The sequence below is a fragment of the Phyllobates terribilis genome, unplaced genomic scaffold (genome assembly GCF_046119375.1).
Source record: "Phyllobates terribilis strain yellow unplaced genomic scaffold, ASM4611937v1 Scaffold_3__8_contigs__length_932513732, whole genome shotgun sequence".
Taxonomy (NCBI): Eukaryota; Metazoa; Chordata; class Amphibia; order Anura; family Dendrobatidae; genus Phyllobates; species Phyllobates terribilis.
The window spans coordinates 291,721,581-291,793,669 of NW_027362763.1; the positions used below are offsets into that span (position 1 = coordinate 291,721,581).

The 72,089-nt window shown below is 41.7% G+C and overlaps 1 protein-coding gene across 1 annotated transcript; it reads left to right on the forward strand.

The window, feature by feature from the left end:
* Positions 1–18,775: 18,775 nt before the first annotated feature.
* On the forward strand, positions 18,776–28,083 carry LOC141258533 (uncharacterized). The gene is made up of 5 exons (XM_073673513.1): positions 18,776–18,823; positions 23,790–23,851; positions 26,414–26,437; positions 26,735–26,999; positions 27,169–28,083. Exons 1-5 carry the CDS (start codon positions 18,776–18,778, stop codon positions 27,736–27,738), a joined length of 969 nt encoding a protein of 322 aa, XP_073529614.1. The 3' UTR covers positions 27,739–28,083.
* Positions 28,084–72,089: the final 44,006 nt, after the last annotated feature.

Consider the following 72,089-nt stretch of genomic DNA (forward strand, 5'->3'; position numbering starts at 1 on the left):
GTTGTCTGCGGTCGAAACCCAGGCCATGTCTGAATACATTGAAGAAAATCTGGCTAGGGGATTTATCCGAAAATCTACCTCCCCGGCTGGAGCCGGATTCTTCTTTGTCAAAAAGAAAGACGGCTCGCTACGTCCCTGTATTGACTACAGAGGACTCAATCTAATCACTGTAAAAAACAAATACCCCCTGCCGCTCATCTCCAAATTGTTTAGCCGTCTCAAGGGCGCCAGGATCTTCTCCAAGCTGGATCTATGAGGAGCATATAACCTGGTCCGTATCCGTCAAGGAGACGAGTGGAAGACAGCATTCAATACCCGGGACGGTCACTATGAGTACCTTGTGATGCCCTTTGGTCTCTGTAATGCCCCCGCTGTCTTTCAAGAGCTGGTCAACGACATATTCCGTGACCTCCTGTACTCCTGCGTAGTGGTATACCTGGACGATATCTTGGTCTTCTCTCCGGATCTCCCCACACACCGGAGGGATGTTCGTCAGGTCCTGCTTAGGCTTCGGCAGAACCACCTCTATGCCAAATACGAGAAGTGCCTCTTCGACCAGACCTCCCTTCCATTCTTGGGCTATGTTATCTCCCAGACTGGTCTGCAAATGGATCCCGAGAAGCTCTCTACCGTCCTAAAATGGCCCCGTCCAGAGGGATTGAAGGCGATACAGCGATTCCTGGGCTTTGCCAATTACTATCGTCTTTTCATCCCACACTTCTCGTCCCAGACTGCTCCCATATCTGCGCTTACCTGTAAGGGGGCAAATCCCAAGGTATGGTCGCCTGAAGCCGAGGAGGCCTTCCTTTCCTTAAAGAGAGCCTTCGCCTCTGCCCCCGTCCTGCACCGTCTGGACTGCAATAAACAATTCTACCTGGAGGTTGATGCCTCCTCCTCTGGAGCCGGAGCGGTACTCACCCAAAAATCTTCTACCGGGAGAATGGTAACCTGCAGCTTCTTCTCCAAAATCTTCTCCTCGTCTGAGCGCAACTACTCCATAGGAGACCGTGAATTGCTAGCCGTCAAATTGGCACTGGGGGAGTGCCACTATCTGCTTGAAGGGGCTCTTTACCCGGTGATCCTCTACATGGATCACAAAAACTTGGCATATCTCCAAAATGCCCAGAGACTTAATCCTCGCCAGGCCCGGTGGTCGTTGTTTTTTGCCCGCTTCGACTTCATACTTCATTTCCGCCCGGCAGACAAGAACGTCAAAGCTGATGCCTTGTCCCGGTCCTTCCTGTGCTCCGATCAAGAGGAGGAGTCTACGCACATCATTGACCCCTCCAAGCTGATGAATGTGGCCCCCTTGGATCTGACTCGTCTTCCACGCGGTAAGACGTTTGTAGCAGTACCAGATCGGGAGAGGGTTCTTCGCAGGGGACACTCTTCTAAACTAGCTGGCCATGCTGGCCAAAAGATGACCTTCCAGCTCATTACCCGGCATTACTGGTGGCCTACCCTGCGTAAGGACGTTGTAGACTTCGTCGTGGCCTGTTCATCCTGTGCCCGTAACAAAGTTCCCAGACATCTGCCAGCTGGCCATCTCCTGCCCCTTCCCGTACCTGCTGCTCCATGGCAACACATTGCTATGGACTTTATCACCGATCTTCCTGTTTCTGCTGGTTGTACAGTCATTTGGGTGGTCGCTGACCACTTTTCTAAAATGGCCCACTTCATTCCCCTGCCTGGTCTCCCATCTGCACCCGAGCTGGCTAAAGACTTTATCCTCCACATTTTCCGTCTCCATGGCCTACCCCTCCACATCATGTCGGATCGTGGGGTTCAGTTCACCTCACGCTTCTGGAGAGCCACATGTAAGCTGCTAGACGCCACCCTGGATTTCTCCTCTGCTTACCACCCACAGTCCAATGGTCAAGTGGAGCGGATCAATCAGATCCTGACCAGCTACCTCCGGCACTTCGTTAATGCCCACCATTCGGATTGGGTGGATCTCCTACCATGGGCTGAATTCTCTTATAATAACCATGAGAGCAAATCCTCTTCCAAATCCCCGTTTCTTTATAGTCGGTGGCCAACATCCCCGGATTCCAGTTCCTGTCTCCGCTTCTGTGGACAACCCTGCCGCGGAGTCTCTTGTCAGCGAATTTTCTACCATTTGGGAGAGTACCAGGTCCGCTCTTCTTCTGTCCTCCGAGCGGATGAAGAGATATGCTGATAAGAGACGTCTGGATCTGCCTCAATTCCGTCCGGGAGACAAGGTTTGGCTCTCTTCCAAACATGTGCGGCTCAAAGTACCCTCCTACAAGTTGGGTCCTCGATTCATCGGACCCTTCAAAGTCCTCAGGCAAACTAACCCAGTGGCCTACAAATTAAAACTCCCGGCCACCCTTATCATTCCCAACTCCTTCCACGTATCCCTCCTCAAACCCGTTGTCCTTAACACTTTTTCCGACAATCCAGGTACTCCTCCAACTCCGGTTTCTGCTGAGGACGTCTTTGAAGTGGAGAGTATCCTGGCCACCAAGAGGGTAAGAGGGAGAACCTTTTTTCTGGTGGATTGGAAGGGGTTTGGTCCTGAGGAACTTTGGAACCCAGGGAGAACATCAACGCTCCGCTTCTCCTTGAGAAATTTCTCTCTGGCCTAAAAAAGGGGGTGCCAAAAGGGGGGGTACTGTAGCATCGGCGTCTCTGCCTCCTGCTAGGCAGAGATGCCGTCCCTCTCACCTTACTGTTCAGCGCACGGCATCCTCCTTTTCTCCTTCCCTCGCTGCTGCCGGCGCGCGCTCCTTCCCGGGCGCGCACGTGCTCCCCCTCTCTTAAAGGGACCGCGCTGTCCTAAGGAGTCCCCGGCCAATAGTCGGAGGACTTCCCATATATAAGGCACCTCCTCCAAAATGGAGGTGCCCGAGCAAAGTTGTTGCAAAGTATACTCACCTCTACTTCAGCCCTCAGGTCCCGTTGCCAGCCTGACTACCAGTCCTGTCAGCCTGCTTGTCTTCTCTTCAGCCCGACAGTCTGTCTCCTGCATCCGCCAGTCTGTCTATGGGCAAGTCCACCTGCGGACCAGGAAGCACCTGCCAGTTACCTGCCTGCTACCTGCCGTACCTGCTAGCCCGCTCACCTCGGAGCACTCACCTGCTACCCGCCTGCTAGCCTACCTGGAGGCTCCGCCGTCACTTGCCGTGACCACCTGCCTGCCAGCCAAGAGACTCTTACCCGCTTAGCCGTCATTTGCCGTGACCGCTTGCCTGCCAGCCAAGAGACTCTTATCCGCTCAGCCGTCACTTGCCGTGAGCACCTGCCTGCCAGCCAAGAGACTCTTACCTGCTCAGCCGTCACTTGCCATGACCGCCTGCCTGCCAGCCAAGAGACTCTTACCCACTCTGCCGTCACTTGCCGTGACCGCCTGCCTGCCAGCCAAGAGACTCTTACCCGCTCAGCTGTCACTTGCCGTGACCACCTGCCTGCCAGCCAAGAGACTCTTACCTGCTCAGCCGTCACTTGCCGTGACCACCTGACTGCCTGCCAAGAGACTCTTACCTGCTCTTCCGTCACTTCCCGTGACCACCCGCCTACTCACCCAGAGACTGCTACCTACCTGTTGTGTCCACCCGCTACTCCGGTCAGTCCCAGCTACCTGACCCGTGGGAGCCACCTGCTCTATTGCAAGGTCGTCCCCAGTATAACACCTGCCCCTCGGGGTCCCTCCTTGTTCCAAGGCACAGAGGTTCCACCACCCGGCCCCGTTACAGCTGGCATCGGAGAATCCTCAAACTGTGCACTATGAGGAGTCAGAAGTCTGATATTACATAGACTTTAACCTGAACCCCTTTAACAATCAGTATGGTAGTATTATCTATATTGTATATGCTGGTAATATTTGGTTATGGTTTGTTGGTATTTGTCTGTAATATTGAACATACCAATATTATTGGTATTATAAGAAATATTGGTCTTGTAGTAAATCTTTCCTCCAGGCAGGATAATATTAGTAATATATCCCCATCTGGTGCTTGGGGGCGGAGACAGCATGGGCCTGTGTCATTTCAAATGCCACGGCTGGATTTCAGTCCCAGTCCGTCCCTGCACACAGTCTAAGGCCGGGGTCACACGAGCATATAACATGACCAAGTGCTATGTGATAAAACATCTCATAGCACTCGGACCACTGTTATTCTATGGGGCGGCTCAGATCTGCGATTATTTTCTCATGCCGATTCAGTATGAGAGAACAACCACAGCATGCTGCAAGTGCTTCCGAGAATCGGTTTACAGGTCAGGGGACATTATAACAGGATTGAAGACATTATTACAAGATAGGGGCCAGAATTACCGTATTTTTCGGACTATAAGACGCACCAGACCATAAGACGCACCTAGGTTTTAGAGGAGGAAAATAGAGAAAAAAATGTAAGCAAAAAATGTGGTCATGATGCCCTGTCAAGGGGGTCTGCGGCTGACACTGTTATAGGGGTAATGTCCCCCAATTCTGTTAATATCCCCCATCCTGGTATATATGGCCCTCTCCTTCCTGTTATGCGTAACCCTCATCCCCATCCTGATATGCATGGCATCCCAATCCCCCATCCTGGTATACAACGCCCCCCTCATCCCTCTTCCTGGTATTCATGGCCCCCCTCATCCCTCTTCCTGGTATGTATGGCACCGTTCATCCTGGTATGTATGGCCCCCCTCACACCAATCCTGGTATGTATGGCACCTTCATCCCTCTTCCTGGTATGTATGGCACTCTTCATCCCTGTATGTATGGCCCCTCTCATGCCTCATCCCTGTATGTATGGCCCCCCTCATGCTTGTATGGCCCCCCTCATCCCTCTATGTATGGTCCCCCTCATCCCTCTTCCTGGTATGTATGGCACCCTTCATGCCAGTATGTATGGCCCCCCTCAACCTGGTATGCTTGGCACCCCCTGATCCCCATCGCGCTGCACAGAAAAAAAATAAACAATTATACTCACCTCCTCTCTCCTCCAGCGCTGAGTCCTGCTCTGTGCTGGAATAGTCACTGCTCCCCACGCCGGGACTGTGTGCGTGGGGAGCATTGACCATTCATTCTCCCTAATAGTGTGCACACTGAAGCCGCAGCGTGGCTCCTGCTGCACTCGGTGGTCAGTGTGCCCGTTATTAAAGACCATGAATTTTCACCACACCCATGGGAATATTGAGGGGGGCCATACATACAGGAATGAAGGGTGCCATACATACCAGGAAGAGGGATGAGGGAGGCCATAGTACATACCGGGATGAGGGGGGTCATACATACAGGGATGAAGGGTGCCATACATACCAGGAGCTGCGCTGCAGTCACAGTGTGCCTGTTATTAAGGAAAATGAATATTCACATGGGAGTAGGGAGCAGTGAATATTCATTTTCTTTAGTAGCGGGCACAGTGTCCTGTGCCCCGCTACTCAGCCTCACATCCCCCACCACCCACAGCCACAGTATTTATGTATATTGGACTATAACATGCACCCTTCACTTTCCTCCAAAATTTTGGAGAAAAAAGGTGCATCTTATAGTCCGAAAAATACGGTACTAATTGCAAAACTATATTACTGTCTGGGGCCGACTGGGGGTCAAAAATAAGGAATGCATTTTTTTTGTGTAAAATGGAGAATGAAAAAATAATGGAATCATATTTCGCTATTAAAAATGCTATTTTCTGTAAAAATTGAAGTAAAAGAGAAGACCTGTACCATAACCTATATGATAAACATTATTAGAAGGAATAAAAAGCCTGACAAAAAAAAGATGATGAATCTTCTCCTGCAAAGAACGATGCCATTCATACTCAAATTTTTTCTCTGTGCGACCCATTTACTCGGCTGAGTTTGAGACCCCTACAGCTAGTGTAACCCGGCCTAAGTCTCCTGTTTTATACAGCAGGTAAGGGAGCAATCTGCAGATTGTCCTAAGGCCATGTGCCATAGCTCCCAACAGTCCCGTATACAGTGGGACTGTCCCAATTTTGAGACTCTGCCCCGCTGTCACGGCCAGCATCTACTTGTCCCACATGCACGGCAGTGAAAAGTAGCCACCACGCCACTCTAGCTTTGGGCCACGGCCCCTCACACTTCTCTTCCTATGCACTTCACAGGAGCAGTGTTCCTGCAGAGTGCGCCGCCTCCAGCCGGTCTCCTATGAGGTAATTAGACTCAGCAGTCAGCGCTGTGTGCCTGATTGCAGGAGAGGACATGAGTGGTGATACAGCCCTATGTCTGCTCCTCAGGGTCCTCTGTGCCTGCAGCGGACACATCAGTGAAGTTGTAGATACGCAGGGACTCGGGAAGCAGCACACAGGTGCTGTAGCTGCTGCTGGGAGTGATAGTTTTAATTTGCTCAGTGATAGGTATTAGGGGATGACATGGTCGCCTGCCTGGCAGAGCAGAGCTGCTGGGTCCTAGCACACCCAGTTTAGCTCTGCTAGTAACTTCTCTCACTATAAGGCTATGTGCCCACGATGCAGAAATGCTCAGGATTTTTTCCTGAGTGTTTCTGCATCTCCCTGGCAGAAAAAACGCATGCGGATTTTACATGCGTTTTTCCTGCCAGGGACAAGCGGATGTGAAGCGTTGTTCACATGCATTTCCGCATGCGGGTTGACAAGCGCTTTCCAAGCGATTTTAGCATCACTTGGAAAGTGCTTGACAACTTGGTCACACTATATAAATCCATGCAAACGGCATGGATTTATATAGTGTGACCGTAAAGAATGGTAAAAAATAAAAAAATAAATCTATACTTACCTTCTGATGGCCCCCGGAGTCTTGCTTCGCTCCGTCCTGGCTTGCCGGCAGCTCGCGGTACACTGAAGGACCTGCCGTCACATGACTATGACATCAGCGCAGGTCCTTCAGTCCACCGCGAGCTGCCGGCAAGTGAAGACAAGGAGACCGGGGGCCATCAGATAATAAATATCATATTTGTTTTTTATTTTATTATTTTTTTTACAGGTTCTATAGTACCCGGGTCCGGAGGAGAGTCTCCTGTCCTCCAGACCCGGGTACCATCCGCACATTGAAACGTTTGGATTCCACATCTACAGATGCAGTGATGCGGATTACATGCGGTCCAATGAAAGTCAATGGTGGCGAAAACGCAGCGCCTCCGCAAAATAATTGGTAGTGCTGCGGATTTTTCCTCAATGATAACCCACAGCGGAAATTTCCGCAGCATGTGCAAAGCAAATGCGGATTATCATTGGGTAACATGGCAGGCCTTCTACCATGCGTTTTTTAAGCGTTTCTGCAGCGTTTTTGCCGCTGCAGAAATGCTTAAAAAATGCATCGTGGGCACACAGCCTAACTGCAGCTCCTAATGAGACTCAGGTACAGGGTGCGGTGGAAAATGTGCAAACCACACATGACCTTTCTAGTGACAAATCCTGTGAAAAATTTATGTGTGTACATCTATATATATTTTACCCCCATAATTTTAATTCAGTTTATTTAAGTTTATTAACCTCTTCACGACATGTGCCATACATATACTGCACATGTCTGGTCTCTTCCTTTGGTGCGAGCTCCAGCGCTGAGCCCGCTCCTTTCTGGGGACATGATAAAAAACAAAGACAGAAATACAATAGAAAAACACAGAGACCTGGGAAGCAAGATGAATAAACTTTCCAGCTCAAAGAAAGGGCGGCCACACCCTTATATGTGCTTGTACACATTAGACTGAAAAAACCAAGAGACCTGAAATGTAAATTGGTGTGCATGCAGCATGTAAGAGCATGTTCACACATGGCCAATAAATGGTAAGGTTTTAATATTAGAGTTAGGACTGTCCCATAAGGGTCGCCGTGACGAGGCGGGATGGCTTTCACATTATTTTGATCAAAATTATGTTAACTAAGTACCCTTTATTATTTTCATGCACCATTGCGATTTATTTATTTACTGCAGGGTATTTGTGTATTGTATTTCTGTCTTTATTTTTTTTTCTGTTTACCCGTTTCACGATTCACCCGTGGCTGTTAACATGTTAAATGCTGCTGTCAAGCTCTGACAGCGGCATTTAACATGTCCACAGCGGAAGGGCGTCACTAGTCCCACCCAACGGCGCCCGTGTCACCCATCGGCTCCGACTGTGAATGAAGGAACAGACAATATCCCACAGGTTCCAATTAGAGATGAGCAGGACGCACAGATGAAGTCCCGCCGGCCCTAGGTGATCAAAAGCCGCCAGGGATGCTGGATGGTTAGAGATTCGTGGCGTCCTGTGCAGCCGCCAGGCACCACTGATCTGGAAGCTGGACCAGAGACCGGGGAATCCATCCGCTCATCTCTAGTCCCAACCATCCCAGATACAGCGGACAGTCCTGAATTTGGGCCTTAGCCCTGCAGTCTCAGGCATCTGCTGAGTTTCCCTCACTGCCAGCGCCCCTCTGACAACTCCTCCTGTCGGGGGAGAAAGATAATGGTAATGGGACATGGCCAGGGGGCGTGACCAAAATTTACCACAACGTTGCATGATTTGTCCCTCTTTATTTTCTGAAAAAGTTGGGAGGTATGCATGTGCTATTCAGTTGTAGGGTGCTGGTTGTCAAATCTGGTACACTGCTCATGATGTCAATAATCCCTGTTTATAGATGCTGACAGTGCGCTCTGCCAGAATGCTGTACCGCTCTGCCTGTAAGGTATTCACCATCATGGGAGATCCTGTACAGAGCTGTAGTCTATGAAGCTCACTGTAAGTGGCTGCCTTCTGCTGATCTCACATCATTGTGCTTTAACCTTACTGTATATACTACCCTCTTCTGGTCATTATGTGGCTTAGTATTACAAGTGTTATATATGCCTGTTCTATAGGTACTTGTGTGCTGGTGCTTTTGCTTATTTCTGGTTCTATAATCGATATTTTATACCCTCTGTTGTGTTTTTATCAACATTGCAAAAGTTTGCTCCACTAAATTTCTTCTTTGTATAAGTTAGGAGATTTTGCTGCTTTTTTTCCAGTCATTTGCAAATTATGTTAACAATATGTTTATCAGCTTCCAGATATACGAGTTGCTTGTTGAGAGCTGGAAAAGGAAGAGAAAGTTAAAAAAAATCTCTCCTGGAATCCCTTTTTCTCTGGCATGTCTATCTTCAGATTCATCTTCTGCCAAGGAAATTCCTTCAGACGATTCTGATTCAAATGATCTGGATGAATATTTTCTCCTGCGCACATATAAGCTGCTAGTTTTCATTACGGCAGTAAAAGGGAAAATGTCATCAGAAAATGACCTATTGTTTAATGAGGACTTGTCACTAGGTCAAAAGTGGCCGCTGTTTACTTGTATTTTATTCCTGCTGTTCCCCTTTGTATTCTAGATTTTTTTTTTAATCCACCATACAGAGACAAAGCCGCTTCTTGATGTTGCCCACATGTTTTTTAGGCCAATCTCTGGATATCACTGCATCCAAGTAAAAGGCAGGGCTCATCACATCATAGCCTATGAGAGTGGTGGCGTGAGGTCCATGAAGAGGCCTTCACAAAGGAAAATCAGACTGGTTATACTCCTCGGGTTATGATGTGGGGCGGCGCAATATATGATAGCCGGACCACTCTAGTCTTAATTCTAAGTAGACTAACTGCTCGGCATTACATTGATTTGGTTGTGGATTCAGTGTTAAAGCCATTTCTTCAAAGTGTCTGTAGCATCGGCGTCTCTGCCCTCTGCCAGGCAGAGACACCGTCCTTCTCACCTTCCCGCTCCTGGCGCGGCGTCCTCCAGCGCTCCCCTCCCCGCTGCTGCCGGCGTGCGCTCCTTACCCGGCACTGTGCTTAGGGCGCGCGCACGCTACCCCTCTCATAAAGGGACCGCGCGCGCCGTCCTAAGGAGTCCCTGGCCAATAGTCAGAGGACCTCCCATATATAAGGCACTTCCTCCAAAATGGAGGTGCCCGAACAAAGTTGTTGCACAGTTACTTATCTCTGCTTCAGCCCTCAGGTTCCGCTGCTAGCCTGACTCCTCGTCCTGCCTGCCAGCCTGTTATCTGCCCGTTACCTGCCGAGCCTGCCAGCCCGCTCACCTGGAGCGCTCACCTGTTACCTGCCTTGTCTGTCAACCCGCTCACCTGGGAGCACCCGCCTGTTACCTGCTGTGTCCGTCAGCCCGCTCACCTGGGAGCGCTCACCTGTTACCTGCCTGTTACCTGCCTTGTCTGTCAGCCCGCTCACCTGGGAGCACCCATCTGTTACCTGATAGCCTACCTGGAGGCTCTGCCGTCACTTGCTGTGACCACCTGTCAGCTAACCAGAGACTTCTGCCTGCTTGCTGTGTCCATCCGTCATACCGGTCAGTCCCAGCCATCTGACCAGTGGGAGCCACCTGCTCTCTTACAAGGTCGTCCCCAGAGTAGCACCTGGTCCCTCTGCCCGGATCCTCCCTGGTCACGGAGTCGTTAGCCGCCGTCCGACCAGGGTCGGTTCGTGTTGATACTTAGTCACACCTCTCTGGGTCCCTCCTTGCACCGCGGCACAGAGGTTCCACCACCCGGACCCGTAACAGTTTGCTCGGGCCATGGAACCTGGTGGCACCCAAGCTCCCTCGCTCTCTGACCTATACCACGAAGTCTCCCGTCAGAGATCTCAACAGGAATCCATCCTGAACAACCTGTGGAATGTCAATTCCCTCCTGGACACACTGACTGCTCCACCTGTACCCACCTCTAGTTGCACGACTCGCACCCCGGCAGCACCGCTGCCCATCAATACCATGGTAGCCTGCCCCGGTCCCCGGCTTTCTGCACCGGCTCGTTTTGGTGGAGACCATGCCTTGGCTCAAGGTTTCATAAATCAGTGCACCCTGCACTTTGAACTCTTGGCACATCAGTTTATCTCTGACCGGGCCAAAGTGACATTCATCATGTCCGAACTCACTGGGGAGGCACTGGCTTGGCTAAATCCCCTGTGGGAGAGAGGGGATCCCCTGGTGTCCGACCTGTCATCTTTCCTCACTGCTTTCCGAAAAGTCTTCGATGAACCGGGACGCAAGACCTCATCAGCCTCCTCTCTGCTACGTCTCCGCCAAGGGAGTCTCACCGTGGGCCAATATGCCATACGGTTCCGCACCCTCGCTTCTGAGCTTGCCTGGGATAACGAGGCCCTGGTCTCCGTCTTCTGGGAGGGCCTTTCCGGTCGGATTAAAGACGAGCTTGCCGGTCGGGACATTCCTACCACCCTGGATGACCTGGTGTCGCTGGCTACCCGGATTGACATCTGGTTTCAAGAGCGCACCAAAGATACCACCCGTGAGAGAAGGTTTCCCCGCCTTGCTCCTACTTTCCAGAGACTTGTCTCCTCATCTGTCACTCCCCGGGCGCACTCACCCGAGCCCATGCAGATCGACCAGACAAAGATGGTCAAATCTTGCCAAGAGTCACGTCGAGCCGAGGGGAGCTGTTTCTATTGTGGCAGTAAGGAGCACCTGATCCGTTCCTGACTGGAGAGGCCGGGAAACTCCAGTGTCTAGGACCGCTTGAAGAGGTCGCCCTAGACAAAAGTAAGCCCTCTCCATCCCTGACTTTGTCTGTCTCTATCTCCCGGGGAGAGAACCATCACTTTGAACTCGCCCACCTGGATTCTGCAGCTGCTAGAAACCTCATTTCCCTGTCCCTGGTTGAGAAATATTGTATTCCCACCAAGTCTCTGACTGAACCATTGTCAGTCGCCTCCGTGGATGGAAGACTCCTTCCGGTGACCATCCTGCTCGTCACGGAACCCATAACCCTGCAGGTGGGAATGCTGCACTCTGAGGAAATCTCCTTCCATGTGCTACCCGGACTCTCCCACTCCCTATTGCTAGGCCTACCTTGGCTCCAGACACATGAACCCGTGTTGAACTGGCAATCCGGTGAAGTACTCCGGTGGGGGCCGGCCTGCCATAAGACCTGCCTGGTTCCGGTTTGTCCGGTTCGTCCACCACCTACCCCAGCTTATTTACCCGATCTTCCGGCTCCTTACTGGCCCTATGCTGACGTCTTCGGTAAAAAGGAAGCAGAGACATTGCCACCTCATAGGCCATATACTCCCGTGGGCGTATTTATCCGTTGTCTGCGGCTGAAACCCGGGCCATGTCTGAGTACATAGAGGAGAATCTGGCTAGGGGATTCATCCGGAAGTCTACCCCCCCGGCTGGAGCTGGAATCTTCTTTGTCAAAAAAAAGGATGGCTCGCTACACCCCTGTATTGACTATAGAGGACTCAATCAGATACCCCCTGCCGCTCATCTCCGAGTTATTTGATCGCCTTAAAGGCGCCAGGATTTTTTCCAAGCTGGATATACGTGGAGCGTATAACCTGGTCCGTATCCGTCAAGGAGACGAGTGGAAAACGGCATTTAATACCCGGGACGGACACTATAAGTACCGTGTGATGCCCTTCGGCCTCTGCAACGCTCCCGCCGTCTTCCAAGAACTGGTCAACGACATCTTTCGTGACCTTCTTTACTCCTGCGTGGTGGTATACCTGGATGATATCTTGGTCTTCTCTCCGGATCTTCCCACTCACCGGAGGGATGTTTGTCAGGTCCTGCTTAGGCTCAGGCAGAACCACCTCTATGCTAAATACAAGAAGTGCCTTTTCGAGCAGACCTCTCTTCCATTCCTGGGATATGTTATCTCCCAGACAGGCTTGCGAATGGATCCCGAGAAGCTCTCTGCTGTCCTAAAGTGGCCCCGTCCGGAGGGGTTGAAGGCGATACAGCGATTCCTGGGCTTCGCCAATTACTATCGTCTCTTCATTCCACACTTCTTGTCTCGGACTGCTCCCATATCTGCGGTCACCCGTAAGGGGGCAAATCCCAAGTTCTGGTCGCCCGAGGCCGAGGAGGCCATCCTTTCCTTAAAGCAAGCCTTCTCCTCTGCCCCAGTTCTGCACCATCCAGACTGCAATAAACAATTCTACCTGGAGGTTGATGCCTCCTCTTACGGATCCGGAGCAGTACTTACCCAAAAATCTTCTTCCGGGAGAATGGTAACCTGCGGCTTCTTCTCCAAAATCTTCTCCTCTTCTGAGCGCAACTACTCCATAGGAGACCGAGAATTGCTAGCCGTCAAATTGGCGCTGGAGGAGTGGCGCTATCTGCTTGAAGGGGCTCTATACCCGGTGATCATCTACACAGATCACAAAAATCTGGCATATCTCCAAAATGCCCAGAGACTTAATCCGCGTCAGGCCCGGTGGTCTTTGTTTTTTGCCCGCTGCGATTTCATCCTTCATTTCCGCCCGGTGGACAAGAATGTCAAAGCTGATGCCTTGTCCCGATCTTTCCTGCCCTCCGATCAAGAGGAGGAGCCTATGCACATCATCGACCCCTCCAAGGTGATGAATGTGGCCCCCTTGGATCTGACTCATCTTCCACCCGGTAAGACGTTTGTAGCAGTACCAGATCGGAAGAAGGTTCTTCACTGGGATCATTCATCTAAACTAGCCGGCCATGCTGGCCAGAAAAAGACCTTCCTGCTCATTTCCCGGCATTACTGGTGGCCTACCCTGCGTAAGGATGTGGTAGACTTCGTCTCTGCCTGTTCATCTTGTGCCCGCAACAAAGTTCCCAGACACTTACCAGCCGGTCATCTCCTGCCGCTTCCTGTACCTGTTGCCCCGTGGCAACACATCGCTATGGACTTCATTACCGATCTCCCTGTTTCTGCCAGATGTACTGTCATTTGGGTGGTCGCGGACCGCTTTTCTAAAATGGCCCACTTCATTCCCCTGCCTGGTCTCCCGTCTGCACCTGAGCTGGCTAAGGACTTTATCCGCCATATCTTCCGTCTCCATGGCCTACCCCTCCACATCGTGTCGGATCGAGGGGTTCAGTTCACCTCACGCTTCTGGAGAGCTACATGTAAACTGCTGGATGTCACCCTGGATTTCTCCTCCGCTTACCATCCTCAGTCCAATGGTCAAGTGGAGCGGATCAATCAGATCCTTACCAGCTACCTCAGGCACTTTGTTAATGCCCACCATTCTTATTGGGTGGACCTCCTTCCTTGGCCCGAATTCTCTTATAATAACCACGAGAGCGAATCCTCTTCCAAGTCCCCGTTCTTTATAGTCTATGGCCAACTTCCCCGGATTCCGTTTCCCGTCTCCGCTTCTGTGGACAACCCTGCCGCAAAGTCTCTTGTCAGCGAGTTTTCCACCATTTGGGAGAGTACTAGGTCCGCATTTCTTCAGTCCTCCGAGCGGATGAAGAGATATGCTGATAAGAGACGTCTGAATCCGCCTCAATTCCATCCGGGAGACAAGGTTTAGCTCTCCTCCAAACATGTGCGGCTCAAGATACCCTCCTACAAGTTAGGTCCTCGCTTCATCGGCCCTTTCGAAATCCTCAAGCAAATTAATCCAGTGGCCTACAAGTTAAAACTCCCGGCCACCTTACGGATTCCCAACTCCTTCCACGTATCTCTCCTCAAACCCGTTGCCTTTAACTCTATTTCCAACAATCCAGGTACTCCCCCTGCTCCGGTTTCCGCTGTGGACGTCTTTGAGGTAGAGAGTATTCTGGCCATTAAGAGGGTAAGAGGAAAAACCTTTTTTCTGGTGGATTGGAAGGGGTTTGGTCCTGAGGAGAGAACTTGGGAACCCAGGGAGAACATCAACGCCCCGCTTCTCCTTGAAAAATTTCTTTCTGGCCTAAGAAAGAGGGGGCCTAAAGGGGGGGGTACTGTAGCATCGGCGTCTATGCCCTCTGCCAGGCAAAGATGCCGTCCTTCTCACCTTCCCGCTCCTGGCGCAGCGTCCTCCAGCGCTCCTCTCCCCGCTGCTGCCGGCGCGCGCTCCTTCCCCGGCACTGTGCTTAGGGCGCGCGCGCTCCCCCTCTCTTAAAGGGACCGTGCGCACCGTCCTAAGGAGTCCCCGGCCAATAGTCAGAGGACCTCCCATATATAAGGCACCTCCTCCAAAATGGAGGTGCCCGAGCAAAGTTGTTGCACAGTTACTTATCTCTGCTTCAGCCCTCAGGTTCCGCTGCTAGCCTGACTCCTCGTCCTGCCTGCCAGCCTGTTATCTGCCCGTTACCTGCCGAGCCTGCCAGCCCACTCACCTGGATCACTCACCTGTTACCTGCCCTCTGCCCGGATCCTCCCTGGTCACGGAGTCGTTAGCCGCTGTCCGACCAGGGTCGGTTCGGGTTGATACTTAGTCACGACCCTCTGGGTCCCTCCTTGCACCGCGGCACAGAGGTTCCACCACCCGGACCCGTAACAGTGTCCAAGGAGCCATTTTTCAACAAGACAACACCAGGCCGCATATTTCTTCTGCTACTGTGAGCAGCAAGGCCTAAATGTCCTAACATGGCCTGCAGCGTCTCCGGACTTGTCTCCCATCAAGCACATCTGGAACGTCATTGGTCGGCAATTGCACAGGATGCTGCCAGCAGCGGATGTTGATGATTTGCCCAAATGCATTCAGTGTGGCAGAAAGTTCCTCAGACAACCATTAATAACCTCATTAACAGCAGACAAGGTGTGTAAGCGCGGGGATTGCGCTTGGCGCTCATACTCGATATTGAATAAATCAAGATGTATTGAAATTTTGCTTCTATTCATCCAGTGATTTCCATAATTTCATGACTTTTCTTATTGTAGCAATTTCAATGTTGAGGAGTGTAAATTTTTTTCATTTTTTTTATTTTGCAAATGATCTGTGCACTATTTCCATAAGACATTTCTATCATTTCTTCTATGTTCTGATCACATATCTACCACCCACCATGGACCAAACTTCCAGATACCACTGACCACCAGAATAAATAATATATTCAGCTGCAAAACTGTCAGGAACGTGTCCATAGTGAGCTATAGTAAGGTAAGTCCTTATTCTATTTCTCCATCTCATAGTAGATGGGATATTATCCACGGGGCAGGATACATAATGGTTCATAAAAGTAAAGCCTTCCTGGCTCTCCTGTTCTGCCATCCACAAAAAGTGATTCTACAATATTGTGATATATGTTTTTTTTGTAGTTGCTTTTATAACTTAAAAAAGCATAAGATTTTACATAAATATATTTGGAAAAGTACTAAATAAAAGTAGTTAAAGTGGATCTGTCACCAATATTCAAGATACAATCTGAATACATTATTTTAGACTTTGAAAATCCTTTTAAGAAATGCTATATGGAAGTTATCCTGCCTAATTTGAAAATGTTTTTTTTTGAGTATAGGTCTAGCTGGACTCACTCATAAAATGCTCTTTTAAATTTAAGAATTAGACAGCCATTTTGATACTGATTTTCATGGTAAATACACCAGTCTCATCAGATTTCAGAGACATAATACATTTTGCAGTGCGTAATATGAAAGCTGATGACGTATCCACTCTTAAGGTGTATTCCCATCTTAGACATTTGTGTCCATAGAATATGCCAATGTCTGACAAATGCTGTTTTCACATTTGTACTCCACACCTTTCTTTAGAATGCGTGCTCCCTATACGTCTAGTTCCGTAACTCCCATGGAAATCAATGAATAAGACCACGAATATGCATGGGCATCTCTCTATTCTTCTGAAATTGGAGTGCATCTATCAGACCGTGATGACATATCCTGTAGATAGGCAATAACTATTTATGGAAGAAATACCCTTTGTATTAGGCTGTTTCATGCTTAAAGGGGTTTTCTATGAATCGAAAAACTCTTAACCTGAAAAGATTTTGTGTTGGAAATTATTTCAATGCAATATTTCTTGCTTTGGTGTTTGTTTCTGCTCACATTATCCTGGGTACATGCCATGCATTGGTTTTCAGGCTTGTGGTCATGTTGCTAGTTTAGCTTACTACAATTACATCTTTACATTGTGGCATCCCGTTCCCACCATCTTTATCCTGCCACTATACCTCCATGTTCTGTAAGGCCAACGACGCCTCCCTTCTCCATCTATATCCTCTGAATACATCTCTTGCTGCACTAATATATTCTATTCCCATTACATCCCCTTGCACCAGATTCACCTTTCCATATGTGATGGGCTGGAGGCTCCTGACATGGTGCATGGTGTGGAGCTACTGCGGGGTAAGTACAGTGACTATGGAATATGGCCGTCCTCTACATGATCTGTAATATGCGGGGACATTAGTGGCGGGGACATCAGTGGAGGAGACTACACTGGGGTAAAGAGCAGTCGCTGATGATAGTAGCCCTATCCCATGTACAACATGTGATCGATGATCTGCTGCATATTGGGGCAGTGACTTTAGTCTGGGAAAGCCATATGACAGATGGCCAGAACATCACTGTCATGATGGGAAAGAATCGCCAGCGAGATCACGTGACCCAACTCCCTGCAAAAAAAAAACGATTAACTCTTAATTCCTTGGCCATTTGTAACATTCACTGCAAAAGTCCAAAATTAAAATAATAGTCTCAGCAGAGAGAACAGCATATAAAGAAGACACAGACACAATGACTAGAGTTTATTCATCTTTATTCTTATCTATTATCAAATTTAGTTTAATTTAATTATCAAGTGCTATTTATAGGATGTATTGCATAAAACTGATGTGAACCAGAGGAAGGCAAAACAACCCAACGTGTGGGGAAAAATTCCTTCCTGACCCCAAGTACTGGCGATCGGCTAATCCCTGGTTCACTGCAGTGTCAGCTCTGGATGGGCCCTGTCACAGCTTTACATGGAATATTTTATACGTTTACATATCTAATACATATTTTTCTATCTTATCTTTATAGCTTATGTCTAACTAAGGGCACACTTACACTGGGCGATTATCGGGAATGGGCCTTCTTAAAGGGAACCTGTCATGTCACTTCTCTAACTTAAACTGTCCCCAGGTTCTTGTTAGTGATGTTATGTGCATCACTAACATGCTTTTTCGATGCAAATCACTGCTATAGTCACTTGCTAAAATCACTTTATATACTTATAACGTAGTTGCTCATTCAGTCAATTTGAATCTTTATTCCACTCTTGCGCACTTTCAATCTGTTCTCCAGCGCTGTCAGCATGTTTGTCCCATTGCGCAAGCGCAGGTAATGTGTAATGTGAATGGGGTACCTGCGTGTGCGCATTGACGTGCGATTCCCCCGCGTGTGTGCCGTGACATGCTGCTCCTGCGCACAGTCAGTGAAGCACGCGCAGGGGAGCCTCACGACACGGCGCACGTGTGGGGGAGCCTCACGACACGGTGCACGCGGGGTAGTCTCATGACACGGAGCACACGCGGGGGAGCCTCACGTCACGGCGCACGCGCGGGGGAGCCTCACATCACTATATATATATATATATACAGTTAGGTCCATATATATTTGGACAGAGACAACATTTTTCTAATTTTGCTTCTAGACATTACCACAATGAATTTTAAACAAAACAATTCAGATGAAGTTGTCAGTCATAAAAACCCGATATAAATCTGGTATCTCTGTAATCACACCGACCCAAAGAATAAATTAATCTCATCACTTATACCAGACTTATAAATAGCACTTTTTTCACTTTTTCAACTGGTGTGCTGCCTCCATTTAACTTGTTCTATTTAAGGCTTGATCTTTACCTGGGAAGTCTGGCACCCTGACTTTTTGTTAGTGTTGATATATATATATATAGATACATACATACGTGTACTTTTCCAACATGATAATGATCAAAAACACACATCTAAGGTTATTGTTGCATTTCTGAAGAAGAACAGGGTGAACGTGATTCAGAGGCCAAGTATGTCTCCTGATCAGAATCCAACTGAAGACCTATGGGGAATTCTGAAGAGACAAGTTAAGCATTATTCTCCATCCAGCATCCAGGCTCTAAAAAATGTCATTGTTGAAGAATAAAACAAAATAGATGGTGGAATATGTCGCCATCTTCTTCATTCCATGCCTAGAAGACTTGGTGCGATTCTTAAAATCATGGTCGTACAAATACTACATGTAGTAGTTTTTATGTGGGGTGCTTGCATTTTTGCATGAACTAATTTGAGTAGAACTGAAGATTTTATAATGAAAGTTGTATTATTAACCTTACTTTTATGCTATCAAAGTCAGTCATGTAAAAATGTTGAAAATTAGTCTTGCATTCAGTGAGACATTGTTTAAAAAGTTATTTTTCCAAGGGGGTGTAGTCATTTATGCCAAACCCTGTATATATGTATATGTTTATTCCATATACTTATCCTTTCTTACATAAACTTATCCTTTTTGTACCTATCCTTTCTTTTACTTATCCTTACCTATACTTAATCTTTCATACCTATACTTATTCTTTTTACCTACACTTATTCTTGCTTAACCCCTTAAGCCCCGCGGGTGGTTTGCACGTTAATGACCGGGCCAATTTTTACAATTCTGACCACTGTCACTTTATGAGGTAATTACTCTGGAACACTTCAACGGATCCCCCTGATTCTGAGATTGTTTTTTCGTGACATATTGTACTTCATGATTGTAGAAAAATTTCTTCGATATCACATGCGTTTATTTGTGAAAAAAATGGAAATTTGGCGAAAATTTTGAAAATTTTGCAATTTTCAAAATTTGAATTTTTAAGCCCTGAAATCAGAGCGATATGTCACACAAAAGAGTTAATAAATAACATTTCTTACATGTCTACTTTACATCAGCACAATTTTGGAACCAAAATTTTTTTTTGTTAGGGAGCTATAAGGGATAAAAGTTGACCAGCGATTTCTCATTTTTCCAACAAAATTTACAAAACCATTTTTTTAGGGACCACATCACATTTGAAGTCACTTTGAGAGGTCTTTATGACAGAAAATACCCAAAAGTGACACCATTCTAAAAACTGCACCCCTCAAGGTGCTCAAAACCACATTCAAGAACTTTATTAACCCTTCAGGTGCTTCATAGGAATTTTTTGAATGTGGAAGAAAAAAATGAACATTTAACTTTTTTCACAAAAATGTTGCTTTAGACCCAATTTTTTTTTTTCACAGAGGTAACAAGAAAAAATGGACCGCAAAATTTGTTGTGCAATTTCCCCTGGGCACGCAGATACCCAATATTTGGGGAAAAAACACTGTTTGGGTGCACTATAGGGCTCAGAAGGGAAGGAGCGCCATTTGACTTTTTGATTGTAAAATTTGCTTGAATAATTAGCGGACACCATGTTGCATTTAGAGAGCCCCTGTGTGCCCAAGCATTGGAGCTCCCCCACAAGTGACCCCATTTTGGAAACTAGACCCCCCAAGGCACCTATCTAGATGCATAGTGAGCAGTTGCAACCCCCAGGTGCTTCACAAATTGATTGTTACGAATCAATTTGTGAAGCACCTGGGGGTTCCAACTGCTCACTATGCATCTAGATAGGTGCCTTGGGGGGGTCTAGTTTCCAAAATGGGGTCACTTGTGGGGGAGCTCCAATGTTTGGGCACACAGGGACTCTCTAAATGCAACATGGAATCCGCTAACAAATTGAATGGAAAATCGGCTCAAATTGTTAGCGGACACCACATTGCGTTTGGAGAGCCCCTCTGTGCCCAAACTTTGGAGCTCCCCCACAAGTGGCCCCATTTTGGAAACTAGACCCCCCAAGGCACCTTTCTAGATGCATAGTGAGCACTTGGAACCCCCAGGTGCTTCACAAATTGATTCGTAATAATGAAAAAGTGAAAAAAAAAACACTTTTTCATTTTTACGAATTAATTTGTGAAGCACCAAGGGTTCCAAGTGCTCACTATGCATTTAGATAGGTGCCTTGGGGGGTCTAGTTTCCAAAATGGGGTCACTTGTGAGGGAGCTCCAATGTTTGGGCACACAGGGACTCTCTAAATGCAACATGGTATCCGCTAACAAATTGAATGGAAAATCGGCTCAAATTGTTAGCGGACACCACATTGCGTTTGGAGAGCCCCTCTGTGCCCAAACTTTGGAGCTCCCCCACAAGTGATCCCATTTTGGAAACTAGACCCCCCAAGGCACCTTTCTAGATGCATAGTGAGCACTTGGAACCCCCAGGTGCTTCACAAATTGATTCGTAATAATGAAAAAGTGAAAAAAAAAACACTTTTTCATTTTTACGAATCAATTTGTGAAGCACCTAGGGGTTCCAAGTGCTCACTATGCATCTAGATAGGTGCCTTGGGGGGTCTAGTTTCCAAAATGGGGTCACTTGTGGGGGAGCTCCAATGTTTGGGCACACAGGGACTCTCTAAATGCAACATGGTATCTGCTAACAAATTGAATGGAAAATCGTCTCAAATTGTTAGCGGACACCACATTGCATTTGGAGAGCCCCTCTGTGCCCAAACTTTGGAGCTCCCCCACAAGTGACCCCATTTTGGAAACTATACCCCCCAAGGCACCTTTCTAGATGCATAGTGAGCACTTGGAACCCCCAGGTGCTTCACAAATTGATTCGTAATAATGAAAAAGTGAAAAAAAAAACACTTTTTCATTTTTATGAATCAATTTGTGAAGCACCTGGGGTTCCAAGTGCTCACTATGCATCTAGATAGGTGCCTTGTGGGGTCTAGTTTCCAAAATGGGGTCACTTGTGGGGGAGCTCCAATGTTTGGGCACACAGGGACTCTCCAAATGCAACATGATATCCGCTAACAATTTGAGCCGACAATTTGTTAGCGGATATCATGTTGCATTTGGAGATGCAAAAACTAGATTTTACATATGCTTATCCTTTTAAAAAAAATGTTTTATTAAATGTTAAACATGCTTATCCTTATCTATAAGTATCCTTTTTTCTCATTTTTATTGAATTTTAACCTCTTCCAGACCGCCCACTGTACATAAATGTCTGCGCTGCCTGGGCTCTGTGCGGTGCCGACATTTATGAACGGTTGGTGGTCCCGCAGTCCTCAGGATCCCCAGGGTCTTGCAAGCGCTGTGGGTGTGGTGCAGAGCGACAGCTCTGACAGGACACATCATCCAAAATGATGTCACCTGTGGGGGGTTCCCACTATTTAGGCACATCAGGGGCTCCCCAAATGCAACATGGCATCCATTAGTTATTCAAGCATATTTTTTCTTCATAAGGTATGCACATGCACTTCTGTACTGCTTGAAAAAAGTTCTCACTTAGGACCGAAACGTCACCATTATGGACTTATAAATAGCACTTTTTTCACTTTTTCAACTGGTGTGCTGCCTCCATTTAACTTGTTCTATTTAAGGCTTGATCTTTACCTGGGAAGCCTGGCACCCTGACTTTTTGTTAGTGTTGATATATATATATATATAGATACACATACAGTTCTCTGCATATTTTGATTCCCCAGCTTTGAAAAATAAGATTTTAATCAGGGTCTCACTGAATACAAGAACAGTCTCCAATTTTCCAAGACTGAGTTTCATATAATATTTTATTAAGCCATAGCATGAAAGTAAGGTTAATAATATAACCTTCATTACAAAATCTTCAGTTTTATTTAAATTAGTTGATGCAAAAATGAATACACCCCACATCTAAATTGCTACATCTAGTATTATGTACGACCTCTATAATTTTTAAAAACAACAGCAAGTCTTCTAGGCATGAAATGAACAAGCCGACGACATATTGCAACATCTATCTTTTTTACCATTCTAAAAATTGACATTTTTTAGAGCCTGGACACTGCATGGTGATTGATGCTGCTCAATTTGTCTCTTCAGAATTCCGCATAGGTGTTTGATTGGGTTCAGATCAGGAGACACTAAATCGCGCACACCCTGTTCTTTTTCAGAAATGCAACAGATGTGTGTTTTAGATCATTGTCATGGTGGAAAAGAGCATGTCTACCAAGGGCACGGAATGAGGGTAGCATCTTCTCTTTCAATATAGATAGTACATCTACTGTATAGTGGCAGTACATCTGTGAATTTAAAATACCCTCCACGAAGTGTCATTCCCCTCCACCAGCAGAACCCATGTATCCTCACATAATGACACTGCCACCAACATGTTCCACTTTAGGCTCCAGGCATTTTTCTAAATACATTTTTCTAAATGCATGGTGCCTACAGTGAAACATAGTGGTAGCAGTGTCCTTATGTGGGGTTACATGAGTGCGTCTGGTGTCGGTGAGCTACAATTAATTGAGAGTATCCTAAATTTACAGATGTACTGCCCTATATTGATAGAGAATATGCTACAATCACCCCGTGCCCTTAGTAGATGTGTACTTTTCCAACATGATTTTGATCAAAAAAACACATCTAAGGTTATTGTTGCATTTCTGAAGAAGAACAAGGTGAACGTGATTCAGAGGCCAAGTATGTCTCCTGATCAGAATCCAACTGAAGACCTATGGGGAATTCTGAAGAGACAAGTTAAGCATTATTCTCCATCCAGCATCCAGGCTCTAAAAGAGGTCATTGTTGAAGAATAAAAAAAGTTAGATGATTGAATATGTCGCCATCTTCTTCATTCCATGCCTAGAAGATTTGGTGCGATTCTTAAAAATCATGGTCGCACAAATACTAGATGTAGTAGATTTTATGTGTGGTGTTTTCATTTTTGCATCAACTAATTTGAGTAGAACTGAAGATTTTGTAATGAAAGTTGTATTATTAACCTTACTTTTATGCTATCAAAGTCAGTCTTGGTAAAATGTTGAAAATTATTCTTGCGTTCAGTGAGACATTGATTAAAATCTTACTTTTCAAAGGTTGTGTAGTCATTTATGCCAAAGCCTGTGTGTATATGTTTATGTTTATTCCATACACTTATCCTTTCTTACATATACTTATCCTTTTTGTACCTATACTTTTTGTTTTACTTATCCTTAACTACACTTAATCTTTCATACCTATACTTATTCTTTTTTACCTACACTAATTCTTACTTAATACTTACCTATATTTGCATACACTTTCTTACCAATACTTACCTATACTTATTTTAGCTTACCTATACTTATTCTTTTATTGCCTATACTTATCATTACCATCCTATAATGATCCTTTCGTACCTATATTTACCGATACGTATCCTTTTGTACCTACATTTATCTTCTTACCTATACTTATCCTTTCTTACATGTGCTTATCCTTTTTTTAAAAAATGTTTTATTAAATGTTAAACAAGCTTATCCTTATCTAAAAGTATCCTTTTTTCTTATTTTTATTGAATTTTAACCACTTCCAGACCCCCCACTGTACATAAATGTCGACGCTGCCTGGGCTCTGTGCAGCGCCGACATTTATGAACGGTTGGTGGACCCGCAGCCCTCAGGACCCCCAGGGTCCTGCAAGCGCTGTGGGTGCGGTGCAGAGCGACAGCTCTGACAGGACACATCATCCAAAATGGTGTCACTTGTGGGGGGTTTCCACTGTTTAGGCACATCATGGGATCCCCAAATGCAACATATCGTCCGCTAAGTATTCAAGCAAATTTTTTCTTCATAAGGTATGCACATGCACTTCTGTACTGCTTGAAAAAGGTTCTCACTTAGGACCGAAACGTCGCCATTATGGACTTATAAATAGCACTTTTTTCACTTTTTTAACTGGTGTGCAGCCTCCATTTAACTTGTTCTATTTAAGGCTTGATCTTTACCTGGGAATCCTGGCACCCTGACTTTTTGTTAGTGTTGATATATATTTATAGATACATACATATATATATATATATACATATACTGTTGTTTGCATATTTTGAGTACACAACGTTTGAAAAATAAGATTTTAATCAGTGTTTCACTGAATACAAGAACAGTCTCCAATTTTTCCAAGACTGAGTTTCATATAACATTTTATTAACCCATAGCATAAAAGTAAGGTTAATAATATAACCTTCATTACAAAATCTTCAGTTTTCTTTAAATTAGTTGATGCAAAAATGAATACACCCCACATCAAAATTTCTACATCTAGTATTATGTATGACCTCTATAATTTTTAAAAACAACAGCAAGTCTTCTATGCATGAAATGAACCAGCCGACGACATATTGCAACATCTATCTTTTTTACCATTTTAAAAATTGACCTTTTTTAGAGCCTGGACACCGAATGGTGATTGATGCTGCTCAATTTGTCTCTTCAGAATTCCCCATAGGTGTTTGATTGGGTTCGGATCAGAAGACACTAAATCACGTTCACCCTGTTCTTTTTCAGAAATGCGACAGTTGTGTGCTTTAGATCATTGTCATGGTGGAAAAGAGCATGTCTACCAAGGGCACGGAATGAGGGTAGCATCTTCTCTTTCAATATATATTGTACATCTACTGAGTAGTGGCAGTACATCTGTGAATTTAAAATACACTCCACGAACTGTAATTCCCCTACACCAGCAGAACCCATGTTTCCTCACATAACGACACTGCAACCAACATGTTCCACTTTATGCTCCAGGCATTTTTCTAAATACATTTTTCTAAATGCATGGTGCCTACAGTGAAACATAGTGGTAGCAGTGTCCTTATGTGGGGTTACATGAGTGCTTCTGGTGTTGGTGAGATACAATTAATTGAGAGTATCCTAGATTTACAGATGTACTGCCCTATATTGATAGAGAATATGCTAAAATCCCCCCGTGCCCTTAGTAGACGTGTACTTTTCCAACATGATAATGATCAAAAACACACATCTAAGGTAATTGTTGCATTTCTGAAGAAGAACAGGGTGAACGTGATTCAGAGGCCAAGTATGTCTCCTGATCAGAATCCAACTGAAGACCTATGGGGAATTCTGAAGAGACAAGTTAAGCATTATTCTCCATCCAGCATCCAGGCTCTAAAAGAGGTCATTGTTTAAGAATAAAAAAAGTTAGATGGTGGAATATGTCATCATCTTCTTCATTCCATGCCTAGAAGATGTGGTGCGATTCTTAAAAATCATTGTCATACTAATACTAGATGTAGTAGTTTTTATGTGGGGTGTTTTCATTTTTGCATCAACTAATTTGAGTAGAACTGCCGATTTTGTAATGAAAGTAGTATTATTAACCTTACTTTTATGCTATCAAAGTCAGTCTTGTAAAAATGTTTAAAATTAAGGCCCTGTCACACATAACGAGATCGCTAGCGAGATCGTTACTACGTCACAGTTTTGAGATCGCTGGAGAGATCGTTCGGGAGCCGTCAAACATGTAAACTTGCCAACGATTTCGGCCGCCCCAGCGATCTAACTAACGATCTCGTTGGTCGCTGGGACGCTGTCACACAGCAGCTATTTCAACGATCCACACTCAACGATACACACTTTGAGGGACTGTACTGTGACAGAAAGGCGTACATAAAATTACCTTTCTGCGCCCACTCATCTTCGATTGGTGGACGCTACTGCGTTCTGATTGGCCGGGGGTTTTTAAAAAGGCGACGTTGGGGCAATTCCGCTCCCTTGTTCCTATCTGCGCTTTGCTTTCGGATCGTAGCAGTGTTCTCCGGGCAAGTTTCGTCCATCTGGGATTTGTTGAAGCCTTGTCAGCGTCCTGATTTTTGGATCCTAGTTGCGATCTACTGCTGTGATTCCATTCATTTGTGGATTTTCTTCAGCTGTGACTGAACATTGACTTTTGGGTTTTTCAGGCACTGTATTGCTTTGTTTCCACGGTAAGTTATTTTAGTGGATTTTTATCACACTCAATAAGTATATATTTGCTTATATATTGGAGGCCATTTTTAGTCAGCAAATGGTGTGTAGTACTTTTTACTTTGTTTGAAAATGTTTCATGTATGCTCACTGTATTGCTATCCTTTTCAGATGGCTTTCAAAAGTGAAGAGTTTGTGAGGGAAATGATTGACCTCTACCGCTCCCTGCCGTGCCTTTGGCAAATAAAATCAACAGACTACTGCAATAGAGAGAAAAAGAGGGAGGCCTACCAGCAATTGATTTTCCTCTTTAAAAGGCATGGCCCCAACGAGAAGGTGGATGAAGAGCTGGTGAAGAGAAAGATCCAGGGTCTACGTACCGTATATAAGAAAGAACTCAACCGGGTGGAGAAATCAAAGAAGTCAGATACCGGCACAGATGAGGTTTATGTGCCGACATTATGGTATTATGATTTGCTTGCCTTCACCCGTGACCAGGAGCTACCTCGGCGAATGGTGTGTACGATACGGCAGACCCCGGAAGAAGACCCCGACATACGGACTGACTCCCCTGTTGAAGATGTAAGTACCTTCTTTGCTTCCCTGTAAATAGCATTTATACTTTCAATGTACATGCCCTAGTTTAGCCGCCCCTCATATTTGTTTTTTAGTGCACGTGTACCCATGCTGGTCATAACATACCTGCTGGATGTTGTAACCAAATCTTAACTTTATTTTTGTGTTCCCACAGCACCATTGGCAAGATGACGACATCTCGGCTACGGAACGTGGTATGGAGGAGGCGAGTGTTATGTCAAGGAATGAGGAACCTATGGCATCGGTGAATGAAGACCCTATGGCCTCTACAAGTGAAGACCTTGTGCCTCGGCGACAGAGAAAATCAAGGAAAAGAAAGGCCAGCTTGCCGCCATCGCCAGATCTAGTATCTCTGGCGAACAAGATTCTACTTCTGCAGACCCAGGCCAAGCGGGACAGCTTTGCAACATATGCTGGCGAGAGACTACAGAGGCTGGATGACCGACAGAGGGCGCATGCAGAAAGGGTCATGTTTGAGACTTTAAATAAAGCGGCAGCCGGTGAACTTAATGAAACGTCTACTGTACATACTCTGATTGACCCTGGCCATTTTCAACAACATTCTTGGACCCATAGGCCGGACCCACTTCACAGCACACCAGTGCAGAGGATCCGGCGTCCACAAAGCCTTGCCCCCCCCCCACAGTATCCCATGTGTTCTGATTCTTTTGTTTCCCCCAGGCACGGATACACAAATACAGGTAATCGATATGAAGAACTGTAGTGATGTTTCATTTCAATTTTTTTTTATCATTTTGTAAATATTGTTAATTTAATACTTATTTAAATTGTTAAAATTGTTTATATTTTTGTTTGTTTATAAAAACAAGGTTTATTGTCCTCTTTTTTAACTTTACCCCTGCCCTCTGATCTCACCCTGATTGAAATAAAAATGTTTTTTGGTTGCCTTATTTTCTGCTTTACCTCTTCCCGAGGGTGGGACCCCTCACCCCTGCCCTCCGATCCCTTCCCAATCTCCGTTCCCTCCCCTCCATTCTCTACCGTCTATTCCCATCCCTGCTCTCCGCTGGTGATCACCTCCTCCCCTTCTCCTCCTCCGGCTCCAGGCTTTATCACCTGTCTTCTGTCTTTTCCCTGTGTCCTCTGGTCTTCTTCACAGCTGGTTTTCTTCCCCTCCTCTTCCTACTTCCCTTCTTTTAGTCTTTGGGGTCATAGTCATGGTGCACGGTATGGCAATGATCTGCCATACCATGCACTATGAGTCTGACTCAGATTATAGGTTGTATATATTAGATTCTTGATAGGGCGTTGATCCAGGGAACTAGTCTGATTGCCGTATGTGGAGTCAGGAAGGAATTTTTTTTCCCAAAACGGAGCATGTTTTTTTTTTGCCTTCCTCTGGATCAACATGTTAGGTCTTCCTTATAGTTTTCATACTATGTTCCTATTCTTTCCTCTTCTCTCTTCTTCTTGAATTAGCTGGCATCTGTGAAAGCCGACTTCAGACGGCTTTCCTGCCCCCACACAACTTCAGCTAATAATATCAATAAGTAGGCGGCAATGAAAGCCGACTTCAGACGGCTTTCCTGCCCCTACACTACTTCAGCTGATAACATCAATTAGTAGACAGCTATTAAAGCCGACTTCAGACGGCTTTCCTGCCCCCACACAACTTCAGCTGATAATATCAATAAGTAGGCGGCAATGAAAGCCGACTTCAGACGGCTTTCCTGCCCCTACACTACTTCAGCTGATAACATCAATTAGTAGACAGCTATTAAAGCCGACTTCAGACGGCTTTCATGCCCCCACACAACTTCAGCTGATAACATCAATTTGCAGGCGGCTATTAAAGCCGACTTCAGACGGCTTTCCTGCCCCTACACAACTTCAGCTGATAACATCAATAAGCAGGAGGGTGTGAAAGCCGACTTTGGAGTGGGCTTTACTGCCCCTGCACTGCTTGTTTTAGGCAGTATCACACAGGATAGGATTAGATACACAACCCGTCAGGCAGTATCACACAGGATAGGATTAGATACACAACCCGTCAGGCAGTATCACACAGGATAGGATTAGATACACAACTCTTTAGGCAGTATCACACAGGATAGGATTAGATACACAACCCTTTAGGCCGTATCATACAGGATAGGATTAGATACACAACCCGTCAGGCAGTATCACACAGGATAGGATTAGATACACAACTCTTTAGGCAGTATCACACAGGATAGGATTAGATACACAACCCTTTAGGCAGTATCATACAGGATAGGATTAGATACACAACCCGTCAGGCAGTATCACACAGGATAGGATTAGATACACAACTCTTTAGGCAGTATCACACAGGATAGGATTAGATACACAACCCTTTAGGCAGTATCATACAGGATAGGATTAGATACACAACCCGTCAGGCAGTATCACACAGGATAGGATTAGATACACAACTCTTTAGGCAGTATCACACAGGATAGGATTAGATACACAACCCTTTAGGCAGTATCACACAGGATAGGATTAGATACACAACCCGTCAGGCAGTATCACACAGGATAGGATTAGATACACAACCCTTTAGGCAGTATCACACAGGATAGGATTAGATAAACAACCCATCAGGCAGTATCACACAGGATAGGATTAGATACACAACCCGTCAGGCAGTATCACACAGGATAGGATTAGATACACAACCCTTTAGGCAGTATCACACAGGATAGGATTAGATACACAACCCGTCAGGCAGTATCACACAGGATAGGATTAGATACACAACCCGTCAGGCAGTATCACACAGGATAGGATTAGATGTAACAAAGTGTAGACAATAGTGGATATAAACTAATTTTTTTTTATAAAAATATAAAAAATATAACCAACCAAATAATATCAACTACATAACAAAAAATAAGTTATTGGCTGCCGTGACGGTCATGGGCTGCCACAAATCTTGCCAGCATCACTCCGTGCTGGTGGATCTCTTCACTCAGTCTCCGTTGTGACGCCAGGAGATCTTGTAGTGTTGGGATTTCTACGGAGGTAATAGTTAAACTTAAAAGTCCAATAATTCTGTACATTCATCAAATTAAGGCTATGTGCCCACGATGCACCACTCCCGGGTACCATCCGCACATTAGAACGCGCTAATTACGCAAGTACAGATGCAGTATTGCGGAATTGGCGCATTATAATGCAAGTCAATGGCGGCGCAAAAAAACCACCTTATGCAAAATAATTGGTAGTGCTGCGTTTTTTTCCGCAATGATAATGTGCAGCGGAAATTTCCGCAGCATGTGCACAGCACATGCGGATTATCATTGGGGAACATGGCAGACCTTCTACCATGCGCTTTTAATGCGTTTCCACAGCAGCAGAAACGCTGCAGAAACACCTTAAAAAACGCATCGTGGGCACACAGCCTATCAGGTACATGTTTGGTATTTAACACTTACGGTTTTCAGGTTGCTCGGATGATGACGAGCTTAAGGACCACCCGGATCCCCTGGCACCACCGGCTAGAGAAAGACACAACACTTAATAGTACATGACAGCCCTATACTTTCCAAGTTGTATGGACCGTATTTTATGTCAAAGCATTACCGAAAGATGAAGCTGCACCTATATCACGGAGTGATGCTGGCGAGCTGGCAGAGGAATGCTGCTGGGGCTCCAGGGCTGGAGGTGACTCCCTTGGGGGCTCTGGGGCTGCAGGCGCTGGAAAACAAATAACATTAGATACCTAAGGTGATTGCAGTTGTAACTAATGTGCTGCCATATATTGTGTTAACATATTTTAAAACCACTCACCACGGCGGGGCAGGGTCCGTGACCGGATGCTGACGATTCGGTCGGCAGACCTATATTTCAGGTCCGCCAGCTTTTTACGGATTTGGGTAGCAGAGCGCTGCACCCCAAATCTGCGGACCAGGCCCCGACCGATCCTCTGCAGCACCGCCTGTTTATGGAGCACTGGATGCTCAGAGTGCACATGGCACTCATAATCAAGTGCATCCAGGTGCTCCACAAGGTAGCACACCTCAGCATCACCCCAAGGAGATGCCCTGACCCTGGATGCCATAATGCTCTTAATAAGCTAGGCCGCAACTACGTCGTTAGACCCGCCCACGACGCATGAACGTCGGTAACCACGCCCACGACGCATGAACGTCGCCAATAAACCCGCGGTTTATTAGAGAACCCTATTATGACTTGAATTATTAGCGTGTCGGACTAGAGACGCTGTATTGATAATGCGACGTCTGTAGAACGCAGCAGTGTCTCTATTGTGACGGTCACACAGGAATACTGGTGTTTAGGTGGTTTTATGTAGAAATATGTATCTATATTTTTATGTAGGTATGCATACTTCTGTGTCTGTGAGTATGTGTGTGTATATCTGGTTATCTGTATATAAGTGTGGATATGGGGTAGATTTTTATGTATCTGAATATGTATGTGTATATGGATGTGTATATGGATGTATACAGACGAGTACAACAGTGGCGTACCACCATTGGTGGCAGGCCACATAACTGCTATGGGGCCCGTGGCCGTAGGGGGCCCGTGAGCCAGCGGACCCCATAGCAGTCTCCCCCATTCTGGAGTAGTAAGTATGTATTTATATATTTTTGTAAATCAGTCAGTACTGATAATACTGGAGGACTGGGGCTGCCTTTTACCCTATGGGGGGCTGCATTATACTGTGTGCTCTCCCATCCTGGTATACAGGGCTGCGGAGTCGATAAGCCAAACCGACTCCTCAATTTCCATTACTCAATTTCCATCACATTTTTATGGGGCTATGAAAGAGTAATTTAGGAGTTCAGAAAGGAAGAAAGGCTGGAAGGTTGTGGGATCTGCTCTTCTGTGTCCCCAACAATTATTATTATTTTTTTTTTTTTTTTGTGGGGGGGGTCCCAATTATAACTTCTGCTATGAGCTCCCATGATTCCTATGTCCGCCCCTGGAGTACACGTATGTGTATACGGGCCCTTACTATTGAAACAATGATAAACAAATCTTTTGCAAAGTTAAACACAGTTTATTACACAAATCAATACAAAACTGAAAGTAGTGTATAATTGTCAGTAGTTGCCCACTATAAGTTCTGATGTTGCCAAGTAACAGCACCAGGACCGTTAAAATACTGGCAGTAGTTGTCGCGGCTGGTTTTCGCATCCTGGGTGTTTCTGCCATATCCCACTGGTTGAAGGCCTGCAATTACAGGATTGTTTGCACGCCATTCACCGAGCTCCACTTCCCCATTGGCTAGGTCCACAGAGTCCACGAAGCCAGGCGGACAGTACGTAATTGCATCACGTCGACGAAGAAAGTTGTGAAGTGTGCAACAGGCCAAAACAACAGAGTCTATTGATGTAAGCTTCATGTTAATTGGCGTGTGAAAAACTCTGAAGCGGTTGGCCATGATACCGAAGGCATTTTCGACAACACGACGTGCCCTTGACAAACGATAATTGAAAATTCTTCTTTCCTGGGTAAGACTTTTTTGGGGGAACAGTTTAATAAGATTGGGATGAAGTGGGAAGGCTTCATCGCCGACAAAAACAAAATTAAGGTTACCTGTAGTCTCTGAGTTGGGAGGCAAGTGTAGGTCACAGTTGTCCAATCGCTCTCCAAAAAGTGTGTGCTCTAAAACACCACCATCAGAAACCCTGCCGTTCATGCCAACATCTACATTTATAAATTCGTAATTGGCATTAACAAGGGCCATCATGATGATGCTGAAATAGCCCTTATAATTATAAAAATAGGATCCGCTATTTGGTGGCTGAGTGATTCGGACATGTTTCCCGTCCAAAGCCCCACCACAGTTAGGGAACTGCCACAGCTGCTCAAAATCAGAGGCAATCTTTTTCCATTCCTCCTCCGTGTTGGGAAACTGTATGTAACTACGTAGACTGTGGTAAATTGCATTACATGTCTCCGGGATTAGAACACTGAGCATGGGCCTGGAAATGGCTGCAGAAAAATGCAAGTCTTGGAATGAGCGTCCGGTGGCCAGGAATCTCAGTGTGACTGCCAATCTTTCATCTGCCGGAATGGCAGCACGCATCGCTGTATCCTTCCGTTGAATACGTGGCGTAACTCGTTCCAATAACTCTTTAAAAGATTCCTCTGACATCCTCAGATAGTTGCGGAAATCATGAGGATTCTTCTCCTGAAGCTCTCTTACAAGTTGCATGTGGGACAATTCAGACCTCTTCTGCAGCCACTCTCTGGTCCACATGCGACGCTTTCGTTTGGAACGCCTCTGTAGCTCTCGTGCCTCATCTTGACGCCGAGCTTCCTCAACCAGCAATGCAGCAACCACAATAGCACACTGCCCGTCGTCCATGATGTGCAAACTGCAAACATAACATGAAAAGATGAGAACACTTTCAACAAAACAATTAACACAAGTATTGAAACTGTATATAAAAAATATCATGGAAAACCATATTCCATTCTGTTAGTGAGCATGACAGAAAATGCGCTATGTGGGTGCATGTGCACGAGACCCCTAAAATATCTGCCCATGCAAAAGCATACATATATATATATACAAATAGAAGCCAAGCCCTCCCTCCCTGAAAAGCAAAGATAACAGATAATTAGTAAATGTGATAAAAGAATAAAAATGGAAACGCATCTGAGACCTCAAACAATACCTACCTTACTAAAGATGTCTGATATGTTCAAAGCGGAGTCACAGCTGGAGAACGCTGCAATGATCCGCAAAAATCAGCACTAGTCCAATGAACGGATATTAGCAGCCCGGAGAACTCTGGTAGGATCTGCAATAAAGCACGAGGTCAGAAACAAAGGACGGAATTGCTATTCTGTTGCCTTCTTTATGCGCGTCCGGAAATGAGAACGCCGTAGCGACCACCAATCGGGGACGAGGGGCGCGGAATAGTCCAATTTATACACGCCTACGTGTCTCAGTTCTGAATCGCTGGACGAGGTCGTTGGCTAGGTGTCAAATACAGCGATGCACACTGCCCAGCGGGAGTGCAACGACCCAGGAATGGTCCAGGGAGCTTTGTAACGATCAACGATCTCGCAGCAGGGGCCTGATCGTTGCTACCGGTCAAACGTAGCGAGATCGCTAGCGATGTCGCTGTTGCGTCACAAAACCCGTGACGTATCAACGATCTCGCTAGCGATCTCGTTATGTGTGACAGGGCCTTTAGTCTTGCGTTCAGTGAGACATTGATTAAAATCTTACTTTTCAAAGAGGGTGTAGTCATTTATGCCAAACCCTGTGTGTGTATATGTATATGTTTATTTTATATACTTATCCTTTCTTACATATACTTATCCTTTTTGTACCTATACTTTTTTTTTTACTTATCCTTACCTATACTTAATCTTTCATATCTATACATTTTCTTTTTTACCTACACTTATTCTTACTTAATACTTACCTATATTTGCATACACTTTCTTACCAATACTTACCTATACTTATTTTAGCTTACCTATACTTATTCTTTTATTTCCTATACTTATCATTACTTGCCTATAATGATCCTTTCGTACCTATATTTACCGATACGTATCCTCTTGTACCTACATTTATCTTCTTACCTATACTTATCCTTTCTTACATAAGCTTATCCTTTAAAAAAAAAATGTTTTATTAAATGTTAAACATGCTTATACTTATGTATAAGTATCCTTTTTTCTTATTTTTATTGAATTTTAACCACTTCCAGACAGCCCACTGTACATAAATGTCGGCGCTGCCTGGGCTCTGTGCAGCGCCGACATTTATGAACGGTTGGTGGTCCCGCAGCCCTCAGAACCCCCAGGGTCCTGCAAGCGCTGTGGGTGCGGTGCAGAGCGACAGCTCTGACAGGACACATCATCCAAAATGGTGTCACTTGTGGGGGGTTTCCACACTTTAGGCACATAAGGGGCTCCCCAAATTCTACATGGCTTCCGCTAATTATTCAAGCAAATTTTTTCTTCATAAGGTATGCACATGCACTACTGTACTGCTTGAAATAGGTTGTCACTTAGGACCGAAACGTCGCCATTATGGACTTATAAATAGCACTTTTTTCACTTTTTCAACAGGTGTGCTGCCTCCATTTAACTTGTTCCATTTAAGGCTTGATCTTTACCTGGGAAGCCTGGCACCCTGACTTTTTGTTAGTGTTGATATATATAGATACATACATATATATATATATATATATATATACACATACAGTTCTCTGCATATTTTGAGTACACAAGCTTTGAAAAATAAGATTTTAATCAGTGTCTCACTGAATACAAGAACAGTCTCCAATTTTTCCAAGACTGAGTTTCATATAACATTTTATTAACCCATAGCATGAAAGTAAGTTTAATAATATAACCGTCATTACAAAATCTTCAGTTTTGTTTAAATTAGTTGATGCAAAAATGAATACACCCCACATCAAAATTGCTACATCTAGTATTATGTATGACCTCTATAATTTTTAAAAACAACAGCAAGTCTTCTAGGCATGAAATGAACAAGCCGATGACATATTGCAACATCTATATTTTTTACCATTTTAAAAATTGACCTTTTTTAGAGCCTGGACACTGGATGGTGATTGATGCTGCTCAATTTGTCTCTTCAGAATTCCCCATAGGTGTTTGATTGGGTTCAGATCAGGAGACACTAAATCACTTTCATCCTGTTCTTTTTCAAAAATGCAACAGATGTGTGTTTTAGATCATTGTCATGGTGGAAAAGAGCATGTCTACCAAGGGCACGGAATAAGGGTAGAATCTTCTCTTTCAATATAGATTGTACAACTACTGTATAGTGGCAGTACATCTGTGAATTTAAAATACCCTCCACAAACTGTAATTCCCCTACACCAGCAGAACCCATGTATCCTCACATAATTACACTGCCACCAACATGTTCCACTTTAGGCTCCAGGCATTTTTCTAAATACATTTTTCTAAATGCATGGTGCCTACAGTGAAACATAGTGGTAGCAGTGTCCTTATGTGGGGTTACATGTGTGCTTCTGGTGTTGGTGAGCTACAATTAATTGAGAGTATCCTAAATTTACAGATGTACTGCCCTATATTGATAGAGAATATGCTACAATCACCCCGTGCCCTTAGTAGACGTGTACTTTTCCAACATGATAATGATCAAAAAAACACATCTAAGGTTATTGTTGCATTACTGAAGAAGAATAGAATGAACGTGATTCAGAGGCCAAGTATGTCTCCTGATCAGAATCCAACTGAAGACCTATGGGGAATTCTGAAGAGACAAGTTAAGCATTATTCTCCATCCAGCATTCAGGCTCTAAAAGAGGTCATTGTTGAAGAATAAAAATTTAGATGGTGGAATATGTCGCCATCTTCTTCATTCGATGCCTGGAAGATGTGTTGCGATTCTTAAAAATCACTGTCGTACAAATACTAGATCTAGTAGTTTTTATGTGGGGTGTTTTCATTTTTGCATCAACTAATTTGAGAAGAACTGAAGATTTTGTAATGAAAGTTGTATTATTAACCTTACTTTTATGCTATCAAAGTCAGTCTTGTAAAAATGTTGAAAATTAGTCTTGCATTCAGTGAGACATTGATTAATATCTTACTTTTCAAAGTGGGTGTAGTCATTTATGACAAACCCTGTGTGTGTATATGTATATGTTTATTCCATATACTTATCCTTTCTTACATATAGTTATCCTTTTTGTACCTGTACTGTTTTTTTACTTATCCTTACCTATACTTAATCTTTCATACATGTACTTATTCTTTTTTAACTAAACTTATTCTAACTTAATACTTACCTATATTTGCATACACTTTCTTACCAATACTTACCTATACTTATTTTAGCTTACCTATACTTATTCTTTTATTGCCTATACTTATCATTACTTGCCTATAATGATCCTTTCGTACCTATATTTACCAATACGTATCCTCTTGTACCTACATTTATCTTCTTACCTAAACTTATCCTTTCTTACATATGCTTATCATTTTAAAAAAAAATGTTTTATTAAATGTTAAACATGCTTATCCTTATCTAAAAGTATCCTTTTTTCTTATTTTTATTGAATTTTTACCACTTCCAGACCGCCTACTGTACATAAATGTCGGCGCTGCATGAGCTCTGTGCAGCGCCGACATTTATAAACGGTTGGTTGTCCCACAGCCCTCAGGACCCCCAGGGTCCTGCAAGCTCTGTGGGTGCGGTGCAGAGCGACAGCTCTGACAGGACACATCATCCAAAATTGTGTCACTTGTGGGTGTTTTCCACTGTTTAGGCACATCGGGGGCTCCCCAAATGCAACATGGCGTCCGATAATTATTCAAGCAAATTTTTTCTTCATAAGGTATGCACATGCATTTCTGTACTGCTTGAAAAAGGTTCTCACTTAGGACCGAAACGTCGCCATTATGGACTTATAAATAGCACTTTTTTCACTTTTTCAACTGGTGTGCTGCCTCCATTTAACTTGTTCTATTTAAGGCTTGATCTTTACCTGGGAAGCCTGGCACCCTGACTTTTTGTTAGTGTTGATATATATATATATATAGATACATACATATATATATATATATACATACAGATCTCTGCATATTTTGAGTACACAAGCTTTGAAAAATAAGATTTTAATCAGTGTCTCACTGAATACAAGAACAATATCCAATTTGTCCAAGACTGAGTATCATATAGCATTTTATTAACCCATAGCATGAAAGTAAGGTTAATAATATAACCTCCATTACAAAATCTTCAGTTTTATTGAAATTAGTTGATGCAAAAATGAATACACCCCAAATGAAAATTGCTACATCTAGTATTATGTATGACCTCTATAATTTTTAAAAACAACAGCAAGTCTTCTAGGCATGAAATGAACAAGCCGACGACATATTGCAACATCTATTTTTTTACCATTTTAAAAATTGACCTTTTCAGAGCCTGGACACTGGATGGTGATTGATGCTGCTCAATTTGTCTCTTCAGAATTCCCCATAGGTGTTTGATTGGGTTCAGATCAGGAGACACTAAATCACATTCACCCTGTTCTGTTTTCAGAAATGCAACAGATGTGTGTTTTAGATCATTGTCATGGTGGAAAAGACCATATCTACCAAGGGCACGGAATGAGGGTAACATCTTCTCTTTCAATATAGATTGTACATCTACTGTATAGTGGCAGTACATCTGTAAATTTAAAATACCCTCCACAAACTGTAATTCCCCTTCACCAGCAGAACCCATGTATCCTCACATAACGACACTGCCATCAACATGTTCCACTTTAGGCTCCAGGCATTTTTCTAAATACATTTTTCTAAATGCATGGTGCCTACAGTGAAACATAGTGGTAGCAGTGTCCTTATGTGAGGTTACATGAGTGCTTCTGGTGTCTTTGAGCTACAATTAATTGAGAGTATCCTAAATTTACAGATGTACTGCCCTATATTGATAGAGAATATGCTACAATCACCCCGTGCCCTTAGTAGACGTGTACTTTTCCAACAGGATAATGATCAAAAAAACACATCTAAGGTTATTGTTGCATTTCTGAAGAAGAACAGGGTGAACGTGATTCAGAGGCCAAGTATGTCTCCTGATCAGAATCCAACTGAAGACCTATGGGGAATTCTGAAGAGACAAGCTAAGCATTATTCTCCATCCAGCATCCAGGCTCTAAAAGAGGTCATTGTTGAAGAATAAAAAAGTTAGATGGTGGAATATGTCGCCATCTTCTTCATTCCATGCCTAGAAGACTTGGTGCGATTCTTAAAAATCATGGTCGTACAAATACTAGATGTAGTAGTTTTTATGTGGGGTGTTTTCATTTTTGCATCAACTAATTTGAGTAGAACTGAAGATTTTTTAAATCAAAGTTGTATTATTAAACTTACTTTTATGCTTTTAAAGTCAGTCTTGTAAAAATGTTGAAAATTAGTCTTGCATTCAGTGAGACATTGATTAAAATCTTACTTTTCAAAGTGGGTGTAGTCATTTATGCCAAATCCTGTGTGTATATGTATATGTTTATTCCATACACTTATCCTTTCTTACATATACTTTTCCTTTTTGTACCTATACTTTTTTTTTACTTATCCTTAACTATACTTAATCTTTCATACCTATGCTTATTCTTTTTCACCTACAGTTATTCTTACTTAATACTTACCTATATTTGCATACACTTTCTTACCAATACTTACCTATACTTATTTTAGCTCACCTATACTTATTCTTTTATTTCCTATACTAATCACTACTTGCCTATAATGATCCTTTCGTACCTATATTCAACGATACGTATCCTCTTGTACCTACATTTATCTTCTTACCTATACTTATCCTTTTTTACATATGCTTATCCTTTTTTTAAAAAAAAATGTTTTATCAAATGTTAAACATGCTTATACTTATCTATAGGTATCCTTTTTTCTTATTTTTATTGAATTTTAACCTCTTCCAGACTGCCCACTGTACATAAATGTCGGCGCCGCCTGGGCTCCGTGCAGCGCCGAAATTTATGAACGGTTGGTGGTCCCGCAGCCCTCAGGACCCCCAGAGTCCTGCAAGTGCTTTGGGTGCGGTGCAGAGCGACAGCTCTGACAGGACACATCATCCAAAATGGTGTCACTTGTTTGTGGTTTCCACTGTTTAGGCTCATCAGGGGCTCCCCAAATGCAACATGGCGTCCGCTAATTATTCAAGCAAATTTTTTCTTCATAAGGTATGCACATGCACTTCTGTACTGCTTGAAAAAGGTTCTCACTTAGGACCGAAATGTTGCCATTATGGACTTATAAATAGCACTTTTTTCACTTTTTCAACTGGTGTGCTGCCTCCATTTAACTTGTTCTATTTAAGGCTTGATCTTTACCTGGGAAGCCTGGCACCCTGACTTTTTGTTAGTGTTGATTTATATTTATAGATACATATATATATATATATATATATATATATATATATACAGTTCTCTGCATATTTTGAGTACAGAACCTTTGAAAAATAAGATTGTAATCAGTGTCTCACTGAATACAAGAACAATCTCCAATTTTTCCAAGACTGAGTTTCATATAACATTTTATTAACCTATAGCATGAAATTAAGGTTAATAATATAACCTTCATTACAAAATCTTCAGTTTTATTTAAATTAGTTGATGCAAAAATGAATACACTCCACTTCAAAATTGCTACATCTAGTATTATGTATGACCTCTATAATTTTTAAAAACAACAGCATGTCTTCTAAACATGAAATGAACAAGCCGATGACATATTGCAACATCTATCTTTTTTAACATTTTAAAAATTGACCTTTTTTAGAGCCTGGACACTGAATGGTGATTGATGCTGCTCAATTTGTCTCTTCAGAATTCCCCATAGGTGTTTGATTGGGTTCAGATCAGGAGACACTAAATCACTTCACCCTGTTCTTTTTCAGAAATGCAACAGATGTGTGTTTTAGATCATTGTCATGGTGGAAAAGAGCATGTCTACCAAGGGCACGGAATGAGGGTAGCATCTTCTCTTTCAATATAGATTGTACATCTACTGTATAGTGGCAGTACATATGTGAATTTAAAATACCCTCCACAAACTGCAATTCCCCTACACCAGCAGAACCCATGTATCCTCACATAAAGACACTGCCACCAACATGTTCCACTTTAGGCTCCATGCATTTTTCTAAATACATTTTTCTAATTGATTGGTGCCTACATTGAAGCATAGTGGTAGCAGTGTCCTTATGTGGGGTTACATGAGTGCTTCTGGTGTCGGTGAGCTACAATTAATTGAGAGTATCCTAAATTTACAGATGTTCTGCCCTATATTGATAGAGAATATGCTACAATCACCCCATGCCCTTAGTAGACGTGTACTTTTCCAACATGATAGTGATCAAAAAAATACATCTAAGGTTATTGTTGCATTTCTGAAGAAGAATAGAATGAACGTGATTCAGAGGCCAAGTATGTCTCCTAATCAGAATCAAACTGAAAACCTATGGGGAATTCTGAAGAGGGAAGTTAAGCATTATTCTCCATCCAGCATCCACCCTCTAAAAGAGGTTATTGTTGAAGAACAAAAAAGTTAAATGGTGGAATATGTCGCCATCTTCTTCATTTCATGCCTATAAGACTTGGTGTGTTTCTTAAAAATCATGGTCGTACAAATACTAGATGTAGTAGTTTTTATGTGGGGTTTTTTAATTTTTGCATCAACTAATTTGAGTAGAACTGAAGATTTTATAATGAAAGTTGTATTATTAACCTTACTTTTATGCTATCAAAGTCAGTCTTGTAAAAATGTTGAAAATTAGTCTTGCATTCAGTGAGACATTGATTACAAACTTACTTTTCAAAGGGGGTGTATTCATTTGTGCCAAACCCTGTGTGTATATGTATATGTTTATTCCATATACTTATCCTTTCTTACATATAGTTATCCTTTTTGTACCTGTACTGTTTTTTTTACTTATCCTTACCTAGACTTAATCTTTCATACATGTACTTATTCTTTTTTAACTAAACTTATTCTAACTTAATACTTACCTATATTTGCATACACTTTCTTACCAATACTTACCTATACTTATTTTAGCTTACCTATACTTATTCTTTTATTGCCTATACTTATCATTACTTGCCTATAATGATCCTTTCGTACCTATATTTACCAATACGTATTCTCTTATACCTATATTTATCTTCTTACCTAAACTTATCCTTTCTTACATATGCTTATCCTTTAAAAAAAAAATGTTTTATTAAATGTTAAACATGCTTATCCTTATCTAAAAGTATCCTTTTTTCTTATTTTAATTGAATTTTTACCACTTCCAGACCGCCTACTGTGCATAAATGTCGGCGCTGCATGGGCTCTGTGCAGCGCCGACATTTATAAACAGTTGGTTGTCCCGCAGCCCTCAGGACCCCCAGGGTCCTGCAAGCTCTGTGGTTGCCGTGCAGAGCGACAGCTCTGACAGGACACATCATCCAAAATTGTGTCACTTGTGGGGGTTTTCCACTGTTTAGGCACATCAGAGGCTCCCCAAATGCAACATGGCGTCCGCTAATTATTCAAGCAAATTTTTTCTTCATAAGGTATGCACATGCACTTCTGTACTGCTTGAAAAAGGTTCTCACTTAGGACCGAAATGTCGCCATTATGGACTTATAAATAGCACTTTTTTCACTTTTTCAACTGGTGTGCTGCCTCCATTTAACTTGTTCTATTTAAGGCTTGATCTTTACCTGGGAAGCCTGGCACCCTGACTTTTTGTTAGTGTTGATATATATATATATATATATATAGATACATACATATATATATATACATACAGTTCTCTGCATATTTTGAGTACACAAGCTTTGAAAAATAAGATTTTAATCAGTGTCTCACTGAATACAAGAACAATCTCCAATTTGTCCAAGACTGAGTATCATATAACATTTTATTAACCCATAGCATGAAAGTAAGGTTAATAATATAACCTCCATTACAAAATCGTCAGTTTTATTTAAATTAGTTGATGCAAAAATGAATACACCCCACATCAAAATTGATACATCTAGTATTATGTATGACCTCTATAATTTTTAAAAACAACAGCAAGTCTTCTAGGCATGAAATGAACAAGCCGACGACATATTGCAACATCTATCTTTTTTACCATTTTAAAAATTGACCTTTTCAGAGCCTGGACACTGGATGGTGATTGATGCTGCTCAATTTGTCTCTTCAGCATTCCCCATAGGTGTTTGATTGGGTTCAGATCAGGAGACACTTAATCACATTCACCCTGTTCTTTTTTCAGAAATGCAACAGATGTGTGTTTTAGATCATTGTCATGGTGGAAAAGACCATATCTACCAAGGGCACGGAATGAGGGTAACATCTTCTCTTTCAATATAGATTGTACTTCTACTGTATAGTGGCAGTACATCTGTGAATTTAAAATACCCTCCACGAACTGTAATTCCCCTTCACCAGCTGAACCCATGTATCCTCACATAACGACACTGCCATCAACATGTTCCACTTTAGGCTCCAGGCAATTTTCTAAATACATTTTTCTAAATGCATGGTGCCTACAGTGAAACATAGTGGTAGCAGTGTCCTTATGTGAGGTTACATGAGTGCTTCTGGTGTCTTTGAGCTACAATTAATTGAGAGTATCCTAAATTTACAGACGTACTGCCCTATATTGATAGAGAATATGCTACAATCACCCCGTGCCCTTAGTAGACGTGTACTTTTCCAACAGGATAATGATCAAAAAAACACATCTAAGGTTATTGTTGCATTTCTGAAGAAGAACAGGGTGAACGTGATTCAGAGGCCAAGTATGTCTCCTGATCAGAATCCAACTGAAGACCTATGGGGAATTCTGAAGAGACAAGCTAAGCATTATTCTCCATCCAGCATCCAGGCTCTTAAAGAGGTCATTGTTGAAGAATAAAAAAGTTAGATGGTGGAATATGTCGCCATCTTCTTCATTCCATGCCTAGAAGACTTGGTGCGATTTTTAAAAATCATGGTCGTACAAATACTAGATGTAGTAGTTTTTATGTGGGGTGTTTTCATTTTTGCATCAACCAATTTGAGTAGAACTGAAGATTTTGTAATCAAAGTTGTATTATTAAACTTACTTTGATGCTTTTAAAGTCAGTCTTGTAAAAATGTTGAAAATTAGTCTTGCATTCAGTGAGACATTGATAAAAATCTTACTTTTCAAAGGGGGTGTAGTCATTTATGCCAAACCCTGTGTGTATATGTATATGTTTATTCCATACACTTATCCTTTCTTACATATACTTATCCTTTTTGTACCTATACTTTTTTTTTTACTTATCCTTAACTATACTTAATCTTTCATACCTATACTTATTCTTTTTCACCTACAGTTATTCTTACTTAATACTTACCTATATTTGCATACACTTTCTTACCAATACTTACCTATACTTATTTTAGCTCACCTATACTTATTCTTTTATTTCCTATACTAATCACTACTTGCCTATAATGATCCTTTCGTACCTATATTCAACGATACATATCCTCTTGTACCTACATTTATCTTCTTACCTATACTTATCCTTTTTTACATATGCTTATCCTTTTTTTAAAAAAAATGTTTTATCAAATGTTAAACATGCTTATCCTTATCTATAAGTATCCTTTTTTCTTATTTTTATTGAATTTTAACCTCTTCCAGACTGCCCACTGTACATAAATGTCGGCGCCGCCTGGGCTCCGTGCAGCGCCGAAAATTATGAACGGTTGGTGGTCCCGCAGCCCTCAGGACCCCCAGGGTCCTGCAAGTGCTGTGGGTGCGGTGCACAGCGACAGCTCTGACAGGACACATCATCCAAAATGGTATCACTTGTTTGTGGTTTCCACTGTTAAGGCTCATCAGGGGCTCCCCAAATGCAACATGGCGTCCGCTAATTATTCAAGCAAATTTTTTCTTCATAAGGTATGCACATGCACTTCTGTACTGCTTGAAAAAGGTTCTCACTTAGGACCGAAATGTTGCCATTATGGACTTATAAATAGCACTTTTTTCACTTTTTCAACTGGTGTGCTGCCTCCATTTAACTTGTTCTATTTAAGGCTTGATCTTTACCTGGGAAGCCTGGCACCCTGACTTTTTGTTAGTGTTGATTTATATTTATAGATACATACATATATATATATATACACATACAGTTCTCTGCATATTTTGAGTACAGAACCTTTGAAAAATAAGATTGTAATCAGTGTCTCACTGAATACAAGAACAATCTCCAATTTTTCCAAGACTGAGTTTCATATAACATTTTATTAACCTATAGCATGAAATTAAGGTTAATAATATAACCTTCATTACAAAATCTTCAGTTTTATTTAAATTAGTTGATGCAAAAATGAATACACTCCACTTCAAAATTGCTACATCTAGTATTATGTATGACCTCTATAATTTTTAAAAACAACAGCATGTCTTCTAAACATGAAATGAACAAGCCGATGACATATTGCAACATCTATCTTTTTTAACATTTTAAAAATTGACCTTTTTTAGAGCCTGGACACTGAATGGTGATTGATGCTGCTCAATTTGTCTCTTCAGAATTCCCCATAGGTGTTTGATTGGGTTCAGATCAGGAGACACTAAATCACTTCACCCTGTTCTTTTTCAGAAATGCAACAGATGTGTGTTTTAGATCATTGTCATGGTGGAAAAGAGCATGTCTACCAAGGGCACGGAATGAGGGTAGCATCTTCTCTTTCAATATAGATTGTACATCTACTGTATAGTGGCAGTACATATGTGAATTTAAAATACCCTCCACAAACTGCAATTCCCCTACACCAGCAGAACCCATGTATCCTCACATAAAGACACTGCCACCAACATGTTCCACTTTAGGCTCCATGCATTTTTCTAAATACATTTTTCTAATTGATTGGTGCCTACATTGAAGCATAGTGGTAGCAGTGTCCTTATGTGGGGTTACATGAGTGCTTCTGGTGTCGGTGAGCTACAATTAATTGAGAGTATCCTAAATTTACAGATGTTCTGCCCTTTATTGATAGAGAATATGCTACAATCACCCCATGCCCTTAGTAGACGTGTACTTTTCCAACATGATAGTGATCAAAAAAATACATCTAAGGTTATTGTTGCATTTCTGAAGAAGAATAGAATGAACGTGATTCAGAGGCCAAGTATGTCTCCTAATCAGAATCAAACTGAAAACCTATGGGGAATTCTGAAGAGGGAAGTTAAGCATTATTCTCCATCCAGCATCCGCCCTCTAAAAGAGGTTATTGTTGAAGAACAAAAAAGTTAAATGGTGGAATATGTCGCCATCTTCTTCATTTCATGCCTAGAAGACTTGGTGTGTTTCTTAAAAATCATGGTCGTACAAATACTAGATGTAGTAGTTTTTATGTGGGGTTTTTTAATTTTTGCATCAACTAATTTGAGTAGAACTGAAGATTTTATAATGAAAGTTGTATTATTAACCTTACTTTTATGCTATCAAAGTCAGTCTTGTAAAAATGTTGAAAATTAGTCTTGCATTCAGTGAGACATTGATTACAAACTTACTTTTCAAAGGGGGTGTATTCATTTGTGCCAAACCCTGTGTGTATATGTATATGTTTATTCCATATACTTATCCTTTCTTACATATAGTTATCCTTTTTGTACCTGTACTGTTTTTTTTACTTATCCTTACCTAGACTTAATCTTTCATACATGTACTTATTCTTTTTTAACTAAACTTATTCTAACTTAATACTTACCTATATTTGCATACACTTTCTTACCAATACTTACCTATACTTATTTTAGCTTACCTATACTTATTCTTTTATTGCCTATACTTATCATTACTTGCCTATAATGATCCTTTCGTACCTATATTTACCAATATGTATTCTCTTATACCTATATTTATCTTCTTACCTAAACTTATCCTTTCTTACATATGCTTATCCTTTAAAAAAAAATGTTTTATTAAATGTTAAACATGCTTATCCTTATCTAAAAGTATCCTTTTTTCTTATTTTAATTGAATTTTTACCACTTCCAGACCGCCTACTGTGCATAAATGTCGGCGCTGCATGGGCTCTGTGCAGCGCCGACATTTATAAACAGTTGGTTGTCCCGCAGCCCTCAGGACCCCCAGGGTCCTGCAAGCTCTGTGGTTGCCGTGCAGAGCGACAGCTCTGACAGGACACATCATCCAAAATTGTGTCACTTGTGGGGGTTTTCCACTGTTTAGGCACATCAGAGGCTCCCCAAATGCAACATGGCGTCCGCTAATTATTCAAGCAAATTTTTTCTTCATAAGGTATGCACATGCACTTCTGTACTGCTTGAAAAAGGTTCTCACTTAGGACCGAAATGTCGCCATTATGGACTTATAAATAGCACTTTTTTCACTTTTTCAACTGGTGTGCTGCCTCCATTTAACTTGTTCTATTTAAGGCTTGATCTTTACCTGGGAAGCCTGGCACCCTGACTTTTTGTTAGTGTTGATATATATATATATATATAGATACATACATATATATATATATATATATATATTTATACATACAGTTCTCTGCATATTTTGAGTACACAAGCTTTGAAAAATAAGATTTTAATCAGTGTCTCACTGAATACAAGAACAATCTCCAATTTGTCCAAGACTGAGTATCATATAACATTTTATTAACCCATAGCATGAAAGTAAGGTTAATAATATAACCTCCATTACAAAATCGTCAGTTTTATTTAAATTAGTTGATGCAAAAATGAATACACCCCACATCAAAATTGATACATCTAGTATTATGTATGACCTCTATAATTTTTAAAAACAACAGCAAGTCTTCTAGGCATGAAATGAACAAGCCGACGACATATTGCAACATCTATCTTTTTTACCATTTTAAAAATTGACCTTTTCAGAGCCTGGACACTGGATGGTGATTGATGCTGCTCAATTTGTCTCTTCAGAATTCCCCATAGGTGTTTGATTGGGTTCAGATCAGGAGACACTTGATCACATTCACCCTGTTCTTTTTTCAGAAATGCAACAGATGTGTGTTTTAGATCATTGTCATGGTGGAAAAGACCATATCTACCAAGGGCACGGAATGAGGGTAACATCTTCTCTTTCAATATAGATTGTACTTCTACTGTATAGTGGCAGTACATCTGTGAATTTAAAATACCCTCCACGAACTGTAATTCCCCTTCACCAGCTGAACCCATGTATCCTCACATAACGACACTGCCATCAACATGTTCCACTTTAGGCTCCAGGCAATTTTGTAAATACATTTTTCTAAATGCATGGTGCCTACAGTGAAACATAGTGGTAGCAGTGTCCTTATGTGAGGTTACATGAGTGCTTCTGGTGTCTTTGAGCTACAATTAATTGAGAGTATCCTAAATTTACAGACATACTGCCCTATATTGATAGAGAATATGCTACAATCACCCCGTGCCCTTAGTAGACGTGTACTTTTCCAACAGGATAATGATCAAAAAAACACATCTAAGGTTATTGTTGCATTTCTGAAGAAGAACAGGGTGAACGTGATTCAGAGGCCAAGTATGTCTCCTGATCAGAATCCAACTGAAGACCTATGGGGAATTCTGAAGAGACAAGCTAAGCATTATTCTCCATCCAGCATCCAGGCTCTAAAAGAGGTCATTGTTGAAGAATAAAAAAGTTAGATGGTGGAATATGTCGCCATCTTCTTCATTCCATGCCTAGAAGACTTGGTGCGATTCTTAAAAATCATGGTGGTACAAATACTAGATGTAGTAGTTTTTATGTGGGGTGTTTTCATTTTTGCATCAACCAATTTGAGTAGAACTGAAGATTTTGTAATCAAAGTTGTATTATTAAACTTACTTTGATGCTTTTAAAGTCAGTCTTGTAAAAATGTTGAAAATTAGTCTTGCATTCAGTGAGACATTGATTAAAATCTTACTTTTCAAAGGGGGTGTAGTCATTTATGCCAAACCCTGTGTGTATATGTATATGTTTATTCCATACACTTATCCTTTCTTACATATACTTATCCTTTTTGTACCTATACTTTTTTTTTACTTATCCTTAACTATACTTAATCTTTCATACCTATACTTATTCTTTTTCACCTACAGTTATTCTTACTTAATACTTACCTATATTTGCATACACTTTCTTACCAATACTTACCTATACTTATTTTAGCTCACCTATACTTATTCTTTTATTTCCTATACTAATCACTACTTGCCTATAATGATCCTTTCGTACCTATATTCAACGATACATATCCTCTTGTACCTACATTTATCTTCTTACCTATACTTATCCTTTTTTACATATGCTTATCCTTTTTTTAAAAAAAATGTTTTATCAAATGTTAAACATGCTTATCCTTATCTATAAGTATCCTTTTTTCTTATTTTTATTGAATTTTAACCTCTTCCAGACTGCCCACTGTACATAAATGTCGGCGCCGCCTGGGCTCCGTGCAGCGCCGAAAATTATGAACGGTTGGTGGTCCCGCAGCCCTCAGGACCCCCAGGGTCCTGCAAGTGCTGTGGGTGCGGTGCACAGCGACAGCTCTGACAGGACACATCATCCAAAATGGTATCACTTGTTTGTGGTTTCCACTGTTAAGGCTCATCAGGGGCTCCCCAAATGCAACATGGCGTCCGCTAATTATTCAAGCAAATTTTTTCTTCATAAGGTATGCACATGCACTTCTGTACTGCTTGAAAAAGGTTCTCACTTAGGACCGAAATGTTGCCATTATGGACTTATAAATAGCACTTTTTTCACTTTTTCAACTGGTGTGCTGCCTCCATTTAACTTGTTCTATTTAAGGCTTGATCTTTACCTGGGAAGCCTGGCACCCTGACTTTTTGTTAGTGTTGATTTATATTTATAGATACATACATATATATATATATATATACATACAGTTCTCTGCATATTTTGAGTACAGAACCTTTGAAAAATAAGATTGTAATCAGTGTCTCACTGAATACAAGAACAATCTCCAATTTTTCCAAGACTGAGTTTCATATAACATTTTATTAACCTATAGCATGAAATTAAGGTTAATAATATAACCTTCATTACAAAATCTTCAGTTTTATTTAAATTAGTTGATGCAAAAATGAATACACTCCACTTCAAAATTGCTACATCTAGTATTATGTATGACCTCTATAATTTTTAAAAACAACAGCAAGTCTTCTAAGCATGAAATGAACAAGCCGATGACATATTGCAACATCTATCTTTTTTAACATTTTAAAAATTGACCTTTTTTAGAGCCTGGACACTGAATGGTGATTGATGCTGCTCAATTTGTCTCTTCAGAATTCCCCATAGGTGTTTGATTGGGTTCAAATCAGGAGACACTAAATCACGTTCACCCTGTTCTTTTTCAGAAATGCAACAGATGTGTGTTTTAGATCATTGTCATGGTGGAAAAGAGCATGTCTACCAAGGGCACGGAATGAGGGTAGCATCTTCTCTTTCAATATAGATTGTACATCTACTGTATAGTGGCAGTACATATGTGAATTTAAAATACCCTCCACAAACTGCAATTCCCCTACACCAGCAGAACCCATGTATCCTCACATAAAGACACTGCCACCAACATGTTCCACTTTAGGCTCCATGCATTTTTCTAAATACATTTTTCTAAATGATTGGTGCCTACATTGAAGCATAGTGGTAGCAGTGTCCTTATGTGGGGTTACATGAGTGCTTCTGGTGTCGGTGAGCTACAATTAATTGAGAGTATCCTAAATTTACAGATGTTCTGCCCTATATTGATAGAGAATATGCTACAATCACCCCATGCCCTTAGTAGACGTGTACTTTTCCAACATGATAGTGATCAAAAAAACACATCTAAGGTTATTGTTGCATTTCTGAAGAAGAATAGAATGAACGTGATTCAGAGGCCAAGTATGTCTCCTAATCAGAATCCAACTGAAGACCTATGGGGAATTCTGAAGAGACAAGTTAAGCATTATTATCCATCCAGCATCCACCCTCTAAAAGAGGTTATTGTTGAAGAACAAAAAAGTTAAATGGTGGAATATGTTGCCATCTTCTTCATTTCATGCCTAGAAGACTTGGTGCGTTTCTTAAAAATCATGGTCGCACAAATACTAGATGTAGTAGTTTTTATGTGGGGTTTTTTAATTTTTGCATCAACTAATTTGAGTAGAACTGAAGATTTTATAATGAAAGTTGTATTATTAACCTTACTTTTATGCTATCAAAGTCAGTCTTGTAAAAATGTTGAAAATTAGTCTTGCATTCAGTGAGACATTGATTAGAAACTTACTTTTCAAAGGGGGTGTATTCATTTATGCCAAACCCTGTGTGTATATGTATATGTTTATTCCATATACTTATCCTTTCTTACATATAGTTATCCTTTTTGTTCCTGTACTGTTTTTTTTACTTATCCTTACCTATTCTTAATCTTTCATACATGTACTTATTCTTTTTTAACTAAACTTATTCTAACTTAATACTTACCTATATTTGCATACACTTTCTTACCAATACTTACCTATACTTATTTTAGCTTACCTATACTTATTCTTTTATTGCCTATACTTATCATTACTTGCCTATAATGATCCTTTCGTACCTATATTTACCAATACGTATCCTCTTGTACCTACATTTATCTTCTTACCTAAACTTATCCTTTCTTACATATGCTTATCCTTTAAAAAAAAATGTTTTATTAAATGTTAAACATGCATTTCCTTATCTAAAAGTATCATTTTTTCTTATTTTTATTGAATTTTTACCACTTCCAGACCGCCTACTGTACATAAATGTCGGCGCTGCATGGGCTCTGTGCAGCGCCGACATTTATAAACAGTTGGTTGTCCCACAGCCCTCAGGACCCCCAGGGTCCTGCAAGCTCTGTGGGTGCCGTGCAGAGCGACAGCTCTGACAGGACACATCATCCAAAATTGTGTCACTTGTGGGGGTTTTCCACTGTTTAGGCACATCAGAGGTTCCCCAAATGCAACATGGCGTCCGCTAATTATTCAAGCAAATTTTTTCTTCATAAGGTATGCACATGCACTTCTGTACTGCTTGAAAAAGGTTCTCACTTAGGACCGAAACGTCGCCATTATTGACTTATAAATAGCACTTTTTTCACTTTTTCAACTGGTGTGCTGCCTTCATTTAACTTGTTCTATTTAAGGCTTGATCTTTACCTGGGAAGCCTGGCACCCTGACTTTTTGTTAGTGTTGATATATATATATATAGATACATATATATATATATATATATATACATACAGTTCTCTGCATATTTTGAGTACACAAGCTTTGAAAAATAAGATTTTAATCAGTGTCTCACTGAATACAAGAACAATCTCCAATTTGTCCAAGACTGAGTATCATATAACATTTTATTAACCCATAGCATGAAAGTAAGGTTAATAATATAACCTCCATTACAAAATCGTCAGTTTTATTTAAATTAGTTGATGCAAAAATGAATACACCCCACATCAAAATTGCTACATCTAGTATTATGTATGACCTCTATAATTTTTAAAAACAACAGCAAGTCTTCTAGGCATGATATGAACAAGCCGACGACATATTGCAACATCTATCTTTTTTACCATTTTAAAAATTGACCTTTTCAGAGCCTGGACACTGGATGGTGATTGATGCTGCTCAGTTTGTCTCTTCAGAATTCCCCATAGGTGTTTGATTGGGTTCAGATCAGGAGACACTAAATCACATTCACCCTGTTCTTTTTTCAGAAATGCAACAGATGTGTGTTTTAGATCATTGTCATGGTGGAAAAGACCATATCTACCAAGGGCACGGAATGAGGGTAACATCTTCTCTTTCAATATAGATTGTACATCTACTGTATAGTGGCAGTACATCTGTGAATTTAAAATACCCTCCACGAACTGTAATTCCCCTTCACCAGCTGAACCCATGTATCCTCACATAACGACACTGCCATCAACATGTTCCACTTTAGGCTCCAGGCATTTTTCTAAATACATTTTTCTAAATGCATGGTGCCTACAGTGAAACATAGTGGTAGCAGTGTCCTTATGTGAGGTTACATGAGTGCTTCTGGTGTCTTTCAGCTACAATTAATTGAGAGTATCCTAAATTTACAGATGTACTGCCCTATATTGATAGAGAATATGCTACAATCACCCCGTGCCCTTAGTAGACGTGTACTTTTCCAACAGGATAATGATCAAAAAAACACATCTAAGGTTATTGTTGCATTTCTGAAGAAGAACAGGGTGAACGTGATTCAGATTCCAAGTATGTCTCCTGATCAGAATCCAACTGAAGACCTATGGGGAATTTTGAAGAGACAAGCTAAGCATTATTCTCCATCCAGCATCCAGGCTCTAAAAGAGGTCATTGTTGAAGAATAAAAAAGTTAGATGGTGGAATATGTCGCCATCTTCTTCATTCCATGCCTAGAAGACTCGGTGCGATTCTTAAAAATCATGGTCGTACAAATACTAGATGTAGTAGTTTTTATGTGGTGTTTTCATTTTTGCATCAACTAATTTGAGTAGAACTGAAGATTTTGTAATCAAAGTTGTATTATTAAACTTACTTTGATGCTTTTAAAGTCAGTCTTGTAAAAATGTTGAAAATTAGTATTGCATTCAGTGAGACATTGATTAAAATTTTACTTTTCAAAGGGGGTGTAGTCATTTATGCCAAACCCTGTGTGTATATGTATATTTTTATTCCATACACTTATCCTTTCTTACATATACTTATCCTTTTTGTACCTATACTTTTTTTTTTACTTATCCTTAACTATACTTAATCTTTCATACCTATACTTATTCTTTTTCACCTACAGTTATTCTTACTTAATACTTACCTATATTTGCATACACTTTCTTACCAATACTTACCTATGCTTATTTTAGCTTACCTACACTTATTCTTTTATTTCCTATACTAATCACTACTTGCCTATAATGATCCTTTCGTACCTATATTCACCGATACGTATCCTCTTGTACCTACATTTATCTTCTTACTTATACTTATCCTTTCTTACATATGCTTATCCTTTTTTAAAAAAAAATGTTTTATCAAATGTTAAACATGCTTATCCTTATCTATAAGTATCCTTTTTTCTTATTTTTATTGAATTTTAACCTCTTCCAGACTGCCCACTATACATAAATGTAGGCGCCGCCTGGGCTCTGTACAGCGCCGAAATTTATGAACGGTTGGTGGTCCCGCAGCCCTCAGGACCCCCAGGGTCCTGCAAGCGCTGTGGGTGCGGTGCAGAGCGACAGCTCTGACAGGACACATCATCCAAAACGGTGTCACTTGTTTGTGGTTTCCACTGTTTAGGCTCATCAGGGGATCCCCAAATGCAACATGACGTCCGCTAATTATTCAAGCAAATTTTTTCTTCATAAGGTATGCACATGCACTTCTGTACTGCTTGAAAAAGGTTCTCACTTAGGGCCGAAATGTTGCCATTATGGACTTATAAATAGCACTTTTTTCACTTTTTCAACTGGTGTGCTGCCTCCATTTAACTTGTTCTATTTAAGGCTTGATCTTTACCTGGGAAGCCTGGCACCCTGACTTTTTGTTAGTGTTGATATATATTTATAGATACATATATATATATATATATATATATATACACATACAGTTCTCTGCATATTTTGAGTACAGAAGCTTTGAAAAATAGGATTCAGTGTCTCACTGAATACAAGAACAATCTCCAATTTTTCCAAGACTGAGTTTCATATAGCATTTTATTAACCTATAGCATGAAATTAAGGTTAATAATATAACCTTCATTACAAAATCTTCAGTTTTATTTAAATTAGTTGATGCAAAAATGAATACACTCCACTTCAAAATTGCTACATCTAGTATTATGTATGACCTCTATAATTTTTAAAAACAACAGCAAGTCTTCTAGGCATGAAATGAACAAGCCGATGACATATTGCAACATCTATCTTTTTTACCATTTTAAAAATTGACCTTTTTTAGAGCCTGGACACTGAATGGTGATTGATGCTGCTCAATTTGTCTATTCAGAATTCCCCATAGGTGTTTGATTGGGTTCAGATCAGGAGACACTAAATCACGTTCACCCTGTTCTTTTTCAGAAATGCAACAGATGTGTGTTTAAGATCATTGTCATGGTGGAAAAGAGCATGTCTACCAAGGGCACGGAATGAGGGTAGCATCTTCTCTTTCAATATAGATTGTACATCTACTGTATAGTGGCAGTACATATGTGAATTTAAAATACCCTCCACAAACTGTAATTCCCCTACACCAGCAGAACCCATGTATCCTCACATAAAGACACTGCCACCAACATGTTCCACTTTAGGCTCCAGGCATTTTTCTAAATACATTTTTCTAAATGCATGGTGCCTACATTGAAACATAGTGGTAGCAGTGTCCTTATGTGGGGTTACATGAGTGCTTCTGGTGTTGGTGAGCTACAATTAATTGAGAGTATCCTAAATTTACAGATGTTCTGCCCTATATTGATAGAGAATATGCTACTATCACCCCGTGCCCTTAGTAGACGTGTACTTTTCCAACATGATAGTGATCAAAAAAACACATCTAACGTTATTGTTGCATTTCTGAAGAAGAATAGAATGAATGTGATTCAGAGGCCAAGTATGTCTCCTGATCAGAATCCAACTGAAGACCTATGGGGAATTCTGAAGAGACAAGTTAAGCCTTATTCTCCATCCAGCATCCAGGCACTAAAAGAGGTCATTGTTGAAGAATAAAAAAGTTAGATGATGGAATATGTTGCCATCTTCTTCATTCCATGCCTAGAAGACTTGGTGCGATTCTTTAAAATCATGGTCGTACAAATACTAGATGTAGTAGTTTTTAAGTGTTGTGTTTTAATTTTTGCATCAACTAATTTGAGTAGAACTGAAGATTTTGTAATGAAAGTTGTATTATTAACCTTACTTTTATGCTATCAAAGTCAGTCTTGTAAAAATGTTGAAAATTAGTCTTGCATTGATTGAGACATCGATTAAAATCTTACCTTTCAAAGGGGGTGTAGTCATTTATGCCAAATCCTGTGTGGATATGTTTATGTTTATTCCATATACTTGTCCTTTCTTACATATACTTATCCTTTTTGTACCTATACATTTTTTTTACTTATCCTTACTTATACTTAATCTTTCATACCTCTAATTATTCTTTTTTACCTACACTTATTCTTACTTAATGCTTACCTATATGTGCATACACTTTCTTGCCAATACTTACCTATACTTATTTTAGCTTACCTATACTTATTCTTTTATTTCCTGTACTTATCATTAGTTGCCTATAATGATCCTTTCGTACCTATATTTACTGATACGTATCCTCTTGTACCTACATTTATCTTCTTACCTATCCTTTCTTACATATGCTTATCCTTTTTAAAAAAAAAGTTTTCTTAAATGTTAAACATACTTATCCTTATCTATAAGTATCCTTTTTTCTTATTTTTATTGAATTTTAACCACTTCCAGACAGCCCACTGTACATAAATGTTGGCGCTGCCTAGGCTCTGTGCAGCGCCGACATTTATGAACGGTTGGTGGTCTCGCAGCCCTCAGGACCCCCAGGGTCCTGCAAGCTCTGTGGGTGTGGTGCAGAGAGACAGCTCTGACAGAACACATCATCCAAAATGGTGTCACTTGTGGGCTGTTTCCACTGTTTAGGCACATCAGGGGCTCCCCAAATGCAACATGGCATCCGCTAATTATTCAAGCAAATTTTTTCTTCATAAGGTATGCACATGCATTTCTGTACTGCTTGAAAAAGGTTCTCACTTAGGACCGAAACGTCGCCATTTGGACTAATAAATAGCACTTTTTTCACTTTTTCAACTGGTGTGCTGCCTCCATTTAACTTGTTCTATTTAAGGTTTAATCTTTACCTGGGAAGCCTGGCACCCTGACTTTTTGTTAGTGTTGATATATATTTATAGATACATACATGTATATATATATATATATATACACATACAGTTCTCTGCATATTTTGAGTACACAAGCTTTGAAAAATAAGATTGTAATCAGTGTCTCACTGAATACAAGAACAATCTCCAATTTTTCCAAGACTGAGTTTCATATAACATTTTATTAACCCACAGCATGAAAGTAAGGTTAATAATATAACCTACATTACAAAATCTTCAATTTTATTTAAATTAGTTGATGCAAAAATGAATACACCCCACATCAAAATTGCTACATCTAGAATTATGTATGACCTTTATAATTTTTAAAAACAACAGCAAGTCTTGTAGGCATGAAATGAACAAGCCGAAGACATATTGCAACATCTATCTTTTTTACCATTTTAAAAATTGACCTTTTCTAGGGCCTGGACACTGGATGGTGATTGATGCTGCTCAATTTGTCTCTTCAGAATTCCCCATAGGTGTTTGATTGGGTTCAGATCAGAAGACACTAAATCACGTTCATCCTGTTCTTTTTCAGAAATGCAACAGATGTGTGTTTTAGATCATTGTCATGGTGGAAAAGAGCATGTCTACCAAGGGCACGAAATGTGGGTAACATCTTCTCTTTCAATATAGATTGTACATCTACTGTATAGTGGCATTACATCTGTGAATTTATAATACCCTCCATGAACTGTAATTCCCCTACACCAGCAGAACCCATGTATCCTCACATAATGACACTGCCACCAACATGTTCCACTTTAGGCTCCAGGCATTTTACTAAATACATTTTTCTAAATGCATGGTGCCTACAGTGAAACATAGTGGTAGCAGTGTTCTTATGTGGGGTTACATGAGTTCTTCTGGTGTCGGTGAGCTACAATTAATTGAGAGTATCCTAAATTTACAGATGTACTGCCCTATATTGATAGAGAATATGCTACAATCACCCCGTGCCCTTAGTAGACGTGTACTTTTCCAACATGATAATGATCAAAAAAACACATCTAAGGTTATTGTTGTATTTCTGAAGAAGAACAGGGTGAACGTGATTCAGAGGCCAAGTATGTCTCCTGATCAGAATCCAACTGAAGACCTATTGGGAATTCTGAAGAGACAAGTTAAGCGTTATTCTCCATCCAGCATCCAGGCTCTAAAAGAGGTAATTGTTGAAAAATAAAAAAACTTAGATGGTGGAATATGTCGCCATCTTCTTCATTCCATGACTAGAAGACTTGGTGCGATTCTTAAAAATCATGGTCGTACAAATACCAGATGTAGTAGCTTTTATGTGGGGTGTTTTCATTTTTGCATCAACTAATTTGAGTAGAACTGAAGATTTTGTAATGAAAGTTGTATTATTAACCTTAGTTTTATGCTATCAAAGTCAGTCTTGTAAAAATGTTGAAAATTATTCTTGCATTCAGTGAGACATTGATTAAAATCTTACTTTTCAAAGGGGGTGTAGTCATTTATACCAAAGCCTGTGTGTATATGTATATGTTTATGCCATATACTTATCCTTTCTTACATATACTTAACCATTTTGTACCTATACTTTTTTTTTACTTATCCTTACCTATACTTAATCTTTCATACCTATACTTATTCTTTTTTACCTACACTTCTTCTTACTTAATACTTACCTATATTTGCATATACTTTCTTACCAACACTTACCTATACTTATTTTAACTTACCTACACTTATTCTTTTATTTCCTATACTTATCATTACTTGCCTATAATGTTCGTTTCGTAGCTATATTTACTGATACGTATCCTCTTGTACCTACATTTATCTTCTTACCTATACCTATCCTTTCTTACATATGCTTATCCTTTAAAAAAAAATCTTTTATTAAATGTTAAACATGCTTATCCTTATCTATAAGTATCCTTTTTTCTTATTTTTATTGAATTTTTACAACTTCCAGACTGCCTACTGTACATAAATGTCGGCGCTCCCTGGGCTCTGTGTAGGGCCGACATTTATGAACGGTTGGTGGTGCCGCAGCTCTCAGGACCCCCAAGGTTCTGCAAGCGCTGTGGGAGCGGTGCAGAGCGACAGCTCTGACAGGATACATCATCCAAAATGGTGTCACTTGTGGGCGGTTTCTACTGATAGGCACATCAGGGGCTTCCCAAATGCAACATGGCGTCCACTAATTATTCAAGCAATTTTTTTCTTTATAAGGTATGCACATGCACTTCTGTACTGCTTGAAAAAGGTTCTCACTTAGGCCCGAAACGTCGCCATTATGAACTTATAAATAGCACTTTTTTCACTTTTTCAACTGGTGTGCTGCCTCCATTTAACTTGGTCTATTTAAGGCTTGATCTTTAACTTTGAAGCCTGGCACCCTGACTTTTTGTTAGTGTTGATATATATATATATATATATATATAGATACAAACATATATATATATATATATATATACACATACAGTTCTCTGCATATTTTGAGTACACAAGCTTTGAAAAATAAGATTTTAATCAGTGTCTCACTGAATACAAGAACAGTCTCCAATTTTTCCAAGACTGAGTTTCATATAACACTTTATTACCCCATAGCATGAAAGTAAGGTTAATAATATAACCTTCATTACAAAATCTTCAGTTTTATTTAAATTAGTTGATGCAAAAATGAATACACCCCACATCAAAATCGCTACATCTAGTATTATGTATGACCTCTATAATTTTTAAAAACAACAGCAAGTCTTCTAGGCATGAAATGAACAAGCCGACGACATATTGAAACATCTATCTTTTTTTACCATTCTAAAAATTGACCTTTTCTAGAGCCTGGACACTGGATGGTGATTGATGCTGCTCAATTTGTCTCTTCAGAATTCCCCATAGGTGTTTGATTGGGTTCAGATCAGGAAACACTAATTCACGTTCACCCTGTTCTTTTTCAGAAATGCAAAAATGTGTGTTTTAGATCATTGTCATGGTGGAAAACAGCATGTCTACCAAGGGCACGGAATGACGGTAGCATCTTCTTTTTCAATATAGATTGTACATCTACTGTATAGTGGCAGTACATCTGTGAATTTAAAATACTCTCCACGAACTGTAATTCCCCTACTCCAGCAGAACCCATAAATCCTCACATAACGACACTGCCACCAACATGTTCCACTTTAGGCTCCAGGCATTTTTCTAAATACATTTTTCTAAATGCATGGTGCCTACAGTGAAACATAGTGGTAGCAGTGTCCTTATGTGGGGTTACATGAGTGCTTCTGGTGTCGGTGAGCTACAATTAATTGAGATTATCTTATATTTACAGGTGTACTGCCCTATATTGATATAGAATATGCTACAATCACCCCGTGCCCTTAGTAGACGTGTACTTTTCAACATGATAATGATCAAAAAAACACAACTAAGGTTATTGTTGCATTTCTGAAGAAGAACAGGGTGAACGCGATTCAGAAGCCAAGTATGTCTCCTGATCAGAATCCAACTGAAGACTTATGGGGAATTCTGACGAGAAAAGTTAAGCATTATTCTCCATCCAGCATCCAGGCTTTAAAAGAGGTAATTGTTGAAGAATAAATAAAGTTAGATGGTGGAATATGTCGCCATCTTCTTCATTCCATGACTAGAAGACTTGGTGCGATTCTTAAAAATCATGGTCGTACAAATACTAGATGTAGTAGTTTTTATGTGGGGTGTTTTCATTTTTGCATCAACTAATTTGAGTAGAACTGAAGATTTTGTAATGAAAGTTGTATTATTGACCTTACTTTTATGCTATCAAAGTCAGTCTTGTAAAAATGTTGAAAATTAGTCTTGCATTCAGGGAGACATTGATTAAAATCTTACTTTTCAAAGGGGGTGTAGTCATTTATGCCAAACCCTGTGTGTATATGTATATGTTTATTCCATATACTTATCCTTTCTTACATATACTTAACCTTTTTGTACCTATACTATTTTTTATTTACTTATCCTTACCTATACTAAATCTTTCATACCTATACTTATTCTTTTTTACCTACACTTATTCTTTCTTAATACTTACCTGTATTTGCATACACTTTCTTACCAATACTTACCTATACTTATTTTAGCTTACCTATACTTATTCTTTTATTTCCTATACTTATCATTACTTGCCTATAATGATCCTTTCGTACGTATATTTACAGATACGTATCCTCTTGTACCTACATTTAACTTCTTACCTATACTTATCCTTTCTTACATATGCTTATCCTTTTTAAAAAAATGTTTTATTAAATGTTAAACAAGCTTATTCTTATCTATAAGTATCCTTTTTCTTATTTTTATTGAATTTTAACCACTTCCAGACCGCCCACTGTACATAAATGTCGGTGCTGCATGGGCTCTGTGCAGCGCCGTCATTTATGAACGGTTGGTGGTCCCGCAGCCCTCAGGACCCCCAGGGTCCTGCAAGCGCTGTGGATGCGGTGTAGAGCCACAGCTCTGACAGAACACATCATCCAAAATGGTGTCACTTGTGGGGGGTTTCCACTCTTTAGGCACATCAGGGGATCCCCAAATGCAACATGGCTTCCGCTAATTATTCAAGCAAATTTTTTCTTCATAAGTTATGCACATGCACTACTGGTTCTCACTTAGGACCGAAACGTCGCCATTATGGACTTATAAGTAGCACTTTTTTCACTTTTTCAACTGGTGTGCTGCCTCCATTTAACTTGTTCTATTTAAGGCTTGATCTTTACCTGGGAAGCCTGGCACCCTGAATTTTTGTTAGTGTTGAGATATATATATAGATACATACATATATATATATAAATATATATATACACATACAGTTCTCTGCATATTTTGAGTACACAAGCTTTGAAAAATAAGATTTTAATCAGTGTCTCACTGAATCCAAGAACAGTCTCCAATTTTTCCAAGACTGAGTTTCATATAACATTTTATTAACCCATAGCATGAAAGTAAGGTTAATAATATAACCTTCATTGCAAAATCTTCAGTTTTATTTAAATTAGTTGATGCAAAAATGAATACACCCCACATCAAAATTGCTACATCTAGTATTATATATGACCTCTATAATTTTTAAAAATAACAGCAAGTCTTCTAGTCATGAAATGAGCAAGCCAGTGACATATTGCAACATCTGTCTTTTTTATCATTCAAAAATTGACCTTTTTTAGAGCCTGGACACTGGATGGTGAGTGATGCTGCTCAATTTGTCTCTTCAGAATTCCCCATAGGTGTTTGATTAGGTTCAGATCAGGAGACACTAAATCACGTTCACCCTGTTCTTTTTCCGAAATGCAACAGATGTGTGTTTTACATCATTGTCATGGTGGAAAAGAGCATGTTTACCAAGGGCACGGAATGAGGGTAGCATCTTCTCTTTTAATATAGATTGTACATCTACCGTATAGTGGCAGTACATCTGTGAATTTAAAATACCCTCCACAAACTGTAATTCCCCTACACCAGCAGAACCCATGTTTCCTCACATAACGACACTTTCACCGACATGTTCCACTTTAGGCTCCAGGCATTTTTCTAAATATATTTTTCTAAATGCATGGTGCCTACAGTGAAACATAGTGGTAGCAGTGTCCTTATGTGGGGCTACATGAGTGCTTCTGGTGTCGGTGAGCTACAATTAATTGAGAGTATCCTAAATTTACAGATGTACTGCCCTATATTGATAGAGAATATGCTACAATCACCCCGTGCCCTTAGTATACGTGTACTTTTCCAACATGATAATGATCAAAAAAACACATCTAAGGTAATTGTTGCATTTCTGAAGAAGAACAGGGTGAACGTGATTCAGAGGCCAAGTATGTCTCCTGATCAGAATCCAACTGAAGACCTATGGGGAATTCTGAAGAGGCAAGCTAAGCATTATTCTCCATCCAGCATCCAGGTTCTAAAAGAGGTCATTGTTGAAGAATAAAAAATTTAGATGGTGGAATATGTCACCATCTTCTTCATTCCATGCCTAGAAGACTTGGTGCGATTCTTAAAAATCATGGTCGTACAAATACTAGATGTAGTAGTTTTTATGTGGGGTGTTTTCATTTTTGTATCAACTAATTTGAGTAGAACTGAAGATTTTGTAATCAAAGTTGTATTATTAATCTTACTTTTATGCTTTTAAAGTCAGGCTTGTAAAAATGGTGAAAATTAGTCTTGCATTCAGTGAGACATTGATTAAAATCTTACTTTTCAAAGGGGGTGTAGTCATTTATGCCAAACCCTGTGTGTATATGTATATGTTTATTCCATACACTTATCCTTTCTTACATATACTTATCCTTTTTGTACCTATACTTTTTTTTTACTTATCCTTACCTATACTTAATCTTTCATACCTATACTTATTCTTTTTTATCTACACTTATTCTTACTTAGTACTTACATACATTTGCATACACTTTCTTACCTATACTTATTTTAGCTTACCTATACTTATTCTTTTATTTCCTATACTTATCACTACTTGCCTATAATGATCCTTTCGTACCTATATTCAGCGATATGTATCCTCTTGTACCTACATTTATCTTCTTACCTATACTTTTCCTTTCTTCCATATGCTTATCCTTTTTTAAAAAAAATGTTTTATCAAACGTTAAACATGCTTATCCTTATCTATAAGTATCCTTTTTTCTTATTTTATTGAATTTTAACCACTTCCAGACTGCCCACTGTACATAAATGTTGGCGCTGCCTGGGCTCTGTGCAGCGCCGACATTTATGAATGGTTAGTGGTCCCGCAGCCCTCAGGACCCCCAGGGTCCTGCAAGCGCTGTGGGTTCGGTGCAGAGAGACAGCTCTGACAGGACACATCATCCAAAATAGTGTCACTTGTGGGGGGTTTCCACTGTTTAGGCACATCAGGGGCTCCCCAAATGCAACATGGCGTCTGCTAATTATTCAAGCAAATTTTTTCTTCATAAGGTATGCACATGCACTTCTGTACTGCTTGAAAAAGGTTCTCACTTAGGACCGAAACGTCGCCATCATGGACTTATAAATAGCACTTTTTTCACTTTTTCAACTGGTGTGCTGCCTCCATTTAACTTGTTCTATTTAAGGCTTGATCTTTACCTGGGAAGCCTGGCACCCTGACTTTTTGTTAGTGTTGAGATATATATATATATATATATACATACATATATATATACATATATATACAGTTCTCTGCATATGTTGAGTACACAAGCTTTGAAAAATAAGATTTTAATCAGTGTCTCACTGAATACAAGAACAGTCTCCAATTTTTTCAAGACTTAGTTTCATATAACATTTTATTAACCCATAGTATGAAAGTAAGGTTAATAATATAACCTTCGTTACAAAATCTTTAGTTTTATTTAAATTAGTTGATGCAAAAATGAATACACCCCACATCAAAATTGCTACATCTAGTATTATGTATGACCTCTATAATTTTTAAAAACAACAGCAAGTCTTTTAGGCATGAAATGAACAAGCCGATGACGTATTGCAACATCTATGTTTTTTACCGTTCTAGAAATTGACCTTTTTTAGAGCCTGGACACTGGATGGTGATTGATGCTGCTCAATTTGTCTCTTCAGAATTCCCCATAGGTGTTTGATTGGGTTAAGATCAGGAGACACTAAATCACGCTCACCCTGTTCTTTTTCAGAAATGCAACAGATGTGTGTTTTAGATCATTGTCATGGTGGAAAAGAGCATGTCTACCAAGGGCACGGAATGAGGGTTGCATCTACTCTTTTAATATAGATTGTACATCTACTGTATAGTGGCAGTACTTCTGTGAATTTAAAATACTCTCCACGAGCTGTTATTCCCCTACTCCAGCAGAACCCATGTATCTTCACATAACGACACTGCCACCAACATGTTCCACTTTAGGCTCCTGGAATTTTTCTAAATACATTTTTCTAAATACATGGTGCCTACAGTGAAACATAGTGGTAGCAGTGTCCTTATGTGGGGTTACATGAGTGCTTCTGGTGTCGGTGAGCTACAATTAATTGAGAGTATCCTAAATTTACAGATGTACTGCCCTATATTGATAGAGAATATGCTACAATCACCCCGTGCCCTTAGTAGATGTGAACTTTTCCAACATGATTTTGATAAAAAAAACACATCTAAGGTTATTGTTGCATTTCTGAAGAAGAACAGGGTGAACGTGATTCAGAGGCCAAGTATGTCTCCTGATCAGAATCCAACTGAAGACCTATTGGGAATTCTGAAGAGACAAGTTAAGCGTTATTCTCCATCCAGCATCCAGGCTCTAAAAGAGGTAATTGTTGAAAAATAAAAAAAGTTAGATGGTGGAATATGTCGCCATCTTCTTCATTCCATGACTATAAGACTTGGTGCGATTCTTAAAAATCATGGTCGTACAAATACCAGATGTAGTAGCTTTTATGTGGGGTGTTTTCATTTTTGCATCAACTAATTTGAGTAGAACTGAAGATTTTGTAATGAAAGTTGTATTATTAACCTTAGTTTTATGCTATCAAAGTCAGTCTTGTAAAAATGTTGAAAATTATTCTTGCATTCAGTGAGACATCGATTAAAATCTTACCTTTCAAAGGGGGTGTAGTCATTTATGCCAAATCCTGTGTGGATATGTTTATGTTTATTCCATATACTTATCCTTTCTTAAATATACTTATCCTTATTGTACCTATACATTTTTTTTTACTTATCCTTACTTATACTTAATCTTTCATACCTCTAATTATTCTTTTTTACCTACACTTATTCTTACTTAATGCTTACCTATATGTGCATACACTTTCTTACCAATACTTACCTATACTTATTTTAGCTTACCTATACTTATTCTTTTATTTCCTATACTTATCATTACTTGCCTATAATGATCCTTTCGTACCTATATTTACTGATACGTATCCTCTTGTACCTACATTTATCTTCTTACCTATACTTATCCTTTCTTACATATGCTTATCCTTTTTTAAAAAAAAGTTTTCTTAAATGTTAAACATACTTATCCTTATCTATAAGTATCCTTTTTTCTTATTTTTATTGAATTTTAACCACTTCCAGACATCCCACTGTACATAAATGTTGGCGCTGCCTAGGCTCTGTGCAGCGCCGACATTTATGAACGGTTGGTGGTCTCTCAGCCCTCAGGACCCCCAGGGTCCTGCAAGCTCTGTGGGTGTGGTGCAGAGAGACAGCTCTGACAGAACACATCATCCAAAATGGTGTCACTTGTGGGCTGTTTCCACTGTTTAGTCACATCAGGGGCTCCCCAAATGCAACATGGCATCCGCTAATTATTCAAGCAAATTTTTTCTTCCTAAGGTATGCACATGCATTTCTGTACTGCTTGAAAAAGGTTCTCACTTAGGACCGAAACGTCGCCATTATGGACTTATAAATAGCACTTTTTTCACTTTTTCAACTGGTGTGCTGCCTCCATTTAACTTGTTCTATTTAAGGTTTAATCTTTACCTGGGAAGCCTGGCACCCTGACTTTTTGTTAGTGTTGATATATATTTATAGATACATACATGTATATATATATATATATATATACACATAAAGTTCTCTGCATATTTTGAGTACACAAGCTTTGAAAAATAAGATTGTAATCAGTGTCTCACTGAATACAAGAACAATCTCCAATTTTTCCAAGACTGAGTTTCATATAACATTTTATTAACCTATAGCATGAAATTAAGGTTAATAATATAACCTTCATTACAAAATCTTCAGTTTTATTTAAATTAGTTGATGCAAAAATGAATACACTCCACTTCAAAATTGCTACATCTAGTATAAACAAGAACTTCTATAAACAAGAACTATGGTATCATAAAATATAACGTTTGTTAGTGGAATTAGATAAAATCACATAAAATGTCTGTAAAGGGAAAAGTAACACAAAAAGAAAGAGGTCAGGCTAGGGGGTATATAGAGGTAGACATATTATAAATTACAAGTATGCCATGAGAATGCTGTCACATAGTGAATAATCTACACCAGATTTGCAGTATAAAGAATAAATAAATAAATAGTGGGGTATGTAGAGGGAAAACATAAAGTGCTCAGTGCAAAGTAAACTGCTCCATACTACCCTAGATGTAACTAAATACGTGGGTTATAGTACTATGAACATCAGCAATGAAGTCTCTATCAACCAGAAAATAGTAAGAATAAATAATTACATGGTAGATGATGTGTGACATGCATGACAACAGGTGAAAAGGTAGCACACAATATAAGATAATGATAGGTATTACTGACCCCCTGAGAACTGGCCGGGTCCAGCGAGCGTTTCGCCACTGGATTTGACGAGGATGTAATGTTGGAATGTGAAGGTAAAGTATTTAAAGGGAATTTGGCCAATCAGAAATGTCCATACTGCGCAGTCAATTTCGAACATCTGTGGATGTATATATTTGCATGGCGCCATGCTGCAGTGAGCCGATCGCGACCTCCTCGGACGAGCCGCGTCTCCATGGAGCGCAGCACCTCCGAAGAAGGCGGCGTCAGCGTGCGTGTCAGGGTGGACTGCATATAGCGGAAGTGATGTGATAGGCATATCCAGGGAAGGGAAGATCAGTGTGCTTTCCACTGTGGAACGCAAAGGAAAAGAAGGGGGGATAATTGTAAGGTATCACAAGTTGTGGTTTGTGTAGAAGTGGTAGAATGTGAAGAGGGTCCTGGGAAATCAGTAAAGTGAAGATGTCTGTATGTTATATTTTTCAGGGATGAGTTATTGATGGAATAAGAAGTCATAGTGGTCTGGACCTAATGCAAAGGAAGAGAACTGGTGAGAACCTGCACAATATGCTCATATATGGTTTGCAGAGCACTGGTGTAAAACTGATATTACCATTATATGGTCACTGTATGGTGGTAATATCAGTCTTAGTACAATGTTTTTGGTTAAAGAAATAGTCCAAGCTTGAAGTTAAAGTCTGCGGTGACTCTATGTGACTGTGGACTTCTGAATCCTCACATAGCTTGCACGCTGTGAGGATTCTACGCTCCTGGCACTGGGAGTTGGTGATCATGTGCAGTGGCGTAACTTGAACAGCATGGGCCCCAAAGCAAAAGTTCTAATGGAGCCCACAATTATTGCAAGTCTTTAATAACATTGGTCTTTTTATATAGGCCAAAGGGACTTTTGGGACCGCCTAGGCTCCAGGGCCCGAATGCGATTGCAACCCTCGCACCTACTGTAGTTATGCCCCTGATCATGTTACTTAAGTATGCGATTTGCATACATGCGATCATGTGTTAACGAGACATGCACGGCCTCGCTCAATACAAGTGAAATTAGCAAAGCTGAGTTCAACTAGTCAGAATGTGGCCAGAGGTGTGAAAATTGCGTACTTGCGGCCACATGATGGCTCGCTCCCAATGCTGGTGTAGCATCGGCGTCTCTGCCTCCTGCTAGACAGAGACGCCGTCCCTCTCACCTTCCTGTTCAGCGCACGGCATCCTCCAGTGCTCCTTCCCTCGCTGCTGCTGGCAGCCGGAGGACTTCCCATATATAAGGCACCTCATCCAAAATGGAGGTGCCCGAGCAAAGTTGTTGCAAAGCATACTCACCTCTGCTTCAGCCCTCAGGTCCCGTTGCCAGCCTGACTACCAGTCCAGTCTGCCTGCTTGTCTTCTCTTCAGCCCAACAGTCTATCTCCTGCATCTGCCAGTCTGTCTATGGGCAAGTCCACCTGCGGACCAGGAAGCACCTGCCAGTTACCTGCCTGCTACCTGCCGTACCTGCTAGCCTGCTCACCTGGGAGCGCTCACCTGCTACCCGCCTGCTAGCCTACCTGGAGGCTCCGCCATCACTTGCCGTGACCACCTGCCTGCCAGCCAAGAGACTCTTACCCGCTCAGCCGTCACTTGCCGTGACCACCTGCCTGCCAGCCAAGAGACTCTTACCCGCTCTGCAGTCACTTGCCGTGACCGCCTGCCTGCCAGCCAAGAGACTCTTACCCGCTCTGCAGTCACTTGCCGTGACCGCCTGCCTGCCAGCCAAGAGACTCTAACCCGCTCAGCCGTCACTTGCCGTGACCGCCTGCCTGCCAGCCAAGAGACTCTAACCCGCTCAGCCGTCACTTGCCGTGACCGCCTGCCTGCCTGCCAAGAGACTCTTACCTGCTCTTCCGTCACTTCCCGTGACCACCCGCCTACTCATCCAGAGACTGCTACCTACCTGTTGTGTCCACCCGCTACTCCGGTCAGTCCCAGCTACCTGACCCGTGGGAGCCACCTGCTCCATTACAAGGTCGTCCCCAGTATAACACCTGCCCCTCGGGGTCCCTCCTTGTTCCAAGGCACAGAGGTTCCACCACCTGGCCCCGTTACAGTTTGCTCGGGCCATGGAACCCGGCGGCACCCAAGCTCCCTTGCTCTCTGACCTGTTCCACGAAGTCTCCCGTCAGAGATCCCAACAGGAATCCATCTTGAACCACCTGCGTAATGTCAACTCCCATCTGGACGCACTGACTGCTCCACCTGGACCTGCCTCCAGTTGTACGACTCACGCCCCGGCAGCACCGCTGCCCATCAATGCCATGGTACCCAGTCTGGGCTCCCGACTCTCTGCACCGCCTCGTTTTGGTGGAGATCCCGCCTTGGCTCGAGGCTTCATTAACCAGTGCACCCTGCACTTTGAACTCTTGGCACATTACTTTACCACCGACCGGGCCAAAGAGGCCTTCATCATGTCCCATCTCACTGGGGAAGCACTGGCTTGGCTAAATCCCCTGTGGGAGAGAGGGGATCCCCTGGTATCCAACTTGTCAGGTTTCCTCACTGCTTTCTGGAAAGTCTTCGATAAACCGGGACGAAAGACCTTGTCAGCCTCCTCTCTGTTACGTCTCCGCCAAGGGAGTCTCACCGTAGGCCAATATGCCATACTGTTCCATACCCTCGCTTCTGAGCTTGCCTGGGATAACGAGGCCCTGCTGTCCATCTTCTGGGAGGGTCTTTCCGGTCGGATTAAAGATGAACTTGCCAGTCGGGACATCCCTACCACCCTGGATGACCTGGTGTCACTTGCTACCCGGATTGACATCCGGTTCCAGGAACGTACCAAGGAAATCACCCGTGAGAGAAGGTTTACTCGCCTTGCTCCTAACTTCCAGAGACCTATCTCTTCTTCAGTCACTCCCCGGGCGCACTCACCCGAGCCCATGCAGGTCGACCAAACAAGTTGCTCAAATCCCGCCAGGAGTCACGCCGGGCCGAGGAGAGCTGTTTCTATTGTGGCAGCAAGGAGCACCTGATCCGTTCCTGCCAGGAGAGGCCAGGAAACGCCGGTGTCTAGGATCGCTCCGAGAGGTCGTCCTAGACAAAAGTAAGTCCTCTCCCTCCCTGACTTTGTCTGTCTCTTTCTCCTGGGGAGAGGATCGGCACTTTGAAATCGCCCACCTGGACTCTGGAGCTGCTGGGAACCTCATCTCCCAGTCCTTGGTAGAGAGATACCGTATTCCCACCAAGCCTCTCACTGAATCTTTGTCAGTTGCCTCCGTGGATGGTAGACTCCTTCCAGTGCCCATCCTGCTCGTCACTGAACCCTTAACTCTGCAGGTGGGAATGCTGCATTCCGAGAAGATCTTCCATGTGCTATCCGGACTCTCTCACTCCCTGTTGCTAGGTCTACCTTGGCTCCAGACACATGAACCCGTATTGAACTGGCGATCCGGTGAAGTACTCCGGTGGGGTCTAGACTGCCATAAGACATGCTTGGTTCCGGTTCACCCAGCTCGCCCTCCGCCTACTCCAGCTAATCTACCCGGTCTCCCGGCTCCATACTAGCCCTATGCGGACGTCTTCGGTAAAAAGGAAGCAGAGACGTTGCCACCCCATAGGCCATATGACTGCCCGATCGACCTGGTACCTGGCGCCACTCCTCCCCGTGGGTGAATCTACCCGTTGTCTGCGGTCGAAACCCAGGCCATGTCTGAATACATTGAAGAAAATCTGGCTAGGGGATTTATCCGAAAATCTACCTCCCCGGCTGGAGCCGGATTCTTCTTTGTCAAAAAGAAAGACGGCTCGCTACGTCCCTGTATTGACTACAGAGGACTCAATCTAATCACTGTAAAAAATAAATACCCCCTGCCGCTCATCTCCAAATTGTTTAGCCGTCTCAAGGGCGCCAGGATCTTCTCCAAGCTGGATCTATGAGGAGCATATAACCTGGTCCGTATCCGTCAAGGAGACGAGTGGAAGACAGCATTCAATACCCGGGACGGTCACTATGAGTACCTTGTGATGCCCTTTGGTCTCTGTAATGCCCCCGCTGTCTTTCAAGAGCTGGTCAACGACATATTCCGTGACCTCCTGTACTCCTGCGTAGTGGTATACCTGGACGATATCTTGGTCTTCTCTCCGGATCTCCCCACACACCGGAGGGATGTTCGTCAGGTCCTGCTTAGGCTTCGGCAGAACCACCTCTATGCCAAATACGAGAAGTGCCTCTTCGACCAGACCTCCCTTCCATTCTTGGGCTATGTTATCTCCCAGACTGGTCTGCAAATGGATCCCGAGAAGCTCTCTACCGTCCTAAAATGGCCCCGTCCAGAGGGATTGAAGGCGATACAGCGATTCCTGGGCTTTGCCAATTACTATCGTCTTTTCATCCCACACTTCTCGTCCCAGACTGCTCCCATATCTGCGCTTACCTGTAAGGGGGCAAATCCCAAGGTATGGTCGCCTGAAGCCGAGGAGGCCTTCCTTTCCTTAAAGAGAGCCTTCGCCTCTGCCCCCGTCCTGCACCGTCTGGACTGCAATAAACAATTCTACCTGGAGGTTGATGCCTCCTCCTCTGGAGCCGGAGCGGTACTCACCCAAAAATCTTCTACCGGGAGAATGGTAACCTGCAGCTTCTTCTCCAAAATCTTCTCCTCGTCTGAGCGCAACTACTCCATAGGAGACCGTGAATTGCTAGCCGTCAAATTGGCACTGGGGGAGTGCCACTATCTGCTTGAAGGGGCTCTTTACCCGGTGATCCTCTACATGGATCACAAAAACTTGGCATATCTCCAAAATGCCCAGAGACTTAATCCTCGCCAGGCCCGGTGGTCGTTGTTTTTTGCCCGCTTCGACTTCATACTTCATTTCCGCCCGGCAGACAAGAACGTCAAAGCTGATGCCTTGTCCCGGTCCTTCCTGTGCTCCGATCAAGAGGAGGAGTCTACGCACATCATTGACCCCTCCAAGCTGATGAATGTGGCCCCCTTGGATCTGACTCGTCTTCCACGCGGTAAGACGTTTGTAGCAGTACCAGATCGGGAGAGGGTTCTTCGCAGGGGACACTCTTCTAAACTAGCTGGCCATGCTGGCCAAAAGATGACCTTCCAGCTCATTACCCGGCATTACTGGTGGCCTACCCTGCGTAAGGACGTTGTAGACTTCGTCGTGGCCTGTTCATCCTGTGCCCGTAACAAAGTTCCCAGACATCTGCCAGCTGGCCATCTCCTGCCCCTTCCCGTACCTGCTGCTCCATGGCAACACATTGCTATGGACTTTATCACCGATCTTCCTGTTTCTGCTGGTTGTACAGTCATTTGGGTGGTCGCTGACCACTTTTC

Coding starts and splice junctions, on each gene's coding strand:
- LOC141258533 (XM_073673513.1), top strand. CDS start 18,776: ATGGTGGAATATGTCGCCATCTTCTTCATTCCATGCCTAGAAGACTTG. Junction 18,824..23,789: donor TTCCATGCCTAGAAGACTTG/GTGCGATTCTTA, acceptor TACTTATTTTAG/CTTACCTATACTTATTCTTT. Junction 26,438..26,734: donor TGTATTGCTTTGTTTCCACG/GTAAGTTATTTT, acceptor CCTCTTTAAAAG/GCATGGCCCCAACGAGAAGG.